Source organism: Bombina bombina, chromosome 7 (assembly GCF_027579735.1).
Source record: "Bombina bombina isolate aBomBom1 chromosome 7, aBomBom1.pri, whole genome shotgun sequence".
Classification (NCBI taxonomy): domain Eukaryota; kingdom Metazoa; phylum Chordata; class Amphibia; order Anura; family Bombinatoridae; genus Bombina; species Bombina bombina.
Window position 1 is genome coordinate 50,899,746 of NC_069505.1, and position 72,089 is coordinate 50,971,834.

Here is a 72,089-nt window from a genome sequence, read left to right on the forward strand (position 1 = left end):
CTTTTTATCAGATAACATGCAGGTGTTCCTGGATTTTTTTACATGGGTTTTGAAAGGTTTGTTCATGGAGACATCTAATGGTTGCAGGATTAATGTACAACCAGCAGGACTCACAGCTTGCCTTGTCTTATTTCTCCATAGCTTCACCTTTACAGATTTGCTTAGGTGACTGCCGAAATTGGTCCCAAACAAGCAATGAATGTGATTTAGAAAGGTTTTTTGTTTTTTTCATCCAAACCTCGTCTAGCCAAACATGAGTAAGAGTCTCGTTCATCCACCCCTTTAGGTGAACTTTTACCTGGACACCAGTTGGAATTTCTTCCTTTGACATGGTTTTTCTTTTAAAAATCACCATTGGCGTCAGCTTTGTCCCATCTACAATGCTTGACAAGACACCAGTGAAGTGTTGCTTTTCATGACCAGTTGTTCTTACATTAATGGTATGGTTGCCAGAAAAGTCACTGCTGCTGTTTGGTTAGTAATTGCAACAGCTTAGCATTGTACCAGTGCCCCCTCCTGCTCTCTTGTCTCCCTGTGCACAGTTAATGTTCATTATATATATACAGTGTGTGTGTGTGTGTGTGTATGTATGTATATATATATATATATATATATATATATAAAATATTTCAAGAAAATGTCACCAGCGCTCAAACTTTTCTTTAGGAATTTTTTTTGAAATTTTTTTTTTTATAGAAAATTTGTCTGTCTTGTAGTCGTGTACAGTCTAAACACTTTGGATAAACACTGTATATGTGTGTGTAATCGTACTGCTTGTAACTAATACAATATACCCTTTACACTGTTGTACATAATTATGAAAGCAAAAAAATTAGTATAAACACAGCCCACTGATTAGATACCACTCTGCTTTGCAGAAGTAGGAGACAAATCATTAACCAAAAAATAAATAAAATAAATATTATGTTTAAAGAGTCCTTTAAACTGATATTTCTGCGGGGGCGGAGCTAGCCTGTGTGGAGAGAAGACGTGCTGTGTGTGAGCTCCTGAGCAAATTTTATTAATATTATCATTCAAAAGTGACTTTTAGTGAAATTTTGAGAGATTTATATGCTCTTCTGAGCGGTGATTGACTTGAGGTAGCAGAGGATCGAGAGATATCCACACCACTCTCTCTGTGGCAGAGAATATTGGAGCCGACCCTGCAGAGGCATTACAGCCTGACCGGAGCCCACAGAACCCATCACCCGACTGATTGGAGTGATATACAGGGGAAGCGATTGCACATCGAGGAGTGGGTGAGTCAGAGGGTTACAGAGAACCGCATCCCCTGATAAATAAACCCACCAGCAATATAGAAATAAAAAGGCGCGAAAGCACGCCATTATTACTCAGTGGGACCCGGAAGAGAAGAGGGGAGGTGGCCCCGGAGTGAGACACTGTAAAACAGGCAGGGGTTTTCACTGTGCCGCTAAAAAGGCAATAAGAAACTAAATACATGAACTCCGATCACTTACCCTCGTTATAATTGCACAGAGCGGGGTACATTTTAAAAGTTACACGACCGGTTCTTACTCTTTTTGTTTACTGCTCGCAGAGAGGTGTGTTAATATCGCTGCTGCTCCGGAGCTGGGCTATATACTGAAGAGCACCATAATAAAGCGCAAGAGGAGAAGAGAGTGTGTGCTGGGTCAATTGCACATAAACCTGGGTACTAAAAATAAACACAAGTCAATACCAATAAAATACAGAAACACACGATTACTTGATACTGGTAACAGACCCCACAATCTAGAGCTTGATTGGCAGCCCAGCAACAAGTTAATTCTTTTGAACCTGCGCACCAGCATATATATAACAAGCATTGATCTAGCTATACTCCTTATTTTCTCCCGCTAGCAGTTGGCTAATTTATATCAGTGATATCAACACCCTATCCCCCCCCCCTTTCCCGCCAGCGCTGAGTGGTGGCGGGTCATACCACCCATACCTTTTCCCGAGATCATCCTGTGAGGATAACTGCCCTGGGGAGAGGGTGATCACTGATTTACACCACACCAGAATCTGCCTCTAAACTAGACTACATTGTAGTATAGTCACCTGTGATATAAGTAGCACAGCATTAACTGGACAATATACACTGCAGCTTATACCTGTCAATAGTTGAACTATCAACACCCCCTAGAGTTTATATCCAACCACAGAAGCGGGGACCTCCTGGGGAATAAAATGTGAACAACACCCTGATTACTATATGGGGAACCAAAAATTAAATACCATAATGCTTGCAACATCAAAATGAGTCTCAATATGAACTGAGAATAAAAAAGCATACCTCTTGTTAACCTGAATGAACTGCCTGTCTAACCATACAATCTATAGACAAGTCTGAGTTGTCATATCCTTTAAATAGGACCACAGTCTGTACACCTTGTAGCTCAATAAGAAATAGCAACCCCAGCTGACAGCAAAATAGACCCTTCTCTTACATTGTATATCTATCTCAACTATCTCTACTCTGCAGCACCATGGCATCTAAAAGACCCACTAAAGGGGATAAAACAATAAAATCTACATCTGTGTCCACATTCTTTAAAACTTCTCAAACAAATAAACAGCAAACAGACGCAGAGGCGGAAGAAGAATCTGACACTGACTCTCAACAAATACCACAAGATAAAAGCCCACTAACAAAAGCGATCTCAGAAATTTAGTATCCAAAAAGGACATTGCAGACAATTTTGAAAAATTATGGGAGAAAATTGATTCAATACACTCATCTGTAACCAATAGCTTTTCTGACATCAAATCTGACTTGTTGGAGATGGGTAATAGGATCGAGACACTAGAAGACCAAAAAGACGCCATGGTAGATCAAATGGATGAAATGTCTCAAACCATGTCCTCTCAACAACAACTGCTGGAAGAATTTCAAGACAAATTGGAGGATATGGAAAACAGGAGCAGACGGAACAATATTCGTCTCAAAGGTGTTCCAGAGGAAGTGAGCCCTGCAGAAATTCCAGCTTATCTCACCCAACTTTTCATGCAGATTACAAACTCTTCAGCTGACTATATCTTCCATATAGAAAGAGCACATAGGGCACTAAAAACCAAACCCAAACCAGGTCTCCCCCCAAGAGACATCATAATCAAACTAACCTTCTTCCCAGATGAAGAAAAAATTCTACAAGCGGCAAGGAAACATCTCACGTATAAACATCAAGGCAATGTGATACAGTTTTACCAAGATCTCAGTGTCAGGACATTACAAAGGAGAAGTGCCCTACGTCCTCTCACTGCTCTACTTAGGAAACATCAGATCCCATACAGGTGGGGATTCCCATTTGCCTTATACATCACAAAAGACTCTCGCTTAAAGATCCAGAATACATACCTGAAATCTGCAAGATTTTGGCTTTAGAGACACCTATAATCCCGGCCACAGCGCTGAACCCAGAGAAGAATAAAGACCCAGACAGACAACCAGATCCATCTAAATGGCAGACTATTAACCACAAAAAGCAAAAAACTAAAGAAACAAGAGGGAAAATATCCTAGATGACAGCACACCCGACTTGAAGATACGAAGAAATGGAATCCATTTCCTTTGGAGCCTGAGAAAGGTGGAAGCTGATTGAAGGAACACTGAACAAAGATAAATCCAGATCACCTTCAAAACATCTGGAACCACAGTTCTGTTTCCTTTCCGGGTAGCATAGCCCTCTTCATTGACACTTCTTCTCAGAGACTCTTACCGATCTATCAATATAGACATTATAAGATGTTGTGGGACCTTTAGTTTCCCCCAGAGTATAATAGTATAATATATTTTTTCTTATCTGTTCTTATGATATTTCAAAGTTCATTCTCCAGAGGTCCTACTGTTGGGGACCCTAAATTGCTGATTATAATGTTATTAATACTGTATTCTTTTTCTAGCTCCCTCCCCATTCCCAGTGACGACACAACACAGTTCACCAACTATAATCCAGAGCATCTACAGTCTATTCCACTAGACTTCCGGTCCAGGGACCCACAGGTAACAAATCTCCCTTTACACCAGTCCACAATAGACACACTATCATGATCCCTAGAATAAAGATATTATCCCATAATGTAAGGGGATTAAATACTGACGTAAAAAGGCGCATGGCGATGACACAATACAACTCCCTGCATGCCAACATTTTATTTCTTCAAGAGACTCACCTACTTAACGATAGCATCCCAAAATTTTGGGCAAAATACTTTAATACCCATTATCACTCCACAGCAACAACTAAAAAAAGGGGCACATCCATTCTCATACACTCCTCGCTTAATTTCACACAAGAAGATGTAATTGCAGACACCGAAGGGAGATATATAATAGTAAAAGGGAGAATCTTAGACACGGAAATTACTCTTTGCAACGTTTATGCTCCTAACGAAAATCAACATAACTTCTTTCAACATATCTCATACCTACTCACACAATGGTCCCATACTAAAATATTTATGGCAGGAGACTTCAATATCACCATGCTACCTATTGAACCCACGGCACCTAGACCCTTAACCAACAAGCAGACCAGACATAATCGCATTGTCAAAGCAATACAAGAAACCTTACTACCTCACTCCCTGATAGATACATGGGTTACACTATATGGCGTGACTAATGACACTATGTTTTACTCGGCACCACATAGATCCTACATTAGATTAGACTATATATATGTAAGTCAGATACTACAGCCTTTGTTACACAGCTCACAGATTCATGCTTGTGTGTGGTCTGATCACTCGATCATCACTTTACAGATGGAGGGGCTGTGTGAAGTCGTACATTAGAAACCCCCAGACATATGACAATATACTTAAGCTTCTTACTGAATATTGGCATATTAATACTGACACAGCAACTAACCCAGGGATCACGTGGGCGGCCCACAAAGCGGTACTAAGGGGGATACTTATTAAGGAAAAAGCAATACAGACCAGAAAACACAGACAACAATTAAAACAACTCCACACAGAAATCGAAGAATTGGAAAAAAAACATAAACTTACTAAAACAGCGACCAGTCAGAAAACTCTCCAATCTAAAAAAACTGCACTAGCCACTCTCCTTTATTCATGAGCCACTAGAGCCAGTCAGAACTAACAAGCACAGTACTTTTTTTTTTTTTAAATAATTTTTTTTATTGAGGTTATAAGAAAGTTTCACAACATATTCATCCGGTAACAATAATGGCGTAATTCTGGAAAATACATCCTTATAACAAACTTGATTTTAAACCAAAGAAATAGCGAGTCTTGAAATAGATTGTATATGCCTTCGGGGGGAAACGTGTATAATAGTCATATAAGTTACATCTGCGTCCCGTAGCTATAACCCCCTTATGAGAAGGTAGACATTAACAACAGATAATAGGCATATGAGATTACTAGAGTTAACCTTATAAACATGGATGTTGATGACGGGATATATGTTTGTACATAAGATAATGGAACCTCAGTTTTATATTTTGTATATAATAGATATGGCCCATGACTTACCATGTAGAAAATTATTATGTTCATTTATTCTAATAGGGTTGAGGCAGTCGTGGGGCAGTATTTATTTTGGCGTACTCAGACCAAGGTGGTCTAGAAGAGGTAGGAAAGAGTTCAGCGGGCAAGAGCCGCTTGTGTTAGAAAAGGAGGGGAATAAAAGGGAGTAGGGGGGGACGGAGCTATCTAGGAGGCCAAATTAATAATGTAAATAGGGCTAGTAGGAGGCTTGTTATATAATTGCGGATTTTCAAATTTACAAGTAGGGTTATGTGTAGAGGAGAAGATTCTAATATATAGAGGGAAGGAGGCTACTGCATGGGCTCCTCTCCTGGTGAAGTGCCAGCTCTAGGCGATGTGGGTAAAAGGGATATGGATATGACCCGCGGGTAACAAGTACCCGCGGGAAAGGGAGGAGAGGGGCTCAGCAAGGACCGGCATTTTATCCAAATAAAAACTATCACTCAGGGAGTGTGATTAATTAGGGGTCTCATTATCATACGGCTTTCAATGCATTTCCTACAGGTGACTCAAGTGCCAGATTCTAGTGAACCAGAGATCTGTTAATTGCTGCACTTTTATAACAAACTTATACGACACATTTAATATACAATCATAGCAGTTTGAAAAAGAAAGGTTATGCTATATAGTGTTAAACTATTATATGCCTGAATTGCCGTATTATTCTGTGAAGCATATCATTAAGACTATAGGGTGCCTGGTTTCTAGCCCAGATGTTTTATAGACTAGTGAACACAGGTCGTTTGGCAAGATAGAGATCACGTAGTGAATTTTTCCTTCCCTATATTGTCAGGCCAGCCTCAGAAAACACAGTAAGGAGAAGCTATGTAGGGGCCCTAAGGTAGTACTACCTATGAAGTATTATTTTGTACCTAGTGTAGTTATTCTCCATGGATCTATAAAGGAAAATTATATATTTATGGTCAGACTTGTGTACCTGCATAAATACATTATAAGTAGACCCATTAACTTAAACTTAAACCATGTGTCCTGTATTAAAAATATATGTATATATTGTAGTGATCCTGTATTGGGGATTTTTGTGAGATAATAGTAAACACTAATAGTGTACATTAGAATGACATAAATGCCTTAAACTATATCTACTGATAAGGCAATATAACGTTTGTAAAACAAAATTTAACGTTTACAACATGAATATAGATTGGAAGGTAAATCTTATGCAATAAAGCTCAGCTATTACAAACACGTCATAACCCTGACTGTAATTTGAAGAGCTCATTTACATTAAATAGTAATTGTTAATAACTGTTGTGACATATACAACCCCACTCGCTCAACATTTGAGGTGAGGCAGGTGAACATAAATACATCCCAACATTCACTTCTAAGCGGTAAACTGTGGGTATTATATGGGGGTGCAAACAGTAGAGCTTTAGAGTATTGGTGAGCTGCAGCATTTCTAGACAGATCCCTTGGTAGTCTACGCAGAAGAGACTCATAGAGCTGTACAGTCTGACTCAAATAAGAAAATGAGTAAATAAGGCTCACAGTGATTGCATAGGACTTCAGAGATAACAATATGAGGTTAAAATGTGAAGAGGTTAAGGCCGTGAGGACATTAGTGACTGGTACAAATATAATATATACATCAGAGCCATTGTTCTCTATGTAATGTGGTTGTTATGTGCACACTGCTAGGCAAATTTATAATGTGTAAGTATATCTTAAGTTATAGAGGCTGGGACTGCACAGTAATGAGCCTCTGACTTATCTATTAATTTGTGTTTGTATTAGAAGTAAGAAACCCGCATATGAGGTGGGACCTTAAGCCTACACTATCCGGCAGTTACCTCTCATCTAGGCTTTCAAGGAGAATATTTGAAACATGCAAGGGCATAATTAAATTTTTTGCATAAGGTTACAACATATATGAGTCATAATTGCTGATACTATAACATAAACTGGTGTATTGCAAGTCCACATTTCAGACAGAACTGTCGTCATTTAAATATTAGCAAAAAGAAAAGACAATGTCTCAGAAGTAAAGTTCCATGGGAAAACAGAATCTCTCAAGCCAGATTACCCAATGCCGGTCTTAAGGCAGTTCCATGGTAGGATTGTGGAGAGGGAGCTGCTGATCTTTGCTAAAAAAGGACCCCCTGTAGCTAGTAATGAGTTTGAAAACCGGCGTTTCCTAGCTGTGGAATATGAAAGTGTGTCGGCAAAACTGAGCTCTAAAAATGGCTGAAGGGTTGCACTCCTCCTAAATGGCACAAAGTCATCACATTTTCCCAGGGCCAGAGAGTTAACTACAAGGACAGCCTCTGAGAGATATGCAGAGGAGTGGGGACCTGGCGTTAATGTCTCAAACAGAGAAAACACTGACCATGGGATGGGACCGTAAGTGTCTAACGTGAAGTGTACCAGCGATTTCTGCTCTCCTGCCACAATCATGCTTCCAGCGGGTGGTAGGGTTAGAGAGGTGATTTCAGCTGCGCCGCAATCAAGAAGGTCGGCAGAGACTTCCAGCTCTGTGAGGAGTTCAGCATCGCTGAAATCGGGAGCCGGTATCTCAGCTGGGATAGGTGTATGCCATGTAGGTAAGACGACTTCTTCTAGGATGGCAGGTGAGTGAGTGCCCGCACTTGTATGGGTGAAGTTGCTCACAGACTTATGCCCCTGTGATTGTAAGGAGGCGGTGGCTGTTAGGTCGGCAGGATGTAGAAGCTGTCTTGTGAAGGGTTCGGGGTCATCTCGTGTAGTGTTCCGCTCCAATATAAGCTCCTCACGTAAATTAAGGAAATGGGCGTCCATCTTGGCCTCCAACTGTTTCAATAAAAATAAAACCGTCGCCATTTTGGTTAAAATCCGGCTCTGTGGTAGATCAATAGGCCTTTCAGAGAATTATCTGTGTGGGTGATTAAAAGAGGTGCTGTTGCTGATTCTATTAATGTTCGCTGAAAAGTTAACTGCTGCCTATGAGCCTCAGTGACGGCACGCTCTCCAGTTTGGGATATGCAATGTCGTGTGGTTGCTTCTTGGCAAACATGCAAAACTTCTCTCGAGTCTCCACTCCTCTGAGGTTTCCTCAGCCCAAAGTTTACTACTGTTCCTTCTGAGAGTCAAATTAGTAAAATTTGTAGGTAATTTTTGAAGATATAAGCTGAAGTAAGGTAGTTAAAGTCAGGAGCTTCATAGGAACACGTCCTGCTTCTTCAACGGCTAGCTCCGCCCCCCAGCACAGTACTTTTTATTCGCAAATAAACCTGATAGATACATGGCACATAAGATCCGGGAGCGTTGTCGGGCCTCAGTAATCTCCTCAATCGAGACACCTACTAACTCAGTGACCTCACACCCGCAGGAAATAGTAGACACTTTAGCAGCTTACTACGGTGACTTGTACGACGGGAGAAAGGTTTTACACGATACAAAGACAGAGACGCTTACCTCGACTTTTTTTAATCAAGGCCTATTGCAAACTCTAACTGAGGAACAGAGAGAAACCCTGAACGCACCCATATCTTCTATGGAGGCACTTGGGGCCATCAAAGACCTCAAACCAGGGAAGGCGGCGGGACCGGACGGCTTTCCCGGTGAATATTATAAGCTCTTTAAAGTCACATTGGTCCCACATCTAGTTAAATTCTGTAACTATGTAATGGAGGGGGGGGGGGTTGTCCCACCTGAGCTTCTGGCTGCAAAAATAGTAGTAATCCCCAAGCCGGGGAAGGACCACAAAAAATGCCAAAACTATCGCCCGATATCCCTAATTAACCAAGACCTTAAAATTTTTACAAAGATAATAGCGAACCGACTTAAACATATTATACCCCAACTAGTACATCCGGATCAGGTGGGTTTTGTCAAAGGTAGGGAAGCCCCAGACAATATACGCAAAGTAACTAACCTGGTTCAGGTCCTGAAAGACTCAAAAACGCCTTCTTTGCTCCTATCATTGGATGCGGAGAAGGCGTTTGATCGCATTGACTGGGAATACATGTTCCTGGTGTTACATAAAATGGGGTTTGAGGGAGCCGTTATGAGAGCATTAAGGGCTATCTATTCCACACCGGGAGCCCAGGTCTCGTCAGCGGGATATAAATCTCAAATCTTCCCAATCCGTAACGGGACCAGACATGGGTGCCCTCTGTCTCCGTTGCTTTTTGCTCTATGTATAGAGCCTCTAGCCGCTAAAATTCGTTCACAGACAGATATAGCAGGAGTTAAGACGGCTAAGATGGAATATAAAATGGCCTTGTTTGCGGACGATATACTTCTGACGTTGACGAACCCCTTAATATCATTGCCCAACCTCCACCGAACACTAGAGACCTTTTCTACTATTTCGGGATTTTTAGATAAATGCAGAGAAGTGCGAGGCTCTCCCCATAGCGATCCCCCGACAGACACAGGAACTGCTAGAATCAAACTTTCACTTTAAATGGATGAAACATACCCTAAAATACCTAGGAGTCCATCTTCCCTCCTCCCCCTCGCTACTATATAAAGTTAATTATCCCCCACTATTCAAACAGATTAGAAAAGACATATCAAAATGGAAAAGCTACAAATTCTCATGGCTGGGTAGGGTGGCCTCGGTCAAGATGAACATCTTGCCGAGGATACTATATCTCTTTAGAACCCTACCTATTAAAATGGTAAAAACAGATCTAGAGACAATACAAAAGGATATATTAGTATTTATCAGGGGAGACAAAACAAACAGAATAGCAAAATCAGTCTTATATAGACATAAAAAACTAGGAGGCATCGGGTTCCCTAACCTATTTGAATACTATAATGCTGCCAGAATGGCACAGGACAGCCTATTACTAAAGAGGAACACAGAGATCATGTGGCCTACATTAGAAGCACGTTTGGGAGGTAGGGGTGAGACTGATGCTATACTTTGGGATCCTGAGAGAACACAATCCCTCACGGAGATGGACAGACCTTACACCACAACCCTCACGGTAGCCACTTGGAAAAAAGCAAGAACTAAATTTAACCTTATGCCACAATATTCCTTATACATCCCGATAAGATATATCTTACCCAATGAACTCTGGGCCCAACTAAAGAAGTGGGAAAATAAGGGTTTATATAGAGTAGCAGATTTTACGGAAGGCAGAACGATACTTTCATTTAACCAACTGCAGACAAAATTGAACCCCTTTAAACTACACTGGTATTTATATTTACAGATACAGTCAGCACTGCAATCATACATAAGAAACCCAAGAGATAACCACATAACACCGCTAGAAACCTTATGTAAATCAGAGGACCGCACTAGACATACCATCTCTATCTTATATGTAGCCATACAGGCTTCACAGATCACAACCAAAACCTCTACTATGTTGGCATGGGAGAGGGAGTTACTTATAAGCAAAGACATCAAAGAATGGGAATCAATATTCCAAAACGCAGACAAAGTGTAGATCTAAAGGAAAATATCACTAAGACTATACATTGATGGTATCTGACACCCATTAGAACGGCTCATATGCATCCGCAGGGAAGTCCACTGTGTTATAGAGGGTGCGGAGAAATAGGAACATATAGGCATATGTGGTGGGACTGTAGAGAAATCTCAGGCATATGGAAACATTTATCCTTTTTCCTCAGCCGAATCTTGAACGAAAGCATAGATCTTACAATCCAACAAGCTTTATTACACATACCCATTAATAGATTTAATAAACATATCAACACATTCATCAGGATATTATGTACGGTCACAAGGACATGCATAGCCAGATATTGGAAGACAGGCAGTCCAACCTGGACAGAGACTTACAATAAAATTCAGTACACATACAACATGTACGACCTAGCATCCAACACTTTGTATAACAAGGAAGTTGTCCAAGCAGTATGGTACTACTGGATAATGAAATGAAAGGTAGGCAAATAAGACTAACGGGAGAGGTAGTCTTAGATGACTAATACGAACACCAAAAAATACACCTGTTGCAGTACACACAATACACACTGGAACAAGATGTGTCGTCACTCCCCATCCCCGTCCCCTTCCCTCCTGACCCCCTATAACCCAACTTACTTAACCTTACCTTCCTTTAGGGTTATATTCTCTAAAAGTTCAGTTGTATATAGATAGAGTACTTAAACTTAGATTCATTGGAAGCTCTAGTAGAGTTCAGCAGAGAGCGAGGTTACCACCAGACACAAGAACTGCATTAGATCTTATCATTGATAGCCTGATAATAAGAAGAAAGAGACGAAAACTAAATATAATCTGTAACAATAAACTTCTGGACACGGTCTCTGATCTTTAACTGCTGAACCTACATAGTTATATAAGTATAAATAGAAACGACTAGGATGTTATAAAGATTATTAACTGTATCATTTGTCGTTTAGAAATGCTACTGTACAAGCCTACACTCTGGAACCCATAATGATGGAGATTGATGCAGAGGAAGGTATTTCTGTAAATGTTTATTATTTCTGATAAATAAATAAATATTCAAACATAAACTGATATTTCTAAATGCAAAAACCAAGTCTCTTCAAGGTTTTTAACAGGTAGAGGGTGGCCTTCTTACCAGATATTACCTCAATCATATGAGGTAATGTATGTTCTTCAATCTGAACGTCTACCGTCCAATGAATTCTGCCTGTGTCCCTTTTCAGAGATAGCCCCAACTTTGTTCTTGTGCTCTTGTTGGAATGCTTTGTAGACTCTTGCCTGTATGGTAGAATTTCTTCCTCTCTATTTTTCTCTTTCTCCCTCTTTACTGGTGCTTGGTATCCTCCGGGAGTGTGGTATTAGTCTGTTTCGTTTGTTATTGCCTTTGTCACAACAAAACCCTGTCACCTTTATGGATATTACTGACCCACCGGTCACGTACACCCAAGTGCACGCACACAGCACTATTCCGCCCTATATATACAGTATATATATATATATATATATATACACACACACAGAGAAAGAGAGAGAGAAATAATATATATTAATTTGGTTTTAAAAATAGGAAAACATTTCTGAAAGAAATACTTAATTGAAAAAGATTCTGATTAGTGGACATGTTCCTGTATTTAAAACAGATTTTTATTAAAGGGACAGTAAATTAAAAATTAAACTTTCATGTGCTTTATAAATTGAACTGGTTTTTAACCTTTTTAACCACACTTTTTAAAGGATTTAACGATTAGTTTTTTGGGTAATTTTTCTCATGCATCTTTAACCCACTGGGCAACAAGGCTGCAGCTAGGGCGCCTCAAAGCACCCCCTTGAGTTAGCTGCTTTTTATCAGATAACATGCAGGTGTTCCTGGATTTTTTTACATGGGTTTTGAAAGGTTTGTTCATGGAGACATCTAATGGTTGTAGGATTAATGTACAACCAGCAGGACTCACAGCTTGCCTTGTCTTATTTCTCCATAGCTTCACCTTTACAGATTTGCTTAGGTGACTGCTGATTTGGTCCCAAACAAGCAATGAATGTGATTTAGAAAGGTTTTTTGTTTTTTTCACCCAAACCTCGTCTAGCCAAACATGAGTAAGAGTCTCGTTCATCCACCCCTTTAGGTGAACTTTTACCTGGACACCAGTGGACATTTCTTCTTTTGACATGGTTTTTCTTTTAAAAATCACCATTGGCGTCAGCTTTGTCCCATCTACAATGCTTGACAAAACACCAGTGAAGTGTTGCTTTTCATGACCAGTTGTTCTTACATTAATGGTATGGTTGCCAGAAAAGTCAACTGCGCTATTACCCGGCATATCAAAAAACATTGGCGTTTCATACATTTTGCCTATGGATGATAAAACAACAGTACCGGTATCGGCACTAGCAGTCAGAATGGAAATGAGGTATGAAAGCCGGTTACCCACAATCCGTATTTAGAGGATATCTGCAGTGTAGAGCTCCTCCGGTTGGATGCCAGAAGCCGTAATCATCACAGAAGATCCTTGGATGTAGTTGTCTGTTGCCCGTAATGCAGGTGGGTATTTTCCAATACCACCAAGGAAAGGAAGCACTAGAACGAAGAAAAAAAGAAAGGCGCAGCCTGAATCAAGCGTAATACATTTTAATAAAACATAAGTGTTAAAAGAGAAAAGGAAGTGCGCTAAAAAAGCTATCACACTCAAAAATGGATTAATCATTTATCTGTAAATTATCTTATGATACAATGCATTTATTACAAGTGCCTAAATTGTACAATTTATTAGAAACTCATATTAGACCACTGTTGGATTTCTATAGAGATATTAATATAAGATATGTTAATAGTAAAATGTAGCAATGAGAAAATGGTTAAGAAAAACCAGACAAGAAACAATATAGTCTTAAATGATTAGATACAAAGTTGCATAATTAAAAACAAAGTCAGTTGATAATAGGAATCTGCTGGCAGAATAAGGCAAAGGGAGTCTTTCACATTTATCGAAAATGCAATGTGTTTATACTATCCAAGTGTCCCTTTAAAGAGAAAGAGATGCAGAGGTAGTGGAAAGGACTTCAAGTCGTTAACTGACTGATTGTTAATATATATAGACACAGTATCTTCAGTATAATGAAACAACAAATTATAACTGGGAGCCCAGGTATACTTCACCACTTCAGAGATTTTCCTTCACTGTGTGGCTGCACACGTTGCACTAAGAATACCGGTCCGTCTGTTTGTATGCCGAGGTAGCTCTACGATGTCAGTCACTTCCTCATTTTCGGTCACATGAACTGTAGAAGCCAATCGGAGCTCATATTTTTTGGCGTGAAATTCAAAAGTTTTTTTTGTTGTAAAAATTCTTCTTGCAGTGTTAAATTCCAGTTAAAAGTTCACAGAGCGCTCTGTTATAGTAAAAACTGGTGGATCAGATCAATCATCTACGCGTTTCAGCCTGTTAATGGCCTTTATCAAGATGACTTCCTTTTCTTTGTTGTATCCTTTTATTGCTGTCTAAAGGCATTTCCTTCTTTCTTGTACCTCCTCTTAAAGGGATTTTATTCCCCTGGTAGCTATCAATCTTCTTAAAGGGATATTTCACCACATTTTTAACTTAAAAAACAATTTCACTACAAAATGAATGATATTGTCTTATTCCTCAATTTCTTCAAAGTTTATTGTTTAAAAATTAAATCAACAGCATAATAGATAAGGATAAATAGAATATATATATATGGGTAAGGGAGAATGAGAATAAACTTGGCATATATTTCATAACAAGGTTGTTCACTATTAAGTAAATTATTGAAAAAATATTAAATATATTGAGAAATGCAATATGGAATTATTCAAAATAAAAATATGAAGTTATTTTTATTTTCATATAAAAATAAGAAATAAAAGTGCAAAAACAACAATAAAATAAAAATTAATAATAATAATGCATAATAAATAGTGATCCTATGTTAATAGGATAAGTGAAACATATATATATATATATATATATATATATATATATATATATATATATATATGGGTAAAGGAGAATGAGAATTAACTTGGCACACATATATATATATACACACACACAGAGAAAGAGAGAGAAATAATATATATTTATTTGGTTTTAAAAATAGGAAAACATTTCTGAAATAAATACTTAATTGAAAAAGATTCTGATTAGTGGACTTGTTCATGTATTTAAAACAGATTTGTTTTTTAAATTAAAGGGTCAGTAAAGTAAAAATTAAACTTTCATGTGCTTTTTAAATTGAACTGGTTATTCCACACTTTTTAAAGGATTTAACTATTAATTTTTGGGGTATTTTTCCTCATTTCCACAAATATGATAGCGTTCTTGCAGAAATAATGAGCAGGGAGAGAAGAGGTATATGGTATAAAACTTCGGTTTATTTCTTCATTTTAAAAGCGTATTATAGATTATTAAAAGACAGGATCAGGGAACATATTCTTTCTATAGAGGCTGAGATTCCTAAAACACCGGTGGCGAAACATTTTGCACTACATAACAGTGATTTGAAATATTTCAGCTTCCAAGGAATAGAATATGTTTCCCTAGGACCCAGAGGAGGAGATAGATATCATGCTTTAAGCAAAAAAGAAATTTATTGGATTCATACTTTAAAAACAGGTTTTCCAAAAGGTATAAACAAAATTAGTGACGTCAAATTGTTCATTGATAGAGATTAAAATTTAGTATATCATAAAATCAATAACTAGTGTATCATCCATAAAATAGAATCAAAATTTGAATTAAAATCCCTATGTCAGTTAAATTTAGTGAAAATTTAAATATATCACCATATACCAGACAACAGATTCGAAATTCCATTATTAAACATCATTCATTACACGTAATAACCATAAGTTTTAAACAAATACATAGTAATTGAAACTGAAGTTAGCATGTACACATTTGTGATAGAGATCTAAGTGTAATCCAGCACTTGAACATAACAATGTTAATAGAATATTTGCATTTGACTTATACACAGTACACTTGACATTGTATGTTAAAATAGTGTGATTTATTACATATTAGCCCTACCACATATTTGTGAAATAGGTGTGTAAAATTAATACACGTTGACAAACGTTTAGTAATTTGCAAAAAATCTTTCCCAATTCCAAGATTTGATATAACTGGTAATATTTTTATTTTTGTTTTTAGCGAGTGAACATGCAGCTAGTATGTATTCATGATAGTGCTTTAACAAGAGATGAAAATAGTTTGGCACCTGGGGTATGTGTAGAGTTAAACTGAGGTGTGGAACAAGAAAGTATTGTGATTGGTCACACCCACACTCCCCCATGACAATATAACAGCTGCATAGTACACTTGCATAACAGCTCTGATGAACTGCCGTAGAGGCGGGAAACGCGTCAGCTGTAATCCTTGATCCGCTGTGCTCTATAATACACTTTTAAAATGAAGAAATAAACCGAAGTTTTATACCATATACCTCTTCTCTCCCTGCTCATTATTTCTGCAAGAAGGCTATCATATTTGTGGAAGTCTGTATTGTATTTGCCTTGTTCTTGGGGGTGTGGAGGATCCCCGCGTTCTTACAGGCTCAGCTGTGCTGGATGACGTATACCGGCTTTTGGGAACGAGGCTGCCCACTTCATTGAGGAGTCTGGCGATACACGCCACTACAGAGGAGCTCACAAAATTCGTACCAACAGAGGGGGATTTCATTGCGGTACAGTCCGTACTCCCGGAGATGAGCTAAGGAAAGGGTAAGCCTCTAGTACCTATTTATCTATTAATGAACTTGGGACTGATATTACTTCAATTTCTACTTTCACCCTGTATATGTGAACCCGCGATTGTGGGGCTCTAATGAGAGTGATATTTTTAAAGGGAAAAGTGCAAGTAGGAAACTGTGTGTTACCGCATATGTGGAGCTCTAAACAGAGTGATACACACTGGATAATTTTACTTTATACATATAACGCTATGAATGCATAACATATCTGAAAATTGTGTATTAGTTTTACTCCGTTGAACATTCACAGTGTTAAAGATATATATCCAAGGACTTTATAAGTTTATGGCTGAAATGGATAATAAAAGCAGGAGAGAGAGGTTTCAGCAACTATTTAAAGGCACAGCAAAAGATCACGTTAATCTGGAATTGGGGACACTTTTTTCACACAAAGAAAAGATTCATATTAAAGAGTTAAAACTGTGGTGGGACATTGAGTTTTTGGAACATTACCTAGAAGAAAAAAAAGTACCGCGAGGTCTAAGGTTGAAAAAGTTCCCAGCTTTCTATAAAGAGTATCCTGAATTTATGATAGATTGGAACGAATCATTGTCTGACTGCTCACTTATACTCATGGAAAAACTAGTAAAATTTAAGAAAGAACAAAGAGATTGGATTCTGAAAGAAATAGAATTAATGGATAAACAATTGGAGGAATTTACTGAAGATGAGAGATTGCCATCATATCAAAAACAACTAGATGAGACACTTGAAAAAATGAGTGTGGAGTTGTCAGATAACAAATATAAAAAATACGAAAGAGATTGTAGAGACTATGATCTAGGAATAGTATATAATTGGAGTATGGAAAGAAGAGATCACAGACATAAAAAGAACAAAAACAAAGGAAATAATAAAAAACAACAAAAGAAGGTAACTTTCTCAAGTTTTGAGAATACTACAGGCAGTAGTGATTCAACAGTAGAAACCACAACTACCACAGAAATACCAAGTATGTCTACCTCTATGAATCCTACAACTTCAACACCTATTAGACCACAGATGGATCAGGGGGCTAAACCAAAAAACGGGGTAAGCAACAAAAAATCGATCGAAAAAACCAATGGAGGGATAAAAGAGGCACCACCAGAAGGCAATACCACACAGATGCCCCGCTACCCGAGTCGCAGGACACAGTGGAAAAAGAAAAACAAGAACTAAAAGTAATCAATCTATCTGGAATACCCCTAAATCATCATGAAGAGAGTGTCTTGTCAAAAGGTTTAGGATTCTCACCCACTAAGGACTTCAATTTATTCAATACTATATTGGACATTAATAAGTTCATTCGAAAAATAACTCTCAAAAAGCATTTCAAAGATCATAATGCACCAGATGATATCAATGAAAATTGTAACAATATGCCCAGTGTAAATGATAATTGTGATTTTGAAACATTATGTGATATTGTTGCTTTGTGTGATCCATATGATGGCAACACAAGGGCGGTGGGTGTTGGTAAGCAACAATGTATGAAAGAAAGCAAAAAAAGCCATTTCTATCCAATAAATTCACGTAATGAAACAATAGAAACATTTCACTCAATATTAGAACAGGATCTAATGGCATTGGCTGAAGAAGTCAATAGAAAGAATCAGAAAGGGACACATAAATATAATAACTTGACAAAAAAAGAAAGGGATGCACTTAACACATTAAAAGATAACTCAGATTTGGTGGTTGTCAATTCAGACAAAGGGGGATCGATAGTAGTACTGAATAGAAAACAATATTTAACAGAAGTATACAGACAACTGGAAGATACTCAAACATATAAAAAATTAACATTTAATCCAACTGATAAATTCCAAAAAGAGTTAGGACATCTATTAGATGTAGGTATTGAGAATTCAATACTTAGTGTGAAAACAGGAGAATTCATTTATGTGGAATCACCCAGGGTCCCAGTATTTAAGATTCTGCCCAAGATACACAAATCCATAGTCAATCCCCCAGGGAGGCCAATTATTTCTGCTATTGGCTCCCTGGGTGAAAGACTGGGACAATGGGTGGATGCACAATTACAACCAGTGGTACAGTCACTTCCTGGTTTCTTGAGGGACACTAAGCATCTCTTAAGACAGCTGAGTAATTGTACTTGGGAAAAAGGTTATAAATTTGTAACCATTGATGTGATTTCCCTGTATTCGTGTATACCACACGAATTGGGGATTATTGCAGTAAGAACGATGTTAGAGAAGTACTCTGATTACAACATGGATTTGATTACTTATATTGTGGAAGCAATCTCATTTTTACTAGATCACAACTTCTTCATTTTTAATGGAGAATTTTTTCTACAATTAAGGGGTACTGCGATGGGGGCGAAATTTGCCCCATCGTATGCGAATCTCTATCTAGCAAACTTTGAAATGGAGACTATATTCAATCAGGACAATGAATTTAGAGGTAACATCAAAATGTACACTAGATTCATTGATGATATCCTGATAATCTGGGATGGCTCAAACCAACAATTAGAGAAATTCTTACACTTTCTAAATAATAATGAAGGCAATCTTAGATTTACATATGAAGTCTCAGAAAATCAAATATCATATTTAGATGTTTCAATATATCACTTGGGCAGTGGTTTGTGTACAGAAGTACACAGAAAAGAAATAACAGGTAATACCATCTTGAGAGCAGACTCATTACATCCATCCCATTTAAAGAGAGGGATACCCAAGGGACAATATATCAGATTAAGACGCAATTGTACAGACATAGATAACTATTGGAAACATGCAAATGATCTAACAGTAAGACTGATAAATAGAGGGTATGAATAAACTAAACTCAGACAAATATCTGAACAAGTCTCACATTTCAATAGAGAGAACTTACTAAAGGATAATCCCAGTAAGAACATAAAAAACACAACAAATATGGGTATAAATTTCATCACTAGTTATAGTAAACAGTATAATGATATATGTGACATTGTAAAGAAGAGATTGCCAATATTAGAGAATGACAAAGATTTACAATCTATCTCCACAATGTGTAAATTTGTATCTAAACGTTCTGAAACAATAGGAGAAAAAATAATGAAAAATTTTAGCTCAAAAAGCCAAGAAATTGGATATGAGAAAAAAAAGAATTGGCTTTCCAAAAGAATTGGTTTCTACAAGTGTGGAGGTAGACCTTGTAAATGTTGTGAATTTGCAATAAAAGGGGATACTTTCACCTCAACCAATACAGGCAACGTATATAAGATTAGGAATAGAATAGACTGCAATTCCACTTATATAATATATCTTATTACCTGTCAATTTTGCAAATTACAATATGTAGGTCTTACCTCTAGATTATTAAAAGACAGGATCAGGGAACATATTCTTTCTATAGAGGCTGAGATTCCTAAAACACCGGTGGCGAAACATTTTGCACTACATAACAGTGATTTGAAATATTTCAGCTTCCAAGGAATAGAATATGTTTCCCTAGGACCCAGAGGAGGAGATAGATATCATGCTTTAAGCAAAAAAGAAATTTATTGGATTCATACTTTAAAAACAGGTTTTCCAAAAGGTATAAACAAAATTAGTGACGTCAAATTGTTCATTGATAGAGATTAAAATTTAGTATATCATAAAATCAATAACTAGTGTATCATCCATAAAATAGAATCAAAATTTGAATTAAAATCCCTATGTCAGTTAAATTTAGTGAAAATTTAAATATATCACCATATACCAGACAACAGATTCGAAATTCCATTATTAAACATCATTCATTACACGTAATAACCATAAGTTTTAAACAAATACATAGTAATTGAAACTGAAGTTAGCATGTACACATTTGTGATAGAGATCTAAGTGTAATCCAGCACTTGAACATAACAATGTTAATAGAATATTTGCATTTGACTTATACACAGTACACTTGACATTGTATGTTAAAATAGTGTGATTTATTACATATTAGCCCTACCACATATTTGTGAAATAGGTGTGTAAAATTAATACACGTTGACAAACGTTTAGTAATTTGCAAAAAATCTTTCCCAATTCCAAGATTTGATATAACTGGTAATATTTTTATTTTTGTTTTTAGCGAGTGAACATGCAGCTAGTATGTATTCATGATAGTGCTTTAACAAGAGATGAAAATAGTTTGGCACCTGGGGTATGTGTAGAGTTAAACTGAGGTGTGGAACAAGAAAGTATTGTGATTGGTCACATCCACACTCCCCCATGACAATATAAAAGCTGCATAGTACACTTGCATAACAGCTCTGATGAACTGCCGTAGAGGCGGGAAACGCGTCAGCTGTAATCCTTGATCCGCTGTGCTCTATAATACGCTTTTAAAATGAAGAAATAAACCGAAGTTTTATACCATATACCTCTTCTCTCCCTGCTCATTATTTCTGCAAGAACGCTATCATATTTGTGGAAGTCTGTATTGTATTTGCCTTGTTCTTGGGGGTGTGGAGGATCCCCGCGTTCTTACAGGCTCAGCTGTGCTGGATGACGTATACTGGCTTTTGGGAACGAGGCTGCCCACTTCATTGAGGAGTCTGGCGATACACGCCACTACAGAGGAGCTCACAAAATTCGTACCAACAGAGGGGGATTTCATTGCGGTACAGTCCGTACTCCCGGAGATGAGCTAAGGAAAGGGTAAGCCTCTAGTACCTATTTATCTATTAATGAACTTGGGACTGATATTACTTCAATTTCTACTTTCACCCTGTATATGTGAACCCGCGATTGTGGGGCTCTAATGAGAGTGATATTTTTAAAGGGAAAAGTGCAAGTAGGAAACTGTGTGTTACCGCATATGTGGAGCTCTAAACAGAGTGATACACACTGGATAATTTTACTTTATACATATAACGCTATGAATGCATAACATATCTAAAAAAAAGGTGTATTTTTCCTCATGCATCTAAAACCCACTGGGCAACAAGGCTGCAGCTAGGGCGCCTCAAAGCACCCCATCAAGTTAGCTGCTTTTTATCAGATAACATGCAGGTGTTCCTGGATTTTTTTACATGGGTTTTGAAAGGTTTGTTCATGGAGACATCTAATGGTTGCAGGATTAATGTACAACCAACAGGAATCACAGCTTGCCTTGTCTTATTTCTCCATAGCTTCACCTTTACAGATTTGCTTAGGTGACTGACGAAATTGGTCCCAAACAAACAATGAATGTGATTTAGAAAGGTTTTTTGTTTTCTCTTGTAAGGTGTATCCAGTCCACGGATCATCCATTACTTGTGGGATATTCTCCTTCCGAACAGGAAGTTGCAAGAGGACACCCACAGCAGAGCTGCTATATAGCTCCTCCCCTAACTGTCATATCCAGTCATTCTCTTGCAACTCTCAACAAAGATGGAGGTAGTAAGAGGAGAGTGGTAAAATATAGTTAGATTTTTCTTCAATCAAAAGTTTGTTATTTTCAAATAGTACCGGAGTTGTACTATTTTATCTCAGGCAGTATTTAGAAGAAGAATCTGCCTGCGTTTTCTATGATCTTAGCAGCTTGTAACTAAGATCCACTGCTGTTCTCACATATGTCTGAGGAGTGAGGTAACTTCAGAGGGAGAATGGCGTGCAGGTTATCCTGCTATTGAGGTATGTGCAGTTTTAAGTTTTTCTAGGGACTAGAAAATGCTGCTGGTACCTGATTAATGTAAGTTAAGCCTAAAAACAGTGATTTAATAGCGACTTGTATCAGGCTTACTACTAGAGATATATACTCTGATAATATGGCAATATAAAACGTTTGCTGGCATGTTTAATCGTTTTTATATATGCTTTGGTGATAAAACTTATTGGGGCCTATTTTTTTCCACATGGCTGGCTTGATTTTTGCCTAGAAACAGTTTCCTGAGGCTTTCCACTGTTGTAGTATGAGTGGGAGGGGCCTATTTTAGCGCTTTTTTGCGCAGTTAAAATTACATTCAGCTTCCCTCAGCAATCCCCTGCATGCTATAGGACATCTCTGAAGGGCTCTAAAGGCTTCAAAAGTCGTTTATTGAGGAAGGTAGGGCCACAGCTGAGCTGTGGCAGTTGTTGTGACTGTTTAAAAAACGTTTATTTTGTTTTTTTGATCCGTTTTTTGCAGTAAGGGGTTAATCATCCATTTGCAAGTGGGTGCAATGCTCTGCTAACCTATTACATACACTGTAAAAATTTCGTTTGATTTACTGCCTTTTTTAACTGTTTTTAAAATTTTGAAAAAATTTGTTTCTCTTAAAGGCACAGTACCGTTTTATATTTGCTTGTTAACTTGATGTAAAGTGTTTTCCAAGCTTGCTAGTCTCATTGCTAGTCTGTACAAACATGTCTGACATAGAGGAAACTCCTTGTTCATTATGTTTAAAAGCCATGGTGGAACCCCATATGAGAATGTGTACTAAATGTATTGATTTCACTTTAAACAATAAAGATCAGCTTTTGTCTTTAAAAAATGTATCACCAGAGGATTCTGACGAGGGGGAAGTTATGCCGACTAACTCTCCCCACGTGTCAGACCCTTTGACTCCCGCTCAAGGGACTCTCGCTCAAATGGCGCCAAGTACATCAAGGACGCCCATAGCTATTACTTTACAAGACATGGCGGCAGTCATGGATAATACACTGTCAGCGGTATTAGCCAGACTACCTGAATTTAGAGGAAAGCGTGATAGCTCTGGTGTTAGGCGTAATACAGACGCTTTAAGAGCCATGTCTGATACTGCCTCACAATATGCAGAAGCTGAGGAAGGAGAGCTTCAGTCTTTGGGTGATATCTCTGACTCAGGGAAACCTGATTCTGATATTTCTACTTTTAATTTAAGCTTGAGAACCTCCGTGTTTTGCTTAGGGAGGTTTTAGCTGCTCTGAATGACTGTGACACAATTGCAGTGCCAGAGAAATTGTGTAGACTGGATAAATACTTTGCAGTGCCGGTGTGTACTGAGGTTTTTCCAATACCTAAAAGGTTTGCAGAAATTATTAATAAAGAGTGGGATAGACCCGGTGTGCCGTTTTCCCCCCCTCCTATTTTTAGAAAAATGTTTCCCATAGACGCCACCACACGGGACTTATGGCAAACGGTCCCTAAGGTGGAGGGAGCAGTTTCTACTTTAGCAAAGCGTACTACTATCCCTGTCGAGGACAGTTGTGCTTTTTCAGATCCTATGGATAAAAAATTAGAGGGTTACCTTAAGAAAATGTTTATTCAACAAGGTTTTATCCTGTAGCCCCTTGCATGCATTGCTCCTGTCACTGCTCCTGCGGCGTTCTGGTTTGAGTCTCTAGAAGAGGCTTTACAGACAATGACTCCATTGGAGGACATACTTAACAAGCTTAGAGCACTTAAGCTAGCTAATTCTTTTGTTTCTGATGCCATTGTTCATTTGACTAAACGAACGGCTAAGAATTCTGGATTGGCCATCCAGGCGCGTAGGGCGCTATGGCTCAAATCTTGGTCGGCTGACGTGACTTCAAAGTCTAAACTACTTAACATTCCCTTCAAGGGGCAGACCCTATTCAGGCCTGGTTTGAAGGAAATTATTGCTGATATTACTGGAGGGTGTTGTGTTCCTCACAGCATCTCCTCTATATCCTACTAGCTCCCCAGAGAATGCAAGACACCTAGTTCGTCTTCAGATAACAATAACAGTTTAGATTGAAATCTAGGGAGCGCCTCACAGTGGGCAGGGATATTTTAAAATAGTACTAACGTGATTATGGTAAAGAAATCTTTTCAAATTTATTACATACACGATACATACACAGGAAAGTAACACTTCCAGTTCAAAGGCACATCATTTTGGCACAAAAATGGCGCACTGTGATTGGTACACCCTAGTATAAAAAGAGGCCTAATAATGCTTACCACAATACAGTCTTGAAAAAGGCCCAAGGAAGGGCCGAAACGCATTGGCTATTGATGGTAAGCCTCATTTCATTTCATTTAGGAATATTTTAAGCGTTATTGCACTATTTGTTTTTTGTTTTGTATTCCACAGGTACACTGGGAATCTGTTGTGCTTTTATCATTTGGATTTAGGATATTTTAATGAACACTTCAAAATTACCTGCATCTTTTTGACTTTTTTTTACTGGTTTTGTCAATATTGAAATTTTATTATTATTTTCATCACTTATTTTTAACACCTATTTTGATTTTGATTTTTTATAAATAACATTTTTCATCACATTTTTTGAACCTTACTTTTATATTTTTAAATTTGTCACCACACAAGGACACCACTTTTTGTATTTTAAGGCACCATTTTCTTATCACCACCTTCTTGGACACCTTCACAGACACTACTCATAGGACTAACTCATCATAGGGCTGGATTGCCCCTAAGGAACTTGGAACATTATTCCAAACCCTGTATTCAGGGATTCTGTATCATATTTGGAGACACAACTTACTGTATAATACACCAATTATATCTAGGAATCTCTTACCATTGAGATTTTTTACCATATAGGATTGTATTTTTTCTTGTACTAGCTATATGTTTTTATTCACATTTTTTATTGTATTCATGGATCCATGACAATATTTTTATTATTATTGTATGATATTATATATTATTGTATGAGAATATATGTATCTGTGTGTTGAATAATTTTAACACATTTCAATTTTAAACATCTTTTATCGTGTATGTAATAAATTTGAAAAGATTTCTTTACCATAATCACGTTAGTACTATTTTAAAATATCCCTGCCCACTGTGAGGCGCTCCCTAGATTTCAATCTAAACTGTTATTGTTATCTGAAGACGAACTAGGTCGCTTTCTCTGGGGAGCTAGTAGGATATAGAGGAGACGCTGTGAGGAACACAACACATTCTAGATCTTCTTTTACCTAGTAATCTCACTAGCAGCCCTCTTAAACTTGTATAGATACATAAGATCTGTTCTTCTTTTACCTAGTAATCTCACTAGCAGCCCTCTTAAACTTGTATAGAGACACAGATCCGTCCACCTGAGTGAAGTATCTGTAACACTTAAACTCTATTTAAGAGGCTAATTAACTATGGACATTACGAAGTCCATGAGACAGGATATAACATTAGAAATCAATTACTCCATCACAGACAAAGATAACAAAGATACTGGATCAATAGATTATAGCTCCATATTCAGAAACTTGGAGAAATTACTAATACAAGAGGTAAAATATAAAACAGAAATCACTTTTCTTAGGAAGTGCCTAGAATATAACATCATCCCAAAAGGACTGCTAATCAAAAAAAATTGTTCATTCCAACTAGAAGACCCTGAATTTATAGATAAATGGTCTAATATTTTGATAGAGACCTCCAGAAAGCTAATGGAGGCAATTATTGAGTATAGGGAGTCTATTCTAGCTAAAGTGGACGTGGAGATTAAAAAGAATGAAGATGACCTCATCAGTCCAGATGGATCAATAGTAGAAACCAAGGATTTCCTAGAAAGGAAAGAAAACCTCACCAGAAGGGTAACCAAAATGAGGGAGGATATTACGAGTAAGAAATCAAAGAAATTAAACAGAGAATTAGAATCCATCAGAGAGGCAGAAGAAAGTGATGCCCTACATCAACCTATGACGAACAACAATATCAGATGTAACGATGGAGATGAGAATGGACAACCAAGTGAAGCCAATGAATGGATTGAGGTACACAACAGAGGAAGGAGACAAGCCTATGAGCCACCAACGAACTCTGATCAGAGAGATTACCAAGAATCATGAGAGAGGGGGCAACAATTGGATTATCCAAAAAGGAACGAGAGAGGTCAACCAATGAGAGGTAATAAAGTGGCCTACAGACAGGAGTATAACAGAACCCCAGGGAATATGCACTATCAGCACACACAAAGGAGGTTCGATGATGGGTATCAGGGATTTAGGACTCCTAATAACAGAATGTGACAGACCCTTCTGTCAGGACTGAAGGAGTTAATTGTGTTTAGCTAAGAATCTAATTTCTAAAGACAGGTTTTCTGGCCTCAGCTATTGTGTGCTATAATTACATTTAAGTAATAAACAGGCCATTGTTTAATCACCCTCAGAGAGCATACGCTAGGTGATAAGACAAGCCAAATGTGTTTAAGTTGTTATCTGCCTAAGTAAAGTATTTAAGTAATGTAATTCTACTGTTTCATAAAAGGGCGTCTTCCCCTTTTTATCTAAATGTACAAGAGTCTTTCAACCCCCCCATCTGGGGTCAAACCTGTATAAATACTAGGCATCTAGCCTTTAATAAATGACAGTCTGTTTTAAACCTGAAATGTGGAGCTTGGTCTCATGTTTGAGGGGAAACTGATCGGGGTTGTGAATTGCTGATTGTCTATGCAGGACGTTGTCATCTGGTATTAACCTTGGTACACTGTTGGTACCGTAACATTGGTGGCAGCGACGGGATGAACCTTATCGCCCAGAAGAGCAACTACACAAGCCAGTAACCTCAGGAAGAGGGGGATTATTACAATACTGACTAAGATGGAAAGAGTACCAGGGACAGAAGGAACCAATGGGCCCAGCATAGCAGACAGAACCCCCGCAGAAGCAAGCTTTGATCGGGCGGTTAAAATAAGACTGGCACATTATGGCCCCAACCCATCTGCGGAAATTATCGACCGGGTCATAGCAGCTGTGGAGGCCAACCTACTTCGCCAAAGCGGCGCTGCAGCAAACCCAGTGGAAAAGAGAAAAGTAAATTTTGCAGCTTTTAAAAACTTCCTGGAAACAGAAGGAGAGATTGATGGGTACCTTGCGGATTTTGAGAGGCAATGTGCACTACACAAGGTACCCGCAGAGGACTGGGTCATGATATTATCCGGAAAATTATCCGGCCGGGCCAGTGAGGCTTTTCGGGCCATTCCAGATGAGGAAGTCGGGGATTATAATACTGTAAAAGAGGCTCTGCTCTCCAGGTATGCGGTTACACCGGAGGCATACCGGAGGCGGTTCAGAGACACTGTTAAATTAGCTGGTGATTCCTACCTTGAGTGGGCATGTAAGGTGCACCGCACAGCAGCTCACTGGATAGCGGGGTGCCAAGCCGTATCTGGGGAAGAGGTGCTGCAGCTATTCCTGTTGGAACATTGCTTTGACAAGTTATCAGCAGGAGTTAGAGAGTGGGTTCGGGACCGTAAACCCTCCACCCTGCATGAAGCTGCTCGCCTGGCAGATGAGTATACGGATGCCCGCAAACTGGACACTGCTACCACTAAGCCCCCTGCTAGAGTGGAGTACAGACCCCCAGTCACCCCAGCAGCTGCCAGTTACCAACCCCCGGCGCACCGCTATACCACACGGCCTCCGGCCACGAACTACCCTCAGAGAGCCCGGTTCAATTCACGGGGCTACTCACAGCCTATTTGGTGCTTTGGATGTAAGCAACTAGGGCACAAAAGACCAGAGTGTCCCCTAAATGCAGCAAACCAAGCACAGTCCTGGAGAAGACCCGCCAGCGGAATCCCACGTAACTCTCAGCCTGCGGCCCGCTATGTAGAGGCGCAAGAATGCTGGAGCATCCTACATGAGGCAGACCTTGTGCAAGCTGCCCACCGGAATAACCGGCAACTGGTTAAAGTGAATGGGAAGAAGGTCAGTGGTCTACGGGATACTGGTGCTACCATGACCTTGCTTCAAAAGAACTTGGTGTCTGAGAAACAGTGCACTGGAGACACTGTGGCTGTGAGGGTAGCAGGGGGCGATGTGTTCAGCCTACCTGTTGCCAGGGTACATTTGGATTAGGGAGTGGGCGCTAGACCTGTGAATGTGGGGGTCAAGAAGGACTTACCTGCTGATGTTCTTCTTGGAAATGACTTGGCTCCCCTTGTTTCTGCCTATGCTCCCATGGGTCCCGCTGATGTTAACCCTGTGACTACCCGTGCTCAGATCCGTGCAGCAGAGACTGACCCCCCTGCTGCTAAGCCCCAGGATGCTGAGCTCAGTAAATCTCTATCCGCTATTGATACGTGGAAGTCCCGTTACAATGCGCTGATGAAGGAGAAGAGGAGCGCAGAGGAAAAAGCACGTTTAGAACAGGAATCTCTGCTAGACAGGCTGCACCGACAGACTGCAGAAAACACCAGCTTGAGAGTGGAACATGAAACATTAAAGACAAACTTAGTGACACTTGAGGAGAAGCTGACGCTGGCTCATAGTGAGGTGCAGCAACTCAAGGGCACCCTATGTCAGTATAAAGGGATTGTGGATACCTATAAAGAGCAGGTACAGAAAACTCGTAAAGAAGCTGATGGGATTTCAAAGGACTGTTTAGCCCTAGTCTGGGCACTGAGGAAGTTGAACCCTTGTTTGTATGGACAGGAATTCTCTCTCATAACGGAAATACAGATGGATTGTCCTGACAAACTGACATGCCTACCACCTCCTAGTCCGGTCATCCCCAGGTTGACCCGCCAAAGGGTCAAGCCGGGTCTGCCGGAGTGTTCCACAAGGGGGGAGCTATGTGACAGACCCTTCTGTCAGGACTGAAGGAGTTAATTGTGTTTAGCTAAGAATCTAATTTCTAAAGACAGGTTTTCTGGCCTCAGCTATTGTGTGCTATAATTACATTTAAGTAATAAACAGGCCATTGTTTAATCACCCTCAGAGAGCAGACGCTAGGTGATAAGACAAGCCAAATGTGTTTAAGTTGTTATCTGCCTAAGTAAAGTATTTAAGTAATGTAATTCTACTGTTTCATAAAAGGGCGTCTTCCCCTTTTTATCTAAATGTACAAGAGTCTTTCAACCCCCCCATCTGGGGTCAAACCTGTATAAATACTAGGCATCTAGCCTTTAATAAATGACAGTCTGTTTTAAACCTGAAATGTGGAGCTTGGTCTCATGTTTGAGGGGAAACTGATCGGGGTTGTGAATTGCTGATTGTCTATGCAGGACGTTGTCATCTGGTATTAACCTTGGTACACTGTTGGTACCGTAACACAGAACAACCTACCAGGGACCCCGATACAACAGAAGGGGAAATTTTGAGAGATTTAATCGAGAGTTTATTCCCAACTACTCGTACAGAGAACCCTATTCCCCCATACATCATTTCCCGATGAGAAGATACGGGATACCTCCATACGAAGGAAACCGCAGGAATAACAGGTTCCAAAGGGAAGACTTTGATAACACCTGGGACCATAGAAGACCAAGAGGCCAGGGATATTTTCAAAACAGAAGGGAAAGCTGGCGAGAAAACAATAACACGAGCTACAATAGAACAACAAATCCCATTCATACAGGGAACAGGGGAGTCGAAGAAACCCCGAGACAAATGACCAATGAGAGTCATAAACAAAGACAAAATGAAAGGAATAATGAAGCACCAAGCCTGCGCCCTAATGAACAGAATATAGCTTCCACATCGGGACATTATTTTTTAGGATTACATCAGATGTCATGAAAGAACTGGAGAGAACATCCTCAAAAAGAAAGAACTCCTGCCCCGAAGACTTTATGACACTAACAGAGAATAGAAAACCCACAGAGGCAAGAGAGGTGGGAGGAAAATAAATAGAAAGAAAGACATATCAGACGAACATCGAATGAACCCCCCAAAACAGAACGGCACATCGAAAGGTATCTACAATTTGAGCTCCATAACCCTCACAGATAAGGAATCCTCTGTCCTCAACTATGGGCTTTCATTTGCCCCAGCTAAAGGTTTAAATAAATTTGAAACCTTTGTGAATGCTAAAGAGTATATAAAAAAAACTAACGCTGAAGAGACATTTCATCAAATCTACATTAGAACCCCAGCCCACAAGAACAGGCACTTCCAACCTAGAAGACTCTAGTATAACCAGTAGTGTATACAAACATACTGATTTGAGACCGAAATCTTCCTTCTAACCAGTGATGAGTAAAGAAAATGCAATAGAAACCTTTGACACTATGGTTTGTAACGATATTAGAAACATCAGCCAGAATAAACTGAAGACGATTAAACACAACCTCACCAAAGATCAACTGTCAACCATAAAGTCCCTCGAGAAAAATCATGATCTGGTTATTAAACCAGCGGACAAAGGAGGAGGTTTGGTAATCTTAGATAAGACGGATTACAACCAGGAATGTAATAGGATTCTTCAAGATAGAAAGACCTATGAGAAACTCAGGAATAACCCTGTCGAAGGCTACAAGAAGGATCTAGAAAGAATCTTGGGGGAGGCAAGAAGAAACGGAATACTGAATGAGAAGGAATATAAATACCTGAGTATTAAACACCCTATTACTCCAGTTTTTTATTACCTCCCCAAGATCCACAAGTCCATTGAAAAACCGCCAGGAAGACCAATCATATCACGGATAGGATCCCTAACAAGCAACCTATCAATACGTGGACAAGCAACTTCAACAGCATGTGATGAAACTCCCCTCATACCTGAGGGACTCAACCCAAGTCCTAAATGTACTAGAGGGTATAGAATGGAAAAGCAATTACATTTTAGCAACCTGCGATGTAACATCCCTTTATACAAGCATCCCCCACAAGGGGGGCCTAGAAGCCATAGACTTCTATTTGACAAGGGACCCGGACATGCCAACACTACATAAGAATTTTATCTTAGATGGCATCAACTATATACTGACCCATAATTACTTTTTCAATCAGGGGATTTTCTACAACCAAATATGCGGTACAGCAATGGGGACCAAGTTCGCGCCTAGCTACGCGAATTTGTATATGGGACGATGGGAACGAATTTTTTGGGAATCGTGCCCAGCTAGCGCGGACCTGGTCCTATACCGGAGGTACATAGATGATATCTTGATAATTTGGAAAGGCTCTATGGAGGATCTTCTATACACGATTAAGGTCATGAATGGTAACAACTACAATCTCCAGTTCACATATGAATTAAGTATGAAAGAAATTACATTCTTGGATTTGAAAATCAAAGTAATCGATGGTAAACTTGAGACATCAACTCACTTCAAGCAGGTAGACTACAATAATTATATTCATCAAGACAGCTGCCATCACTCCAATTGGAAATCTAACATACCCAAGGGTCAAATGCTCAGATTAAAGAAAAACTGCTCCAATCCGGAGAAATGGGAACAGCAAGTGACAATGCTCAAAGAGAGGTTCCTCGAAAGAGGATATGACAACGAAAGCCTGGAGAAAAATATATCAGAGGTCAGGATGAAAGATAGAAAAGATCTTTTACAATATAAAAGAAAAGAAAACAAATTGGTGTGGGATGATGAAACAGTAGACATCCCTTTCATAACAAAATATAGTATATTATAGAAAAGATCATAAAGAAACATTGGTCGATTTTGAAAGATGACGATATACTTGGTGAGAGGCTCCCGGAAACAACCAAATTTATTTATCGAAAATTAGAAAACTTGAAGAGCATACTTTCACCCAGTGTACCTAGAACCCCGAAAATGAAAATAAAAGATATACAAGGTATAGATATCAAAGGTTTCTACCCATGCCCAAGTTGTAAGGCATGTGAGAGAGGTGTAAAAACTAAAAAATTCACTGCACATAACACCAAAATAGACTATCCTATAAGAGACCACATAAGATGCAGCAGTAAGGGAGTCATATATCTTATTGAATGCAATTGCGGCCTTCAATACATTGGTCAGACTTCAAGACCTTTAAAAGACCGCATAAGGGAGCATCTGTTACAGATTAAGCATAAGAGTATGGAGACCCCGCTATACAAACATTTTACTAAACAACATCTAGGTAACAAGAAAGACTTTAGATACTGTGGTATACAACTAGTAAATCCCAGTTGGAGAGGGGGAGATCAAGAGAAAAAACTTCTCATAGAAGAATCCAGATGGATCTTCAATCTAGACTGCCTTTACCCTAGGGGTCTAAACAACAAGGAAGATCTGTCACATTTATTTAATTTAAAGTAAATTTGCTCAGACATATACAATAGGAAACAGAGATCAAATATTAGCATGTATCTTCATACTAGCATATTAGATAAGTTTCCCCAATATGAGCATACTCTTTTTAACTCTTTTATATTCACATTTATGACTTCCCTTCCCTCAGCCTGAACCCATATAATCCCGTACCCCATTTAAGATTATCTCCTTTAAAGGTTTTTTCTAATGCTGCCCCTTACCAGTATATATATATATATATATATTCATATATTTTAATACTTTTTAGTATTTTTTAGATTTTTAATATTTTAGATTATCATTTACAGTCCCAAATCTGATGGGTGAAAGACAGTTCCACTATATTTGGAATACTTCACATAGCAAAACATTTAACCATGGGGGAAGCACCAAAGTCATCACCTATTCTAATTACACCCACACAACTACAGATTGAGATAAACAACGGAATAAAACAGAATCCTCATCTTTCAAAATTGATACAAAATGGGCATCAAACTAGAACAGTGATTTCTGAGACCTCTTTAATATACACTCAAACATTATCCCAACCTTTTTAACCAATTTTAGTGATATATATGGATTTAAAGTCTTTAGGCACACATGTTTTATATGAACCCCGGTCACATATTATATTATACTATATACACCAAATGCCAATATTTATATTAGCCATATTGCTAGTATACTATAAGTTGAATTCTCTGTATATGTTTTAAAGCTATTGCCTAAAATTGATTTTTATAAGTTTTATTAAATGTACGTTATGTATACACTTTGTCTTTTAACCTAATTGGCAATATGTAGATTCAATCCCCATATGTCAGTAACTGTTTTTTATCGAAGTACAACTAAGTCCCAGCACTTCCAGCTTGTGAGTGACAGTTATGATTAAGCACAGAGACCGGAATACCACTTCCGGAAGTGATTTCATTTCCGGTCCCATGCACTAGCATTAACAAACTGAGACCACAAGAGATAATATATTTTTGAGATTATAAGACATATCCCAAATACATCTTAAGGTGCAAGGGCCTGTTAAATAAGTTGCTTTTAATGAAAGTACCGAATCAAAATCCGTAAGGCATCGGCTCCATATCGCGAACAGGAAGTGACACTTCCGGTTTCGGCGATTCTGACAATTAAATCCTGTTCTGACTTGGAATTTTTAAACAAAATACAAGGGGAATAAGGATCTAGTGAACAACAAGTTTAGTTTAGAATTCTAACAATATGACTAAGTATAACTACGGATAAATATTATTTTGACACAGGAAAGTAACACTTCCGGTTCAAAGGCACATCATTTTGGCGCAAAAATGGCGCACTGTGATTGGTACACCCTAGTATAAAAAGAGGCCTAATAATGCTTACCACAATACAGTCTTGAAAAAGGCCCAAGGAAGAGCCGAAACGCGTTGACTATTGATGGTAAGCCTCATTTCATTTAATTTAGGAATATTTTAAGCGTTATTGCACTATTTGTTTTTTGTTTTGTATTCCACAGGTACACTGGGAATCTGTTGTGCTTTTATCATTTGGATTTAGGATATTTTAATGAACACTTCAAAATTACCTGCATCTTTTTGACTTTTTTTGACTGGTTTTGTCAATATTGAAATTTTATTATTATTTTCATCACTTATTTTTAACACCTATTTTGATTTTGTTTTTTTATAAATAACATTTTTCATCACATTTTTTGAACCTTATTTTTAAATTTGTCACCACACAAGGACACCACTTTTTGTATTTTAAGGCACCATTTCCTTATCACCACCTTCTTGGACACCTTCACAGACACTACTCATAGGACTAACTCATCATAGGGCTGGATTGCCCCTAAGGAACTTGGAACATTATTCCAAACCCTGTATTCAGGGATTCTGTATCATATTTGGAGACACAACTTACTGTATAATACACCAATTATATCTAGGAATCTCTTACCATTGAGATTTTTTACCATATAGGATTGTATTTTTTCTTGTACTAGCTATATGTTTTTATTCACATTTTTTATTGTATTCATGTATCCATGACAATATTTTTTTGTATTTTTATTTTTTATTTTTTTTTAATAATTTTTATTGAGGTTTACAAGAAAAAAAAAAGACATAAATGTAAATATGCAGATGAAACTGCTACATAACAGCAAGACGCAGTGTCATACAGAAGCATGATTATAGCATATTGATCAGTGACCACTAACATCAAGTGAATAGTAACAACAATAGTATGTCATACGAAGGGTACCAAGGCTAAACAAACCTCACATATTTTTTGTTTTATAACACAACGGTCCATGAACAGTCAAAAAGAAAAACAATATTATATGATAAAGACATAGATTGTCGAGTTATTAATTAATATCAAGCGAGAAATAGAGCAACTCAACAAATGCATAGCATATAGTACAAGAAAAGGAAAGAGGGGGAGGAAAGGAAAGAGGAGGGGAGAAAAAAAAAAGGGGGAAAGGGGAGGGGAAATGACTTCCCACTACTAATTCCAAAAGATGCTATAATACTAGGTCTCTGCAGGAGAACCCACCGGCGATCGACACTCACCCCTCATAAGTGATATCACTAATAATCTCAATATATGAAGTAGAAGGCATTTCTAGCATGTGATGACCTCCCCTTCTAGGCATTGTCGCCAGGCTTCCCAACATAGACAGTGGATCGTGATTTTGTTATTAGCTGCAAAAACCGCACATTCCATGGTTTCAGTATGTGCCATTGTGGACTTAATCTGACTCCATCTTGGGCCCTTAGATTGGAGCCATGCCTTAGCGATATGTAATTTAACAGACATAAAAATATATACACACAGTAATTTTAAATGTCGAGGCATCTTGTCAGTGAATAAATGGAACAGCGCTGCTGCTGGCCGGTTAGAATCCACTAAGCCTAGTTTGGTGCAATAATAGAATGCCCTAGTCCAGATTCTCTGAATCTTGGGACACTCCCACCACATATGGGCCGGGGACCCCACTCTGCCGCATCCCCTCCAACACATGGGGGAGTTCGCTTTGGAGATCTGGAATAAGCGTAGGGGGGTATAATGCCATTGTGTCAAGATCTTAAAGTAGAGTTCAAAATAGGTAGTACTGTGAACCGTACTCTTAGTTAGTAAGGCTGTAGACCTCCATGCCTCTTCAGGGGCATTAAAATGCAGAGCACCCTCCCAATGTGTGATATAAAAAGACTTGTTGTATGTAGGTGCCTGTATAAGAGCAGAGTAAGCAAGAGAGAACACTCTTGGGGCAAGGTATCTTGCATCCCAAAGCTTTTCCCACAAAGTACGGGATCTTAGGGGTGCTGGAGTAAAGACCCAAGAACGCAAGAAGTTTCGCAATCGAAAGAACTCAAAGCTCATCAGGGGCGAAGGGGAAAATTTATTTTGGAAGAGGGTAACTGAGAGCAAGCCCTCATCCGAGAACAAATCTCTTACAGACTGAATCTCAAGTGCCCTCCACTCCAAAGGATGTGGATCTGCTAAGGCACCCAGTAAGCCTGTGAGGGGTGTGGAGCAATTCCACTCCTATGATGAATTCTATCCCAAAACTTTAGGTTAGAAGCTATGATGTAATTTAAGCTTAACTCTGGTTTCCTGGAGTGTCTTGGGATCCAAATTAGATCTCGCAGGCTGAGTCCCTTTGGTAGAGACACCTGCTCAATTTCCGCCCACCTACTTTCAGGGGGCTCCAAACCCCAGGCTGTGATATGGGCTAACCTGGATGCCTCATGATAGACTGCTATATTAGGGGCTGCCGCTCCGCCTGCCAATATTGGATATGACATAATTTTCATCGCGACTCTAGGACGTTTCCTCTTCCAAATGAAATTGTTGCACAGTCTCTGAAACTGTGAAATTATGCTCTTAGGAATAGGGAGAGGAAGGCACCGGAAAAGATATGTCAGCTTTGGCAAAAGGTTCATTTTAATAGCAGCTATCCTGCCCCACCAGGAAATATTAGGTGAGTCCCATTTTACAAAGTATTCTTTAAACTTACATAATAGGGGGTGAAAGTTAGATGATATAATAGTAGAGATATTGTGCGATAGATAGACCCCCAAATGTTTAAGCCGTGTAGAGGACCAAACAAAAGGGAACTGTCGCTTTAATGCCTGGGAATCTAAATTGGAGATATTTAAAGTGAATGCTTCAGTTTTAGAGTAATTAAGTTTGTACATACTTATTTTCGAAAAGGTCAAATAATTTCGGTAGAGATTCCAACGGATCGGTGACCAAAACAGTTAAGTCATCCGCGAACAAAACTACCTTTTGGGTAGTTTCATGCAGTGTAATCCCCTTTATCCCAGCAGACTTCCTAATGGCTTCCGCAAGCGGTTCCATCATAAGAGCGAAGAGCAAGGGGGACAACGGACACCCTTGCCGGGTTCCGTTTGTAATTTTGAATTCAGGAGACAAAAACCCTAGTCCTCTCACTCGGGCAGAAGGGTTAGAATATAACGCAAAAATTTTAGTGCAGATAAAAGGTGTAAATCCAAGATGCAGGAGTACCTCTCTCATATATAGCCAGTCGACTCTGTCAAACGCTTTCTCGGCGTCAAGCGACACCGCAGCGCATGAGAGACCGAGCCGACCCACTTCAAAAAATATGTTCAACAATCTTCTAGTATTATCAGGGCTTTGTCGCCCCAAGGTGAATCCCACTTGATCAGGGGTTACTAGACATGGGATCATCTTATTTAAGTGCTTAGCCAAGATCTTGGCATATAACTTTGCATCTAGATTTAGAAGGGAGATCGGTCTAAAATTGGGGCAAGCGTCCGGGGATTTCCCAGGCTTAGGTAAAGTTACAATGGATGCCTGGAGGAATTCATTCGGAAAGTAGCCCAATTGTTCTGCTGAGTTAAACACCCGTGTGAGGAGAGGGGTTAAGCTAGCGCTAAAAGTTTGGTAAAATAAGTCGGAATACCCATCCGGGCCAGGGGATTTTCAAGGCTTGAGAGAGAACATGGCATCTTTAACTTCCTCGATGGACATTGGAGCCTCTAAGGTAGCCACATGTTCCTCGGAAAGTTTTGGCAGAGATAGATTAGATAAGAACAATCTAATGTCTTCAACCCTAGGGGGTGCATGTCCCCCCAAGGTTTGCAGATTATATAGTTTTGCATAATATCTGGCAAATTCCATCCCTATGTCATTAGGGTTAGTCAGTTTACGATTGTCAGTAATTAGATAAGGAATTCTGGCCTGGGCCGCTCTCTCACGCAACTTCCTCGCTAACAGGTAGTCAGGCTTATTCCCCTTAAGATAGAATAGTTTCTTATTTTCGCGTAATCTATTCTGGACTCTCTGATTTTCTAGTGTTCTAAGATGTTGTTGCACTGAAGAGATTCTTGGTAGAAGAGTGGTGTCTAGAGTTAGCTTGTGCAAGTTTGTCAAGGACCTGAGCTCCTTATGTAGTTGGGCCAAAGATATTGAGGATTCCCGTCGAGTTTGAGCCTGGAGTTTAATGAATAGACCCCGCAAATATGCTTTAAGGGCTCCCCATAGGAGGAAATTATCAACATCTCCTGTGTCATTTAGCTCAAGAAATGAAGCAATCTCAGCCTCAAACTTCTCAATCTGCCCCGGAACTGAAAGTAGTGAATCAATTAGTCGCCAAGGAGGTCTAGGGGACGGGTCGGTCACTCCATTCAGACATACAGACACTGGATTATGGTCAGACCAAGTAACCTCTCCAATGGATGACCCTCCTATCCTATCCAAGAGCCAGGGGTTACTGAAAAAAAAATCGATTCTAGAATAAGAATCATGAACCGGGGAATAATAAGTGTAGTCTCTATTGGTGGAATTGAAAGAGCGCCACACATCAAAAAGGTTAGCCTGGGTCAAAAGGGTAAAGAATTTTTGGGATGTGTCCACGGTAGCCTTGTCTATAGGCCTACCGTGAGATACTCTTTTGTCCATTGCCGGGTCTATAACCATATTGAAATCCCCAGCAAGTAACAAAAGGCCTCTCTTTACTTTGTCTAGGCGAGATAAAAATTTCTTAAGATGTCTAATTTGAGAGGAATTTGGGCCATAATAGGAAGCTAATGTGTAGGTGTTACCCTCCAACTTACAGACCAAGATAAGAAATCTCCCCTGGGGGTCAGCCTCCACATGCAGTTTTTCATAGGTGACATCTCTGTGAACTAATATAGCGGTGCCTCTAGATTTTTTGATAAAGGAGGCTGTCTCCACAACCGGAAAATAGGGAGAACGGATAGGAATCGGTTCCCCAACCCGCCAGTGGGTCTCCTGCAAAAAGACAATTTTTGCTTTAAGGTATTTTAAAGAGCGAAACAATAAGCTTCTCTTGGTAGGGGAATTGAGTCCCCTAACGTTTTGTGAGACACATACAATAGACATCGTGAAAGGGAAGAGGGAAAAAAAAAAAAAAAAAGGGGGGGGGGGGGGGGGGGGAGGAAGGAGGGGAAGGGAGGGGAAGGGGGTTTGAGGAAAAGTAATTAGTTTTGCGGTATATTCAAGGATTAACCGTGCTAAAAGTCACTGGTACACAAATTTACCAGAGAACTATAATTACTAAGTGAACGGTGAGAGAGGGAAAAAAATAAAAAATAAAGGGGACAAAATACAAACATAAAATTACCCTTGTAAAATTCAAATACAAAAAAAAACAGTCTAATCACTGGTAGGGTAGGTATATGAATGGGTGGGAAATGGAAGGACAAGCTATACAGGTTATAAATTGATACCCAAGGGGGAACGGGTAAGTGTATGAATAGAGGATGAATGTTTTGATGAAGGATAAGCAGGGAAAAGGGTGGGGATAGGAAGGGCGGGGATGTATGAGTATAAAGTGAATAGCCAAGTTATGAAATATATAGGTATGCGAGTAGCTGATAAGCAAGTAGCTGATAAACAAGAAGGAGTGAAGGAACCGTGTAGATGTTTGGGTATATGGCCGGGGGGGGGGGGAGGATAGGTGAATAGATAAATGGATGAAGGTTTAATGGGGAAGGGAATGAGGTATGTAATATGTTAGTAAGTAATTGAATGAGTGAGGGTTTGATGAAAGGTAAGCCAAAAGGGGGATGAGATATGTTTATCTTAAGTGGTTCAATATAGTAAACCCAATGTGATAGTTTAATATCTTATCTCTATATTAAAACTGACAATGAAAAAACACTGAAAAAGAGGGGGGGCCAAAGGGAGACACCAGGGTAAATGCCACACACATAAGCATAAATATGTTAGAGTTAGTAGCAACGAAAGACAGAAAATCCTAAAGTAATATCAAACCTTGTTCTGCGGAGTGCAGGAGAAAGAGAGAAAAAAAAAGAGTTATACATAATTGTTTATAAAACATTCTATGGGAGGATTGGAGAATCTTCAGAATCCAGCGTAATATAATTGACAATATACCTCATAACAAGAAAACACATCTACAAGGATATATCTAGGGATTAAATAGTCACCCATTACCATAAGTTAACCAAAATACTCCACCCGGTAGTGACGGACTGACCGCCACCCCCGGGTAAAGAAACAGAGCAACTCAGCATGTTCATCAGGCGTTATAAGTACAATACAAAAAGTATGCAAACATAAATCATTAATTATGCGCATGATCCCGGGTGAGGAGAAAAAAAAAAAAAAAAGGGAACCCCCCCCCACCCCCCTTCAGTCACACACTCAATCACACTCCCCATCCTCACACCCAGGATCATTGCGCGAGATTGTACAGCAAGTACCTTAAAACAATATGTTACAAGTCAGGGTAGACTATCAATAAACTATTGCTCCCAAAAAATAAGCAAAACATGCAGCACAAGTCTTAACATATATAACGGTATAACTTGTATATTGGTGGTAGGAAGTGTCTCCTACCCTCCTAAGAGAAAGAACACATTATATGCATAAACTAGTCAGAACATTCAAAAACATGTTAGAAACATTTCAACATAGTAAGTTAAATTCTGAGACATATAGTCCTTTTAGACCAATGTCCCGGTTACTTTACCAAACATGATCCTCTCATCAGGCAAATGTTCAAGTGTTTCCCTCTAGGAGAGAGGGGTAAAGGTCCCGTTTTTTTGCGTTGAGGCATAGGATTCCAGGATGCTGCAGAGGGCCTCAGTGAGGTTTGAGAGGACAAGGTGTGAGTTAAAGTTGGCATTCAAGAAGAAGGATGAGATGATACATTTCTTTCATTATTCTGTATTGCTTCCTCCACTGTCTCTCCAGAGATAAAACTTTTGTCCCAGGATTTGAGCAAGGCTAGGCCCTGGGACACAGAGGTGATAGTGAAGGTACGGTCATGAAGTTTCGTGGGAAACCCCCACCTGTATTTGATGTTGTTTTGACGGAGATGTTTCGTTATGTCGGTGAAAGTTTTCCTTTGTTGAAGAGTTCTGGGAGAGAGATCAGCGAACACTTTAACATTGGCAAACTTGTCAGGCATCTCTGGGTTCCGAAAGGCAGCTCTTTGCAATCCTTCTTTGTATGTATAAAAATGTAATCTCACAATTACATCTCTTGGTTGCTCAGAGGGTAAACCTCTAGGTCTCAGAGATCTATGTGCCCTATCGACCATGTTTTCTGTGGGAGATTGAGGTTTAGCTAGAAGAGCGAAGTATTCCATTAAGAACGGTAAGAGTTCCGGATTGGTTATTTCCTCCGATATGCCTCTGATGCGCAGATTGTTTCTGCTGGACCTATTCTCTATGTCAGCCATCTTGTCTTCCAATTCAGTGATGTTGCCTGCCAGTATTTGTGTGTATCCTAGTAAATTAGATTGTTCCACTGCAAGGTCTTCTTGTTTTCGTTCGACAGTATCCAATCTCTCAGTAGTGGAATGTAGATCTTTTTTTAGGTCAGCAATAGTTGAAGTCAGCTGTTCTGAGAATGAGGCATGGTGCTCATCAAGCAAAGTTTTCAAAGATTGAAGGTGGGAGATGCCTGAGGTTGATCTCCAGCTTGGAGATTGTGGATGGCAGCCATAGAAAGCGATGATGACTCTGGGCTGGAGGGAGGGGAAGAACCAGGTTCCCCCGTAGGCATCAGAGAAGCCTGATTAGGATCACTCATGGCCCCAAAGTGATCTACAACAGTCCGTTTGATTCCAGAGCTAGTCTTACTTCCATTCTTCTTCCTCTGTGAATGAGACATCTCTAGTACTCAGATAAAGAGGTGTCATACACCCAGCACAAGTTCAAATTTTCACATGTGTTCTTCTCTTATGGATAAAAAACAATCTTCAGCTGAAAGCAAGGTCTCCCCTAGTTGCAACACATTCAAGGGTGTAGCAGTGTGGGCATCCCCCAGGCCCCCCTCACCTAGTGTAGTTGCCTAGCCAGACATATCAAGATTGCTACGTAGTGCGGTGCTGTAAAATAGTGGCCTCCAGGTTGTGTGGAAAAAGGAAACAGTACAAGCAACTCACGCAGAGGGGAAGGAGAGTAGCAGCAGACAGTGGACACACTCTCCAGGGGATTTGTCACCACTGGACCAAGTCGGGCAAGGAATTTGGGTATGACCTGCTGCAACCAGATGCAGCAGGAAAGGGAGGAGAGTGTGCACGTTGGTTGTGTATTTATGTTGCAGGGTCAAGTCTATCAGATATACTTTGTCTTCTCTATTGCAGCTTGACCTGTAGCATAGGCAGTATTCAATTTATAACTAGGTGTCTGTTTATGGTGAGATAGAGGGATATTGCCCCATAAGTTCAACTGAGAAAATGTCCTGCAGTATATATTTTTTCTCCTTTTCCTTTATTTATTTTTTTCTTTTTTTCCTTTCTATTCTTCTCTCTCCTTCTCCCCTCTGGGAAACCTGTTCAGGAATGATGTGTTTGGCTCCTAAATTGCTCTGATTGTGAATTGCAGCGTCCAGATGAATTTGGAGAATATAGGCCTTTAATCTGGATAGTGCACAAATGGTCAGTTAACAGCAGTGCTGAGTAAAAAAGCCCACGTGGTGGTAGCACTGCAATATCCTGCAGGGCTAAAAATACACAGTGATCATATAAAAAGGGCAGGTGAATTGTGGTTGAAATGTTTCTGCTGCTTATATGAGAGTCTGATTACCACTCACAATGAGTTTCTTTCTAGGCTGATATTTAGTTCAAAGGCAATGGGCATATGCAGCGTTACAGGGAAAACAGTGAAGCGTAGCACTGAGTTAAAAATGGCGATTTTCCCGCCACAGCTACAGGCCTCAACAGCGGTGATATATTTATGTTTATCCCACACTTGTCTTCCCCCAAGTCTGTGTCTCTGTTGTTGACAAAGTAGTGTGTGTGGGTAGTAAAGACAGTGGTCAGTGCCCGCCCGGCCTCTACTTACAACAGCCGCAGCGGTCTCCCCGGACCTTGAAGATTTTCCGTTTGCCGCCTCAGGTGTACTCAAGGTTCTTGGTGTTGTGGGCTAAGTTGCGCTCCGGAGCGGATCCCCGACCCTCCGGAGCCAAGAGCAAAGTTCAGATGCACAGCAGCCGCAGCGGTCCCCCGGACCTTAGAGATTTTCTGTTTGCCGCCTCAGGTGTGTTCCAAGTTCTTGATGCTGTGGGTTAAGTTGTGCTCCGGAGCGGATCCCCGACCCTCCGGAGCCAAGAGCAAAATACAGATGCACCTGGAAGAAGGCGGTGAACGGGAACAAGTTGGTCGCTGCTAGAAATGAGCGCAGCAGATCTGAAGTGTGCTCGGCATCTAGGAACTGCTATGGCGGCTTGGCACTCACTCAGCGATCAAGTTGTTTTGTGTGCCCCAAAGATGAACGCCACAACAGTCAGGTAGATAGCCCAAGGATTTAGGATGTCCCTCCTGTATTTTTATTATTATTGTATGATATTATATATTATTGTATGAGATTATATGTATCTGTGTGTTGAATAATTTTAACACATTTCAATTTTAAACATCTTTTATCGTGTATGTAATAAATTTGAAAAGATTTCTTTACCATAATCACGTTAGTACTATTTTAAAATATCCCTGCCCACTGTGAGGCGCTCCCTAGATTTCAATCTAAACTGATATTACTGGAGGTAAAGGTCATGCCCTTCCTCAGGACAGGTCCAAATCAAGGGCCAAACAGTCTAATTTTCGTGCCTTTCGAAACTTCAAGGCAAGTGCAGCATCAACTTCCTCTGCTACAAAACAAGAGGGAACTTTTGCTCAATCCAAGACAGCCTGGAAACCTAACCAGTCCTGGAACAAAGGCAAGCAGGCCAAAAAGCCTGCTGCTGCCTCTAAGACAGCATGAAGGAATGGCCCCCTATCCGGTAACGGATCTAGTAGGGGGCAGACTTTCTCTCTTCGCCCAGGCGTGGGCAAGAGATGTTCAGGATCCCTGGGTGTTGGAGATTATATCTCAGGGGTATCTTCTGGACTTCAAGGCTTCTCCTCCACAAGGGAGATTTCACCTTTCACGATTATCTGTCAACCAGATAAAGAAAGAGGCATTCTTACACTGTGTGCAAGACCTCCTAGTTATGGGAGTGATCCATCCAGTTCCAAAGGAGGAACAGGGACAGTGATTTTACTCAAATCTGTTTGTGGTTCCCAAAAAAGGGGGAACCTTCAGACCAATCTTGGATCTAAAGATCTTAAACAAATTCCTCAGAGTTCCATCATTCAAAATGGAAATTATTCGGACCATTCTACCTATGATCCAGGAGGGTCAATATATGACTACGGTGGATCTAAAGGATGCTTACCTTCATATTCCGATACACAAAGATCATCATCGGTTCCTAAGGTTTGCCTTTCTGGACAGGCATTACCAGTTTGTGGCTCTTCCCTTCGGGTTAGCTACAGCCCCAAGAATTTTTACAAAGGTTCTGGGGTCGCTTCTGGCGGTCCTAAAGCCGCGGGGCATAGCAGTGGCCCCTTATCTAGACGACATCCTGATACAGGCGTCAAATTTCCAAATTGCCAAGTCCCATAAGGACATAGTTCTGGCATTTCTGAGGTCGCACGGGTGGAAAGTGAACGAGGAAAAGAGTTCTCTGTCCCCACTCACAAGAGTCTCCTTCCTAGGGACTCTGATAGATTCTGTAGAAATGAAAATTTACCTAACGGAGTCCAGGTTATCAAAACTTATAAATTCTTGCCGTGTTCTGCATTCTATTCCGCGCCCTTCGGTGCATGGAGGTAATTGGCTTAATGGTAGTGGCAATGGACATAGTTCCGTTCGCGCGCCTACATCTCAGACCGCTGCAACTATGCATGCTCAGTCAGTGGATTGGGGATTAAACAGATTTGTCCCCTCTACTAAATCTGGATCAAGAGACCAGAGATTCTCTTCTCTGGTGGCTATCTCGGGTCCATCTGTCCAAAGGTATGACCTTTCGCAGGCCAGATTGCACAATTGTAACGACAGATGTCAGCCTTCTAGGTTGGGGTGCAGTCTGGAACTCCCTGAAGGCTCAGGGATCGTGGACTCAGGAGGAGAAACTCCTCCCAATAAATATTCTGGAATTGAGGGCAATATTCAATGCTCTTCAGGCTTGGCCTCAGTTAACAACCCTGAGGTTCATCAGATTTCAGTCGGACAACATCACGACTGTGGCTTACATCAACCATCAAGGGGGAACAAGGATTTCCTTAGCGATGTTAGAAGTATCCGAAATAATTTGCTGGGCAGAGAAACACTCTTGCTACCTATCAGCGATCCATATCCCAGGTGTAGAGAACTGGGAGGCGGAATTTCTAAGTCGTCAGACTTTTCATCCGGGGGAGTGGGAACTCCATCCGGAGGTGTTTGCTCAATTGATTCATCGTTGGGGCAAACCAGAACTGGATCTCATGGCGTCTCGCCAGAACGCCAAGCTTCCACCGTTTCCTCTGCTCCCTCGACTGATTGCCAAAATCAAGCAGGAGAGAGCATCAGTGATTTTGATAGCGCCTGCGTGGCCACGCAGGACCTGGTATGCAGACCTAGTGGACATGTCATCCTTTCCACCTTGGACTCTGCCTTTGAGACGAGACCTTTTACTTCAAGGTCCTTTCAATCATCCAAATCTAATTTCTCTGAGACTGACTGCATGGAGATTGAACGCTTGATTTTATCAAAGCGTGGCTTCTCTGAGTCAGTCATTGATACCTTAATACAGGCACGAAATCCTGTTACCAGGAAAATCTACCATAAGATATGGCGTAAATATCTTTATTGGTGTGAATCCAAGAGTTACTCATGGAGTAAGATTAGGATTCCCAGGATATTATCTTTTCTCCAAGAGGGTTTGGAGAAAAGATTATCAGCTAGTTCTTTGAAGGGACAGATCTCTGCACTGTCTATTCTTTTGCACAAGCGTCTGGCGGATGTTCCAGACGTTCAGGCGTTTTGTCAGGCGTTGGTTAGAATCAAGCCTGTGTTTAAACCTGTTGCTCCCCCATGGAGCTTAAATTTGGTTCTTAAAGTTCTTCAAGGGGTTCCGTTCGAACCTCTTCATTCCATAGATATCAAGCTTTTATCTTGGAAAGTTCTTTTTTTGATGGCTATTTCCTCGGCTCGTAGAGTCTCTGAGTTATCTGCTTTACAATGTGATTCTCCTTATCTGATCTTCCATGCAGATAAGGTAGTTCTGCGTACAAAACCTGGGTTTTTGCCTAAGGTGGTATCTACTCAGAATATAAATCAAGAGATTGTTGTTCCTTCATTGTGTCCTAATCCTTCTTCAAAGAAGGAACGTCTTTTAAATAATCTGGACGTGGTTCGTGCTTTAAAGTTTTACTTACAAGCTACTAAAGATTTTCGTCAAACATCTGCTTTGTTTGTTGTTTACTCTGGACAGAGAAGAGGTCAGAAGGCTTCGGCAACCTCTCTTTTTTTTTGGCTAAGAAGCATAATCCGCTTAGCCTATGAGACTGCTGGACAGCAGCCTCCTGAAAGGATTACAGCTCATTCTACTAGAGCTGTGGCTTCCACTTGGGCCTTTAAAAATGAGGCTTCTGTTGAACAGATTTGCAAAGCGGCGACTTGGTCTTCGCTTCATACTTTTTCCAAATTCTACAAATTTGATACTTTTGCTTCTTCGGAGGCTATTTTTGGGAGAAAGGTTTTACAGGCAGTGTTACCTTCTGTTTAAGTCCCTGCCTTGTCCCTCCCTTCATCCCTGTACTTTAGCTTTGGTATTGGTATCCCACAAGTAATGGATGATCCGTGGACTGGATACACCTTACAAGAGAAAACACAATTTATGCTTACCTGATAAATTTATTTCTCTTGTGGTGTATCCAGTCCACGGCCCGCCCTGTCATTTTAAGGCAGGTCAAAATTTTAGATTAAACTACAGTCACCACTGCACCCTATGGTTTCTCCTTTCTCGACTTGTTTCGGTCGAATGACTGGATATGGCAGTTAGGGGAGGAGCTATATAGCAGCTCTGCTGTGGGTGTCCTCTTGCAACTTCCTGTTGGGAAGGAGAATATCCCACAAGTAATGGATGATCCGTGGACTGGATACACCACAAGAGAAATAAATTTATCAGGTAAGCATAAATTGTGTTTTTTTTTCACCCAAACCTCGTCTAGCCAAACATGAGTAAGAATCTCGTTCATCCACCCCTTTAGGTGAACTTTTACCTGCACTCCAGTTGGAATTTCTTCCTTTGACATGGTTTTTCTTTTAAAAATCACCATTGGCATCTGCAATGCTTGACAAGACACCAGTGAAGTGTTACTTTTCATGACCAGTTGTTCTTACATTAATGGTATGGTTGCCAGAAAAGTCACTGCTGCTGTTTGGTTAGTAATTGCAACAGCTTAGCATTGTACCAGTGCCCCCTCCTGCTCTCTTGTCTCCCTCTGCACAGTTAATGTTCATTTTATATATATATATATATATATATATATATATATATATATATATATATGTGTATGTATGTGTATATATATATATATCTGAATATATATATATATATATATATATATATATATATATATATATGAGGACAAAGACTTAACAGCGCCTATACAACTTCTTATCTAAACAGATTAAAAAGGTGATAAAATGTCTATAATATAAGAAGTCCAATATTATGTAGTTATAGATCCAAATGGTAGTAGTATAGATATAATACCCTTACCAGAAATTACCCCAATCTAATGAGGTAAGTATGCCGCACTGGGGGGTATATGGATAGATGATCCCTTCTAGATAGCAGTAGGTGCTCCCTTTCGTCTCGACTGCCTCTTGGAGTAGGTGAGAGGATGAATCTTTAAGTGGAGATATCCCAGATAATCCTCAATGTGCTTATTGCCTCTTGGAGTGATCTTGGTCTTTGGTGAGAACTTCCTCCTGGAATTCAAGGCTTGCTGCTACAGCTCAGGTCTACAGCTTTTAATAATAGAAGCTAAAATAAAAAACAATCTCAGTCACAGCCAAGTTCTGATCCATATATATAAAATATTTCAAGAACATGTCACCAGCGCTCAAACTTTTCTTTAGGAATTCTTTTTGAATTTTTTTTTTATAGAAAATTTGTCTGTCTTGTAGTCGTGTACAGTCTAAACACTTTGGATAAACACTGTATATGTGTGTGTGTAATCGTGCTGCTTGTAACTAATACAATGTACCCTTTACACTGTTGTACATAATTATGAAAGCAAAAAAATTAGTATAAACACAGCGCACTGATTAGATACCACTCTGCTTTGCAGAAGTAGGAGACAAATCATTAACCAAAAAATAAATAAAGAAATAAAGTAAATATGTTCAAAGAGTCCTTTAAACTGATATTTCTAAATGCAAAAACCAAGTCTCTTCAAGGTTTGTAACAGGTAGAGGGTGGCCTTCTTACCAGATATTACCTCAATCATATGAGGTAATGTATGTACTTCAATCTGAACGTCTTCCGTCCAATGAATTCTGCCTGTGTCCCTTTTCAGAGATAGCCCCAACTTTGTTCTTGTGCTCTTGTTGGAATGCTTTGTAGACTCTTGCCTGTATGGTAGAATTTCTTCCTCTCTATTTTTCTCTTTCTCCCTCTTTACTGGTGCTTGGTATCCTCCGGGAGTATGGTATTAGTCTGGTTCGTTTGTTATTGCCTTTGTCACAACAAAACCCTGTCACCTTTACGGATATTACTGACCCACCGGTCACGTACACCCAAGTGCACGCACACAGCACTATTCCGCCCTATATATACAGTATATATATATATATATATATATACACACACAGAGAAAGAGAGAGAGAAATAATATATATTAATTTGGTTTTGCATACCCCGAAACGTTACCATTGAATAAATAAGGTATTATTTGAACTGAATGCAGCGAGTGCAGTCCCTACTTGTTGATACTTATATATATATACACACAGAGAAAGAGAGAGAGAAATAATATATATTAATTTGGTTTTAAAAATAGGAAAACATTTCTGAAAGAAATACTTAATTGAAAAAGATTCTGATTAGTGGACTTGTTCATGTATTTAAAACAGTTTTTTATTAAAGGGACAGTAAAGTAAAAATTAAACTTTCATGTGCTTTATAAATTAAACTGGTTATTCCACACTTTTAAAATGATTTAACAATCAGTTTTTGGGTATTTTATCTCATGCATCTTTAACCCACTGGGTAACAAGGCTGCAGCTAGGGCACCTCAAAGCACCCCCTCGAGTTAGCTGCTTTTTTTCAGATAACATCCAGGTGTTCCTGGATTTTTTTACATGGGTTTTGAAAGGTTTGTTCATGGAGACATCTAATGGTTGCAGGATTAATGTACAACCAGCAGGACTCACAGCTTGCCTTGTCTTATTTCTCCATAGCTTCACCTTTACAGATTTGCTTAGGTGACTGCTGATTTGGTCCCAAACAAGCAATGAATGTGATTTAGAAAGGTGTTTTGTTTTTTTCACCCAAACCTCGTCTAGCCAAACATGAGTAAGAGTCTCGTTCATCCACCCCTTTAGGTGAACTTTTCCCTGGACACCAGTTCCTTTGACATTGTTTTTCTTTTAAAAATCACCATTGGCGTCAGCTTTGTTCGATCTGCAATGCTTGACAATACAACAGTGAAGTGTTGCTTTTCATGACCAGTTGTTCTTACATTAATGGTATGATTGCCAGAAAAGTCAACTGTGCTATTACCCGGCATATCAAAAAACATTGGCGTTTCATCCATGTTGCCTATGGATGATAAAACAACAGTACCGGTATCGGCAGTAGCAGTCAGAAGGGAAATGAGGTATGAAATCCGGTTACCCACAATCCGTATTTAGAGGATATCTGCAGTGTAGAGCTCCTCCGGTTGGATGCCAGAAGCCGTAATCATCACAGAAGATCCTTGGATGTAGTTGTCTGTTGCCCGTAATGCAGGTGGGTATTTTCCAATATCACCAAGGAAAGGAAGCACTAGAACGAAGAAAAAAAGAAAGGCGCAGCCTGACTCAAGCGTAATACATTTTAATAAAACATGTGTTAAAAGAGAAAAGGAAGTGCGCTAAAAAAGCTATCACACTCAAAAATGGATTAATAATTTATCTGTAAATTATCTTATGATACAATATATTTATTACAAGTGCCTAAATAGTACAATTTATTAGAAACTCATATTAGACCACTGTTGGATTTCTATAGAGATATTAATATAAGATATGTTAATAGTAAAATGTAGCAATGAGAAAATGGTTAAGAAAAAACAGACAAAAAACAATATAGTCTTAATTGATTAGATACAAAGTTGCATAATTAAAAACAAAGTCAGTTGATAATAGGAATCTGCTGGAAGAATAAGGCAAAGGGAGTCTTTCACATTTATCGAAAATGCAATGTGTTTATACTATCCAAATGTCCCTTTAAAGAGAAAGAGATGCGAAGGTAGCGGAAAGGACTTCAAGTCGTTAACTGACAGCATTAATATATATAGACACAGTATCTTCAGTATAATGAAACAAGAAATTATAACTTTGGGAGCCCAGGTATACTTCACCACTTCGGAGGTTTTCCTTCACTGTGTGGCTGCACACGTCACGCTAAAAATACCCGGTCCGTCTGTTTGTGTGCCGAGGTAGCTCTACGATGTCAGTCACTTCCGCATTTTCAGTCACAGGGACTGTAGAAGCCAATCGGAGCTCATATTTTTTGGCGTGAAATTCAAAAGTTTGTTTGTTAAAATTCTTCTTGCAGTGTTAAATTCCAGTTAAAAGTTCACAGAGCGCTCTGTTATAGTAAAAACTGGTGGATCAGATCAATCATCTACGCGTTTCAGCCTGTTAATGGCCTTTATCAAGATGACTTCCTTTTCTTTGTTGTATCCTTTTATTGCTGTCTAAAGACATTTCCTTCTTTCTTGTACTTCCTCTTAAAGGGATTTTATTCCCCCGGTAGCTATCAATCTTCTTAAAGGGATATTTCACCACATTTTTAATTTTCATTTAACTTAAAAAACTATTTCACTACAAAATAAATTATATTCTAAAATGAATGATATTGTCTTATTCCTCAATTTCTTCAAAGTGTATAGTTTAAAAATTCAATCAACAGCATAATAGATAAGAATAAATAGAAAATATATATATATGGGTAGGGGAGAATGAGAATAAACTTGGCATATATTTCATAACAAGGTTGTTCACTATTAAGTAAATTATTGAAAAAATATTAAATATAATGAGAATTGAAATATGGAATTATTCAAAATAAAAATATGAAGTTATTTTTATTTTCATATAAAAAATAAATAAAATAAGTGTAAAAACAACAATAAAATCAAAATTAATAATAATAATGTATAATATATATATATATATATATATCCTATATTATAAAAGGCCAAGTGTTTGTCTGAAGCCGTCATGCGCAGTAGAGACAAACACTTGGCCTTGAGATAAGGAGCGCGAGATACACAGCATAGGGAGCTCGAGGTACACAAACAGCTGTGAGGTCTGGGGAGCGCGAGGTAAGCTGATTGAAACAGCCTGTGGCAAGAGATATGGAGCTCGCTCCCCAGACCTCACAGCTGTTTGTGGCCGATGGGAGCGTTGCGATGGGGGCGTGGCTGGGCGTCGCGAGGGGCGTGGCAGGGCGGGGTCCCACAATGTGAAGACAGAGCCAGAGAGGGAGCAGGAGAGGGGGGAGAAGGGCCGGAGAGGGGGGGAGAGAGAGCCAAAGGGGAGAAGAGAGAGCCAAAGAGAGGGGGGGGGAGAGCCAAAGAGAGGGGGGGAGAGCCAAAGAGAAGGGGGGGGAGAGCCAAAGAGAAGGGGGGGAGCGCCAAAGAGAAGGGGGGGGAGCGCCAAAGAGAAGGGGGGGGAGCGCCAAAGAGAAGGGGGGGGAGAGAGCCAAAGAGAAGGGGGGGGAGAGAGCCAAAGAGAAGGGGGGGGGAGAGAGCCAAAGAGAAGGGGGGGGGGAGAGCCAAAGAGAAGGGGGGGAGAGCCAAAGAGAAGGGGGGAGAGAGAGAGCCAAAGAGGAAAAAGAGACAAAAAGTAGAGAGAGACAAAGAGGGGGGAAAGAGCCAAGGGGGGGGGGGGGGAGAGAGCCGAAGGGGGGGGGGGAGCCAAAGAGAAGGGAGGGAGAGCCAAAGAAGGGGGAGAGAGAGAGCCAAAGAGGAAAAAGGTTACCATTGAATAAATAAGGTATTATTTGAACTGAATGCAGCGAGTGCAGTCCCTACTTGTTGATATATATATATACACACACACACACAGAGAAAGAGAGAGAGAAATAATATATATTAATTTGGTTTTAAAAATAGGAAAACATTTCTGAAAGAAATACTTAATTGAAAAAGATTCTGATTAGTGGACTTGTTCATGTATTTAAAACAGTTTTTTTTTTTAATTAAAGGGACAGTAAAGTAAAAATTAAACTTTCATGTGCTTTATTAATTGAACTGGTTATTCCACACTTTTGAAAGGATTTAACGATTAGTTTTTTGGTTATTTTATCTCATGCATCTTTAACCCACTGGGTAACAAGGCTGCAGCTAGGGCACCTCAAAGCACCCCCTTGAGTTAGCTGCTTTTTATCAGATAACATGCAGGTGTTCCTGGATTTTTTTACATGGGTTTTGAAAGGTTTGTTCATGGAGACATCTAATGGTTGCAGGATTAATGTACAACCAGCAGGACTCACAGCTTGCCTTGTCTTATTTCTCCATAGCTTTGCCTTTACAGATTTGCTTAGGTGACTGCTGATTTGGTCCCAAACAAGCAATGAATGTGATTTAGAAAGGTTTTTTGGGGTTTTTTTTCACCCAAACCTCATCTAGCCAAACATGAGTAAGAATCTCGTTCATCCACACCTTTAGGTGAACTTTTACCTGGACACCAGTTGGAATTTCTTCCTTTGACATGGTTTTTCTTTTAAAAATCACCATTGGCGTCAGCTTTGTCCCATCTGCTGTGATATACCTTTAAGGTATAGCCCCTCCTACCTCTCTGATCCTTTATAAGGCTTCCTGTTTTGCTCATTCCTTGCCTGAATATTGAAGGACTAACGCTACTTCAGCTACTAGCACCTTCTGGCTCTTCCAGCTATAAGTTTTGTATTACCCGTTTAGGGTTCTGAAACTTGTCACAAATCCAAAAACAACTTTTGTCTCCTAAATTCTGATTCTCTCATCTAAAGAAAGGATTACTGTTGTCACGCAACAAACCTTTAAACAGAATCAACTCTCCTCTTCGCTGCCAGAATTCTGACGCTGCATACAAGTTACACGGAGAACGCAGCTACCGCAGGACCGGAAGTGAGACACACACACACGCTGCAGTCTCAGCTCACGACGCTCCTCGCCGAACAGGTACTAGCAAAACAGCATTACAATCTTTCCAAAAACGATCTGTTACTAAATACTGTTTGAGCTATTTCATATCCACTACCAACGAACTTGCTTGACTTGTTGAACATTCTGCTCCCTGACTTGGCTGAATTCGTTCCTTGTATATATTTATCCATTCTGTTTTTATCTGTGTGAACTGGTGTGCCTGAGTGAAGAGAGTGTGTGTGTGTGAAGACTACAATCAAGCAGATTACTTGCCTAAGTTTAACCACTAGAAGATAATAACCATATCAAGTATTTCTTACCTATTTAATAAACTTATATAAGCTCTAGGAGACACAAGTATCACGAAGCATTCACACTGCTTCTATCTTTTGCTGTATTATCAAAACACGCTCACTGTAACTTTCTCCCTGAGTAAAAGGATACTTTTGGGGTCTGTTTACATAAGAGCTACAAACTATATAATTCTCATTGAAGTCATAAAGAGAATTGTTACATCTGCAATGCTTGACAAGACACCAGTGAAGTGTTGCACTCGCTGGATTCAGTTCAAACAATACCTTATTTATTCAATGGTGACTTTTCAGGGGAAAGGCAAACCCCTTCCTCAGACCAAGGGTCTGAGGAAGGGGTTTGCATACCCCGAAACGTTATGTGAAAAAGTGAAGTTAAGCGCTCAAAGCACGGGTATATCTAAGAGATGTGTATTTAAACAAAGGGAACAGTGTCCAGTCTGTAATCAACGAAAAATTAATATATTCATCAAAATAATAATATATAATAATATATAGGAAGGAATATATATATGTATCAGAACAGAGACAGAGGCGTGAATATAGTTCAAATGGAAAATTCCAAAAGGCAATTTATTATATTAGTAAAACAGAGGTGTCTAGATATCTAAAATGATACAATGTAAAACAAAGGGACGTCTCCCTTAATAAATGTATAGATACATATAAAATAAGCATAAAAGAACGATAAGAAAAAGTACTTGCGCTTTAGCGAAAAGTGTACTGATGTCCCAAGATATTAACTTGCCAAGTGGCAAGAAAGTAACTGTTCAGTTGCAGGCTTGGATTGCCTGTATTTTGTGGTTGGCGTTACTGGTTGAAAGAAAAAGAGCGCCTTTTTATGTAAAGGTGACGTGACGTCACGTTTTAAAATGGTAGGTGATGTTGCCGTGGCAACCCCTATTCCTAAATCTGTAAGGAAATCCTGGGGGATTTGAAGATAATCTTTGCGCTCACGAAAGATGATAGCTTTGTTGTCGTGAGGAACGACTAGCATGATCTTGAAATTTAGAAGTGGGTCTTTGCGGTCGCTAGTAGCGACTAGTTTATCCTTTGTTGAAGGACTTGGCGGTCGCAAACAGCGACTAGGAGAAACATATAGATCCTTCCAGTTGAAGATAAGGTGGTCGTTAATAACGACTAGAGGATCTTTAAGAAGTATAGGTTGGTCTTTGCGGTCGCTGGTAGCGACTGGGTTATCCTTTGTTGAAGAACTTGGCGGTCGCAAGTAGCGACTAAGGAATTCTTTGGTTTAGGATTAGGTGGTCGTTAGTAACGACTAGCGGATCTTAGGATATGTAAGATGGTCTTTGCGGTCGCTGGTAGCGACTGGGTTATCCTTTGTTGAGGAACTTGGCGGTCGCAAGGAGCGACTAAGAAATTCTTAGGAGACAGTCAGTTTTGTGGTCGCTAGTAGCGACTAAGAGTTTCTTTGTAGCAAGGTTGGTGCCAAACGGCACAGCAGTTGGTGGAGTTAGTTGTCAGTTGGTGCCAGCATGCACATAGAAATTCAAATAGAAAGTCCTTTGAAGCATAAAATTGTTAACAAATAACAATAATGATGGATAAAATCAATAGCAGAAAGCACAGTGTCAGGTCAACGCGTTTCGCCCTTAGGCTTTATCAAGACATGTTAGTCTGTGCTGCTATGAGAATATTTAAATGCCTTCAGTAAATCTGATTGGCTGTCTCAGACAATTAATTAAAGGTGGAATGTGTGAATAGGGTGTTTGGACATTTAAGGTGGAATTCTTTATTCAGTCAATGAAAAACTACTTCTTATTTATGGTGTTGTAATATAACTGGAGTTATCCTATAGCAGGGATAAAGGGAATATATTCGAAATTGTTATATGATGCTAAGGTGTTATCTATAGACATATATCATAGATATTACATAAAAACCCATATATGTGGATAGGGATGGATTAAGTCATTTAAACGAATTATACATTATGCTGAATCAATGTAGGGAAGAGAAGAAGTAATAGACTATAGGAACGGGGAGATATCTAACTCTGAGTTAAGTCCTCTTGGATGAAGGGTGTCCATATCATAGATCAATTTTGCTTCTAGTTTTAGGAGTTGTTTTTCCAGATTACCCCCCCTCCAATTAAGTTTAACTTTGGCTAGGCCCCAGAATCTGAAATGCTTCAGATTATTCTGATGGCTTTCTCTAAAGTGTGAGTATAGATGTGTGTCGAGATTCCCTCTGTCTATGCATGAAAGGTGTTCTCTGATCCTCTCACGGAGGGTCCTGGTAGTTTCTCCTATGTAATATTTTTTACAAGAACACTCAATGATGTAAATAACCCCTTTGTCTTGGCATCTTATTGTTTCTCCAATTTTAAACTTAAAATTATTCACTTCTATTTCTTTTAATTTAGAGCTATATTTACAAGAGCGACATCCAAAGCATGGGAAGAAACCAGAAAGTTTAGTTCCTTCTAGGCTTACCTCATAGCTGTTTCTTTTTATGGATTTTAGTTCGCTCTGTGCTAGGGTACTTCTGAGGTTTTTTGCTCTTCTGTAGATTATTTTAGGGTATACAGATACTTTGTCTCCGATTATTGGGTCCGACTGCACTAAGTGCCAATGTTTTGTTAGAATTTTTTTGATTAGACTATTATTACAATTATAGTCTGTAATGAATGATACTTCAATGGTATCTTTTTTATCATCATCATAATTTGTTACATGTTTGTCAGTCTTATATTTTAGGAGGTTTTTTCGATCTATTTTATCTACATCTTCCTTAGCTGAATTGATAATTCTTTCATCGTAACCTCTTTCCCTGAATTTATTCTCTAGAATTAATATTTGTCTTTCATAATCTGTGTGTCTGGAGCAGTTTCTTTTGATTCTTAGATATTGCCCTTTAGGTATATTATTTTTCCACCTTTCCAAGTGGCAGCTTTTATAATGTACGAAATTATTGGCGTCTACCTTTTTAAAGTGTGTCGACGTAATAATTTGATCGTTTATTACTTCAATTTCTAAATCAAGGAAGATTGCTTTGTTTTTACTGTATGTGTATGTGAAATTGATGTTCCTGTCATTCTTATTCATGTCATCACACATTTCTTTTAACTCAGATTCTTCACCCTTCCATACAAATATAATATCGTCTATGTATCTTTTATATAGTACAAGATTTGCACCCAGCTTATGCTGAGGGAAGAAAGTTTCCTCCCAATATCCCATAAAGAGATTCTTAAAAAATCCTATCGAGAGGAACTGGCAAGGACCCACACACACTGACCCCACCCCTAATGATAACACTTCTTTTAAGCATTCTAAACTTAAACCAAAATCAACCTTCTACCCAACAAGTGAGAAAGGAAAAAATCTTGAAATGTTCGAAAAATTGGTTCAAAGAGATATCAAAAAGGCTAATACCAAAATAAAATATAATAATAATTTAACAATAAAAGAAAAAAGAGTTCTAAAAAACCTTCAATCTGACGAGAACATAGTCATCAAACCCGCCGATAAAGGGGGAGGAGTGGTGGTTATGAACAGGGTACAATACATTGGGGAAGCGCAGAGACTACTGGGAGACACTAATACCTACGAAACACTCAGTTTAGATCCAACAAAAAATTTTTCCTCCAAACTAACTAAAATACTTGATATGGCAAAAACTAAAGGTATTCTGAATAACAAAGAATACAAATTTTTAACCCCTAAGCAAGCCAAAATACCCATATTTTATTACCTACCGAAGGTACACAAAAGTTTAACGAACCCCCCCGGAAGACCCATTATTTCGGGGATAGATTCATTAACTTCGAATCTATCCCAGTATCTTGATGAATTCCTTCAAGTTTATGTGAAGAAATTACCCTCCTATCTTAGAGATACAACAGAGATTTTACAAATCCTCCATGACATGAAATGGGAAGAGAACTACACTATAGTAACTTGTGACGTCACTTCATTATACACCATCATAAACCACGAACTTGGCATCCAATCAGTTAGTAGTTATTTAGAAAAGGATGCTACTTTGCTGAAAGAACAAAAAGACTTTCTGTTAGAAGGTATTGAGTTTATCCTAAATCAAAATTATTTTTCATTTAATGGTAAGTTTTTTCTACAAAAGACTGGGACGGCTATGGGTACAAGATTTGCACCCAGCTATGCGAATCTTTTTATGGGATATTGGGAGGAAACTTTCTTCCCTCAGCATAAGCTGGGTGCAAATCTTGTACTATATAAAAGATACATAGACGATATTATATTTGTATGGAAGGGTGAAGAATCTGAGTTAAAAGAAATGTGTGATGACATGAATAAGAATGACAGGAACATCAATTTCACATACACATACAGTAAAAACAAAGCAATCTTCCTTGATTTAGAAATTGAAGTAATAAACAATCAAATTATTACGTCGACACACTTTAAAAAGGTAGACGCCAATAATTTCGTACATTATAAAAGCTGCCACTTGGAAAGGTGGAAAAATAATATACCTAAAGGGCAATATCTAAGAATCAAAAGAAACTGCTCCAGACACACAGATTATGAAAGACAAATATTAATTCTAGAGAATAAATTCAGGGAAAGAGGTTACGATGAAAGAATTATCAATTCAGCTAAGGAAGATGTAGATAAAATAGATCGAAAAAACCTCCTAAAATATAAGACTGACAAACATGTAACAAATTATGATGATAAAAAAGATACCATTGAAGTATCCTTCATTACAGACTATAATTGTAATAATAGTCTAATCAAAAAAATTCTAACAAAACATTGGCACTTAGTGCAGTCGGACCCAATAATCGGAGACAAAGTATCTGTATACCCTAAAATAATCTACAGAAGAGCAAAAAACCTCAGAAGTACCCTAGCACAGAGCGAACTAAAATCCATAAAAAGAAACAGCTATGAGGTAAGCCTAGAAGGAACTAAACTTTCTGGTTTCTTCCCATGCTTTGGATGTCGCTCTTGTAAATATAGCTCTAAATTAAAAGAAATAGAAGTGAATAATTTTAAGTTTAAAATTGGAGAAACAATAAGATGCCAAGACAAAGGGGTTATTTACATCATTGAGTGTTCTTGTAAAAAATATTACATAGGAGAAACTACCAGGACCCTCCGTGAGAGGATCAGAGAACACCTTTCATGCATAGACAGAGGGAATCTCGACACACATCTATACTCACACTTTAGAGAAAGCCATCAGAATAATCTGAAGCATTTCAGATTCTGGGGCCTAGCCAAAGTTAAACTTAATTGGAGGGGGGGTAATCTGGAAAAACAACTCCTAAAACTAGAAGCAAAATTGATCTATGATATGGACACCCTTCATCCAAGAGGACTTAACTCAGAGTTAGATATCTCCCCGTTCCTATAGTCTATTACTTCTTCTCTTCCCTACATTGATTCAGCATAATGTATAATTCGTTTAAATGACTTAATCCATCCCTATCCACATATATGGGTTTTTATGTAATATCTATGATATATGTCTATAGATAACACCTTAGCATCATATAACAATTTCGAATATATTCCCTTTATCCCTGCTATAGGATAACTCCAGTTATATTACAACACCATAAATAAGAAGTAGTTTTTCATTGACTGAATAAAGAATTCCACCTTAAATGTCCAAACACCCTATTCACACATTCCACCTTTAATTAATTGTCTGAGACAGCCAATCAGATTTACTGAAGGCATTTAAATATTCTCATAGCAGCACAGACTAACATGTCTTGATAAAGCCTAAGGGCGAAACGCGTTGACCTGACACTGTGCTTTCTGCTATTGATTTTATCCATCATTATTGTTATTTGTTAACAATTTTATGCTTCAAAGGACTTTCTATTTGAATTTCTATGTGCATGCTGGCACCAACTGACAACTAACTCCACCAACTGCTGTGCCGTTTGGCACCAACCTTGCTACAAAGAAACTCTTAGTCGCTACTAGCGACCACAAAACTGACTGTCTCCTAAGAATTTCTTAGTCGCTCCTTGCGACCGCCAAGTTCCTCAACAAAGGATAACCCAGTCGCTACCAGCGACCGCAAAGACCAACCTATACTTCTTAAAGATCCTCTAGTCGTTATTAACGACCACCTTATCTTCAACTGGAAGGATCTATATGTTTCTCCTAGTCGCTGTTTGCGACCGCCAAGTCCTTCAACAAAGGATAAACTAGTCGCTACTAGCGACCGCAAAGACCCACTTCTAAATTTCAAGATCTTGCTAGTCGTTTCTCACGACAACAAAGCTATCATCTTTCGTGAGCGCAAAGATTATCTTCAAATCCCCCAGGATTTCCTTACAGATTTAGGAATAGGGGTTGCCACGGCAACATCACCTACCATTTTAAAACGTGACGTCACGTCACCTTTACATAAAAAGGCGCTCTTTTTCTTTCAACCAGTAACGCCAACCACAAAATACAGGCAATCCAAGCCTGCAACTGAACAGTTACTTTCTTGCCACTTGGCAAGTTAATATCTTGGGACATCAGTACACTTTTCGCTAAAGCGCAAGTACTTTTTCTTATCGTTCTTTTATGCTTATTTTATATGTATCTATACATTTATTAAGGGAGACGTCCCTTTGTTTTACATTGTATCATTTTAGATATCTAGACACCTCTGTTTTACTAGTATAATAAATTGCCTTTTGGAATTTTCCATTTGAACTATATTCACGCCTCTGTCTCTGTTCTGATACATATATATATTCCTTCCTATATATTATTATATATTATTATTTTGATGAATATATTAATTTTTCGTTGATTACAGACTGGACACTGTTCCCTTTGTTTAAATACACATCTCTTAGATATACCCGTGCTTTGAGCGCTTAACTTCACTTTTTCACATTGCTTTTGCCACTTTGTATTCTTGGAGGGGAATTCACTAGTTAAGCTGGGTACTGTCCTTTAGCGCCTATAATTTCCTTTTTTCTACATACCCCAAAACGTTACCATTGAATAAATAAGGTATTATTTGAACTGAATGCAGCGAGTGCAGTCCTACTTGTTGATATATATATATATATATACACACACACACAGAGAAAGAGAGAGAGAAATAATATATATTAATTTGGTTTTAAAAATAGGAAAACATTTCTGAAAGAAATACTTAATTGAAAAAGATTCTGATTAGTGGACTTGTTCATGTATTTAAAACAGTTTTTTTTTTTAAATTAAAGGGACGGTAAAGTAAAAATTAAACTTTCATGTGCTTTATAAATTGAACTGGTTATTCCACACTTTTTAAAGGATTTAACGATTAGTTGTTTGGGTATTTTATCTCATGCATCTTTAACCCACTGGGCAACAAGGCTGCAGCTAGGGCGCCTCAAAGCACCCCCTTGAGTTAGCTGCTTTTTATCAGATAACATGCAGGTGTTCCTGGATTTTTTTACATGGGTTTTGAAAGGTTTGTTCATGGAGACATCTAATGGTTGTAGGATTAATGTACAACCAGCAGGAATCACCGCTTGCCTTGTCTTATTTCTCCATAGCTTCACCTTTACAGATTTGCTTAGGTGTCTGCCGAAATTGGTCCCAATCAAGCAATGAATGTGATTTAGAAAGGTTTTTTGTTTTTTTCACCCAAACCTCGTCTAGCCAAACATGAGTAAGAGTCTCGTTCATCCACCCCTTTAGGTGAACTTTTACCTGGACACCAGTTGGAATTTCTTCCTTTGGCATGGTTTTTCTTTTAAAAATCACCCATGGCGTCAGCTTTGTCCCATCTGCAATGCTTGACAACACAACAGTGAAGTGTTGCTTTTCATGACCAGTTGTTCTTACATTAATGGTATGGTTGCCAGAAAAGTCAACTGTGCTATTACCCGGCATATCAAAAAACATTGGCGTTTCATCCATGTTGCCTATGGATGATAAAACAACAGTACCGGTATCGGCACTAGCAGTCAGAATGGAAATGAGGTATGAAAGCCGGTTACCCACAATCCGTATTTAGAGGATATCTGCAGTGTAGAGCTCCTCCGGTTGGATGCCAGAAGCCGTAATCATCACAGAAGATCCTTGGATGTAGTCTTCTGCTGCCCGTAATGCAGGTGGGTATTTTCCAATATCACCAAGGAAAGGAAGCACTAGAACGAAGAAAAAAAGAAAGGCGCAGCCTGAATCAAGCGTAATACATTTTAATAAAACATGAGTGTTAAAAGAGAAAAGGATGTGCTCTAAAAAGGCTTTCACACTCAAAAATGGATTAATCATTTATCTGTAAATTATCTTATGATACAATGCATTTATTACAAGTGCCTAAATAGTACAATTTATTAGAAACTCATATTAGACCACTGGTGGATTTCTATAGAGATATTAATATAAGATATGTTAATAGTAAAATGTAGCAATGAGGAAATGGTTAAGAAAAACCAGAAAAAAACAATATAGTCTTAAATGATTAGATACAAAGTTGCATAATTAAACACAAAGTCCGTTGATAATAGTAATCTGCTGGCAGAATAAGGCAAAGGGAGTCTTTGACATTTATCGAAAAGGCAATGTGGTTATACTATCCAAGTGTCCCTTTAAAGATAAAGAGATGCGGAGGTAATGGAAAGGACTTCAAGTCGTTAATATATATAGACACAGTATCTTCAGTATAATGAAACAACAAATTATAACTTTGGGAGCACAGGTATACTTCACCACTTCTGAGATTTTCCTTCACTGTGTGGCTGCACACGTTGCACTAAGAATACCCGGTCCGTCTGTTTGTGTGCCGAGGTAGCTCTACGATGTCAGTCACTTCCGCATTTTCGGTCACATGAACTGTAGAAGCCAATCGGAGCTCATATTTTTTGGCAAGAAATTCAAAAGTTTTTTTGTTGTCAAAATTCTTCTTGCAGTGTTAAATTCCAGTTAAAAGTTCACAGAGCGCTCTGTTATAGTAAAAACTGGTGGATCAGATCAATCATCTACGCGTTTCAGCCTGTTAATGGCCTTTATCAAGATGACTTCCTTTTCTTTGTTGTATCCTTTTATTGCTGTCTAAAGGCATTTCCTTCTTTCTTGTACCTCCTCTTAAAGGGATTTTATTCCCCCGGTAGCTATCCATCTTTTAAAGGGATATTTCACCACATTTTTAATTTTCATTTAACTTTAAAAACAATTTCACTACAAAATAAATTTTATTCTAAAATGAATGATATTGTCTTATTCCTCAATTTCTTCAAAGTTTATAGTTTAAAAATTCAATCAACAGCATAATAGATAAGAATAAATAGAATATATATATATATGGGTAAGGGAGAATGAGAATAAACTTGGCATATATTTCATAAGTAGTAAGAAGTGAATACAGCGCCAACAAGAGGCCAAGGGATTAATATACTCACAGAGAGATAAAAGAAGATTATTTAATGAACCATGTTAAAAAGCATCAGTAATAAAAGACTATATATAAAAAATGTAAAAAGCACATATAAATAAAATTACAAATACAGGAATATCTTACAGAAGCGGCTCAAAGGGCCAAAGCTGATAATTACAATAAAAACAGAGGTAATAACAGGTGATCAGTGTGAGTGGTACACCAGAATAAGAGTGTATACTGATAAAACAGAATTAGCCTAAGTACAACTGTAGCAAGTGCATCAAGCAAAAAACTAATAAACAATAATACAAACAATAGTGTTCAAAATTAGTGTTACAAAAATAGTGTTCCAAAAAATAGAAAAATGCACTGCAGTGCAAAAAAAGGGGGTAGCAAAATAATTGTATAGATAGATATTTGTAATTTTATTTATATGTGCTTTTTACATTTTTTATATATAGTCTTTTATTACTGATGCTTTTTAACATGGTTCATTAAATAATCTTCTTTTATCTCTCTGTGAGTATATTAATCCCTTGGCCTCTTGTTGGCGCTGTATTCACTTCTTACTACTTGTGCATATTTTTTGGAGGTTGGTTAGGATCTCTGTTTGGATACAGCTTGGGGATTACCTTAGCGCTTGTACACACACCCTTTTTCACTATATATTTCATAACAAGGTTGTTCACTATTAAGTAAATTATTGAAAAAATATTAAATATAATGAGATGCAATATGGAATTATTCAAAATAAAAATATGAAGTTATTTTTATTTTCATATAAAAATAAGAAATAAAAGTGCAAAAACAACAATAAAATCAAAATTAATAATAATAATGCATAATTAATAGTGATCCTATGTTAATAGGATAAGTGAAATATATATATATATATGGGTAAAGGAGAATGAGAATTAACTTGGCACATATATATATATATATACACACACAGAGAGAAAGAGAGAGAGAGAGAAATAATATATATTAATTTGGTTTTAAAAATAGGAAAACATTTCTGAAAGATATACTTAATTGAAAAAGATTCTGATTAGTGGACTTGTTCATGTATTTAAAACAGATTTTTATTAAAGGGACAGTAAAGTAAAAATTAAACTTTCATGTGCTTTATAAATTAAACTGGTTATTCCACACTTTTTAAAGGATTTACCGATTAGTTCTTTGGGTATTTTATCTCATGCATCTTTAACCCACTGGGCAACAAGGCTGTAGCTAGGGCGCCTCAAAGCACCCCCTTGAGTTAGCTGCTTTTTATCAGATAACATGCAGGTGTTCCTGGATTTTTTTACATGGGTTTTGAAAGGTTTGTTCATGGAGACATCTAATGGTTGCAGGATTAATGTACAACCAGCAGGACTCACAGCTTGCCTTGTCTTATTTCTCCATAGCTTCACCTTTACAAATTTGCTTAGGTGACTGCCGAAATTGGTCCCAAACAAGCAATGAATGTGATTTAGAAAGGTTTTTTGTTTTTTTTTTCACCCAAACCTCATCTAGCCAAACATGAGTAAGAGTCTCGTTCATCCACCCCTTTAGGTGAACTTTTACCTGGACACCAGTTGGAATTTCTTCCTTTGACATTGTTTTTCTTTTAAAAATCACCATTGGCGTCAGCTTTGTCCCATCTGCAATGCTTGACAACACAACAGTGAAGTGTTACTTTTCATGACCAGTTGTTCTTACATTAATGGTATGGTTGCCAGAAAAGTCACTGCTGTTGTTTTGTTAGTAATTGCAACAGCTTAGCATTGTACCAGTGCCCCCTCCTGCTCTCTTGTCTCCCTGTGCACAGTTAATGTTCATTATATATATATATATATATATATATATATACATATACAGTGTGTGTGTGTATGTATGTATATATATATCTGAATATATATATATAAGAGGACAAAGACTTAACAGCGCCTATACAACTTCTTATCTAAACAGATTAAAAAGGTGATAAAATGTCTATAATATAAGAATTCCAATATTATGTAGTTATAGATCCAATTGGTAGTAGTATACAGTGGGGGAAAAAAGTATTTAGTCAGCCACCAATTGTGCAAGTTCACCCACTTAAGAAGATGAGAGAGGCCTGTAATTTTTATCATAGGTATACCTTAACTATGTGAGACAAAATGTGGAAACAAATCCAGACAATCACATTGTCTGATTTGGAAAGAATTTATTTGCAAATTATGGTGGAAAATAAGTATTTGGTCACCTACAAACAAGCAAGATGTCTGTCTCTCACAGACCTGTATCTTCTTCTTTAAGAGGCTCCTCTGTCCTCCACTCATTACCTGTATTAATGGCACCTGTTTGAACTTGTTATCAGTATAAAAGACACCTGTCCACAACCTCAAACAGTCACACTCCAAACTCCACTATGGTGAAGACCAAAGAGCTGTCGAAGGACACTAGAAACAAAATTGTAGACCTGCACCAGGCTGGGAAGACTGTATCTGCAATAGGCAAGCAGCTTGGTGTGAAGAAATCAACTGTGGGAGCAATAATTAGAAAATGGAAGACATACAAGACCACTGATAATCTCCCTTGATCTGGGGCTCCACGCAAGATCTCACCCGTGGGGTCAAAATGATCACAAGAACGGTGAGCAAACATCCCAGAACCACATGGGGGGACCTAGTGAATGACCTGCAGAGAGCTGGACAAACGTAACAAAGGCTACCATCAGTAACACACTACGCTGCCAGGGACTCAGATCCTGCAGTGCCAGACGTGTCCCCCTGCTTAAGCCAGTACATGTCCGGGCCCGTCTGAAGTATGCTAGAAAGCATTTGCATGATCCAGAAGCAGATTTGGAGAATGTCATATGGTCAGATGAAACCAAAGTAGAACTGTTTGGAAGAAACATAACTTGTCGTGTTTGGAGGAGAGAGAACACCATACCTACTGTGAAGCATGGGGGTGGCAACATCATGCTTTGGGGCTGTTTCTCTGCAAAGGGAACAGGACGACTGATCCTTGTACATGAAAGAATGAATGGGGCCATGTATTGTGAGATTTTGAGTGCAAACCTCCTTCCATCAGCAAGGGCATTGAAGACGAAATGTGGCTGGGTCTTTCAGCATGACAATGATCCCAAACACACCGCCCGGGCAACGAAGGAGTGGCTTCGTAAGAAGCATTTCAAGGTCCTGGAGTGACCTAGCCAGTCTCCAGATCTGAACCCCATAGAAAACCTTTGGAGGGAGTTGAAAGTCCGTGTTGCCCAGCGACAGACCCAAAACGTCACTGCTCTAGAGGAGATCTGCATGCAGGAATGGGCCAACATATCAGCAACAGTGTGTGACAACCTTGTGAAGACTTACAGAAAACGTTTGACCTTTGTCATTGCCAACAAAGGATATATAACAAAGTATTGATGAACTTTTGATATTGACCAAATACTTATTTTCCACCATAATTTGCAAATAAATTCTTTCCAAATCAGACAATGTGATTGTCTGGATTTGTTTCCACATTTTGTCTCTCATAGTTGAGGTATACCTATGATGAAAATTACAGGCCTCTCTCATCTTCTTAAGTGGGATAACTTGCACAATTGGTGGCTGACTAAATACTTTTTTTCCCCACTGTAGATATAATACCCTTACCAGAAATTACCCCAATCTAATGAGGTAAGTATGCCGCACTGGGGGGTATATGGATAGATGATCCCTTCTAGATAGCAGTAGGTGTTCCCTTTGGTCTCGACTGCCTCTTGGAGTAGGTGAGAGGATGAATCTTTAAGTGGAGATATCCCAGATAATCCTCAATGTCCTTATTGCCTCTTGGAGTGATCTTGGTCTTTGGTGAGAACTTCCTCCTGGAATTCAAGGCTTGCTGCTACAGCTCAGGTCTACAGCTTTTAATAATAGAAGCTAAAATAAAAAACAATCTCAGTCACAGCCAAGTTCTGATCCATATATATATAATATTTCAAGAAAATGTCACCAGCGCTCAAACTTTTCTTTAGGAAATTTTTTTGAATTTTTTTTTTTTATAGAACATTTGTCTGTCTTGTAGTCGTGTACAGTCTAAACACTTTGGATAAACACTGTATATGTGTGTGTGTAATCGTGCTGCTTGTAACTAATACAATGTACCCTTTACACTGTTGTACATAATTATGAAAGCAAAAAAAATTAGTATAAACACAGCGCACTGATTAGATACCACTCTGCTTTGCAGAAGTAGGAGACAAATCATTAACCAAAAAATAAATAAAATAAATATGTTCAAAGAGTCCTTTAAACTGATATTTCTAAATGCAAAAACCAAGTCTCTTCAAGGTTTGTAACAGGTAGAGGGTGGCCTTCTTACCAGATATTACCTCAATCATATGAGGTAATGTATGTGCTTCAATCTGAACGTCTTCCGTCCAATGAATTCTGCCTGTGTCCCTTTTTAGAGATAGCCCCAACTTTGTTCTTGTGCTCTTGTTGGAATGCTTTGTAGACTCTTGCCTGTATGGTAGAATTTCTTCCTCTCTATTTTTCTCTTTCTCCCTCTTTACTGGTGCTTGGTATCCTCCGGGAGTATGGTATTAGTCTGGTTCGTTTGTTATTGCCTTCGTCACAACAAACCCCTGTCACCTTTACGGATATTACTGACCCACCGGTCACGTACACCCAAGTGCACGCACACAGCACTATTCCGCCCTATATATACAATATATATATATATATATATATATATATATATTTACACACAGAGAAAGAGAGAGAGAAATAATATATATTAATTTGGTTTTAAAAATAAGAAAACATTTCTGAAAGAAATACTTAATTGAAAAAGATTCTGATTAGTGGACTTGTTCCTGTATTTAAAACAGATTTTTATTAAAGGGACAGTAAAGTAAAAATTAAACTTTCATGTGCTTTATAAATTAAACTGGTTATTCCACACTTTTTAAAGGATTTAACGATTCGTTTTTTGGGTATTTTTTCTCATGCATCTTTAACCCACTGGGCAACAAGGCTGCAGCTAGGGCGCCTCAAAGCACCCCCTTGAGTTAGCTGCTTTTTCCCAGATAACATGCAGGTGTTCCTGAATTTTTTTACATGGGTTTTAAAAGGTTTGTTCATGGAGACATCTAATGGTTGCAGGATTAATGTACAACCAGCAGGAATCACAGCTTGCCTTGTCTTATTTCTCCATAGCTTCACCTTTACAGATTTGCTTAGGTGACTGCCGAAATTGGTCCCAAACAAGCAATAAATGTGATTTAGAAAGGTTTTTTGTTTTTTTCACCCAAACCTCGTCTAGCCAAACATGAGTAAGAGTCTCGTTCATCCACCCCTTTAGGTGAACTTTTACCTGGACACCAGTTGGAATTTCTTCCTTTGGCATGGTTTTTCTTTTAAAAATCACCATTGGCGTCAGCTTTGTCCCATCTGCAATGCTTGACAACACAACAGTGAAGTGTTGCTTTTCATGACCAGTTGTTCTTACATTAATGGTATGGTTGCCAGAAAAGTCAACTGTGCTATTACCCGGCATATCAAAAAACATTGGCGTTTCATCCATGTTGCCTATGGATGATAAAACAACAGTACCGGTATCGGCAGTGTAGAGCTCCTCCGGTTGGATGCCAGAAGCCGTAATCATCACAGAAGATACTTGGATGTAGTTGTCTGTTGCCCATAATGCAGGTGGGTATTTTCCAATACCACCAAGGAAAGGAAGCACTAGAACGAAGAAAAAAAGAAAGGCGCAGCCTGAATCAAGCGTAATACATATTAATAAAACATAAGTGTTAAAAGAGAAAAGGAAGTGCGCTAAAAAAGCTATCACACTCAAAAAATGGATTAATCATTTATCTGTAAATTATCTTATGATACAATACATTTATTACAAGTGCCTAAATAGTACAATTTATTAGAAACTCATATTAGACCACTGGTGGATTTCTATAGAGATATTAATATAAGATATGTTAATAGTAAAATAGAGGAAATGGTTAAGAAAATACAGACAAAAAAACAATATAGTCTTAAATGATTAGATAAAGAGTGGCCAGAATCCTTGCACTCAGATGGATGGGTCTGGGTGAGTGCCAAAAAAACGAACCGGCACCAATTAGCAATAAAAAAGCTTCTTTATTAGATAGCACATAAAAAGGCATACACGGCAACACAAAGTACAGGTCAATCGTGTTTCGTAGTTCTCACTTCTTCAGTGACCTCTGGCAGAACCTGTAAACTTACCCTTAATAAAGGCAATAACCACTCCCCTAACACAGGTGTTTAAGGGTAAGTCAGGTTAAGAAAAGAAAAGGAGGGTAATTCATTCCCATTCATTTTAATTCATTTTAAACAATAAGTCAAGAGTGAGCCAATGTGAATACAGAATATACAGAAAGACACTAATGTGTATAATACAAAAGTTACATTCTATTGATCAATTGGCTTACTTAAATACATTTTAAGAGAATCATTTCACTTTTTGAGTCACCTAAAGGGCCATAAATGATCAACACATGTGTAACATATCTAATAAAACTCCAGAAAATACCTAGTGTTAAATAAATAAGGCCTGGTGTTAGATGAAATTATTATATTGCTAATAATAAAGAACCATTGTTTATCATATCATTAGAAACTTATAACTTTATAGTAACCAAGATGAAACTTAGGTTTCAATAATGAATACTCCACTGTTCCATTTCACCAGGTTTTGTAAGACAATTAAATAATTATTATTAAATGATAAGCTCGCCTCCAACTGTTACATAGATTCAATCCACATAAAGTTTGATGTCCCAATCTGAGTTTAACCCTCTAGGGACCCTCGTATTCAGTTGGAAAATCCAATAAACCTCCATTTGACTCAGGAGTTTTAATCTGTTGCCTCCTCTAGGTGGTCTTTTCACGTGCTGTATACCCTGAAAGCATAGTAGTTTACTATTGCCATTATGTTCATTCTTGAAATGTAAGGCAACTGGAGTGTCCGAGTCCTCATCACTGATGGATCTCAAATGCTCCAGGAACCTTGTTTTGAGGGGTCTAGTCGTCTGGCCAACATATTTAATGTTACATTGTTTACACGTGAGTAAATATATCACGTAAGATGTGTTGCAATTAATGTATTCTTTTATATGAAAAGATTTTTCATTATCTGTAGATTTGAACGTATCCCCCAGCGTGGCATGGGTGCATGAAATGCATCTTCTACTGCCACAGTGGAAGAAACCTTTCTTCAGGGTTAACCAGTTTTCACTGGCAACTGTAGGGAGCATAGATGGAGAAAGAATATTCGCCAAAGTCCTAGATTTTCTTGTTACAAATTTACATCCCCCTTCCACTATCTTATCCATGGTGTCATCTACCCTAAGTGGCGGGACTTTTCAAATAAAAGAATACATTAATTGCAACACATCTTACGTGATATATTTACTCACGTGTAAACAATGTAACATTAAATATGTTGGCCAGACGACTAGACCCCTCAAAACAAGGTTCCTGGAGCATTTGAGATCCATCAGTGATGAGGACTCGGACACTCCAGTTGCCTTACATTTCAAGACTGAACATAATGGCAATAGTAAACTACTATGCTTTCAGGGTATTCAGCACGTGAAAAGACCACCTAGAGGATGTAACAGATTAAAACTCCTGAGTCAAAGGGAGGTTTATTGGATTTTCCAACTGAATACGAGGGTCCCTAGAGGGTTAAACTCAGATTGGGACATCAAACTTTATGTGGATTGAATCTATGTAACAGTTGGAGGCGAGCTTATCATTTAATAATAATTATTTCATTGTCTTATAAAACCTGGTGAAATGTAACAGTGGAGTATTCATTATTGAAACCTAAGTTTCATCTTGGTTACTATAAAGTTATAAGTTTCTAATGATATGATAAACAATGGTTCTTTATTATTAGCAATATAATAATTTCATCTAACACCAGGCCTTATTTATTTAACACTAGGTATTTTCTGGAGTTTTATTAGATATGTTACACATGTGTTGATCATTTATGGCCCTTTAGGTGACTCAAAAAGTGAAATGATTCTCTTAAAATTTATTTAAGTAAGCCAATTGATCCATAGAATGTAACATTTGTATTATACACATTAGTGTCTTTCTGAATATTCTGTATTCACATTGGCTCACTCTTGACTTATTGTTTAAAATGAATTCAAATGAATGGAAATGAATTACCCTCCTTTTCTTTTCTTAACCTGACTTACCCTTAAACACCTGTGTTAGGGGAGTGGTTATTGCCTTTATTAAGGGTAAGTTTACAGGTTCTGCCAGAAGTCACTGAAGAAGTGAGAACTACGAAACGCGTTTGACCTGTACTTTTGTTGCCGTGTATGCCTTTTTATGTGCTATCTAATAAAGAAGCTTTTTTATTGCTAATTGGTGCCGGTTTGTTTTTTGGCACTCACCCAGACCCATCCATCTGAGTGCAAGGATTCTGGCCACTCTTTATCTTGTTGTTTTCTCAGGGAATCCGGTGAAATTTCCCTGTATTGTCCGTTTGCACCTGTTGAACCGGAACCTTCCCTCCTGGCCATAGCTCCCGTGGGGAGCGCTGAAGAGGGAACACAGAGTGGTGCTGCTGAGATAGCAGTGAAGACAGCGCGGCACATCGGGTGAGTGCACACACATACTTGACGGAAGCGTTTACCAAAGGAATTTGTTTCATTGAACTTTCATTTCACCACTGGGTAAGCTGCTCGTTACATTGTGGAGAACACCCTTCAGATGTGAGTAGAAGCGCTTTTATATGTACTTTCATTGCACTGTATATGGACAGCTTTGATATTCTATCTGTGTACATTTTGTCTGATTACCGAAGTTCTGTTAGTTCAATTTGGTCTAGGCTGGGTGAGTGCTACGCTACCGCATATAAGAGCACATTGTATATTAAGGCATCACGCTTAAAAACACATTTTTGAAATTGGAGTGGTTTTACACTATTATTTGTTTTTCATGAATGAGCCACTGCATTGGGATTATAACACTTGGAGAAACACTATAGCTGACTAACGATCCTATCCCATTAGAGGAAAAAGAAAGTGCTTAGTTGTTCAGTCAAACTCCAGATCATATCCTTTTCAAATGTATTGAATGTTTCCTAAAGAAATTAAAGGTGAAAAGTGAGATCATCTCATGCAAACTTTGGCCATTTTTCCTTTGAATTACATACAGCTGTATTGGGGACATTCTGCTTGAAGGACT